Genomic DNA, 70,459 nt, shown 5'->3' with positions numbered 1-70,459 from the left:
AGAACGTAGTTGCTAAATCAAGCCCAATACACTACCACCCAAAAAATTGTCCCATACGGGGCAGAAATAAGTCAGTAACGAAAGATTCATGTACAAGAGAACTAATGTTTTATTCTTGCCTTCGGCAAGATTTGACTTATTGATCTCTTAGTAGAGAATATATAAGATTGGTGAATGTATAAGGGTGGCCAACTAGGCTAGCCCTAACTGTTTGGAGAAAAATGGGCAAAGTTTGAGATGCGATTGTTGTGGATATTTCCATTACAGTTGTTGCCAAGAAGAGGTAGAAGTGGGAAATAAATTAGTAAGTTCAGTTTCAACACATGTTTTCATATGATAGGATACATAAGAGTGTAGTGGTAGAGAACGCTAATCCACTTGTCAGAGCTGGAATTTCCACTGTTTGAATAAGAAAAGAAACGTACAGAATACCAAAAACAAATGGCTGATGATATAAGCTGTTTTTAATAATTTACTGCTGCATTGTTTCGTTTATTTAATTGATTTGTGGATTCTGCAGCAAAACAGGTATAGGGGGGCCACTGTTTCAGTGGTATTTTGAGAGCAGCCACTTTGTGCATATTGCCAAAGGTTAGGTCTGTCTCCAATCCTCCCCCGCCCATACCCCCAATGATTGGGGACTACATGGGTTCTGTTGTTGATTGTTAAATAGCTTGATATACATTGTTGGGCTCATTTTTTAACAAGTTAAGCTTGGGACTACTGGTAACTTAACAGCAATGGTTGTCATTGATGGTTAGGTTGGAAAGTAACACTGCTGGAGTCCATAAACAAGCGCTGTGTATTCTTGGAGCATGCAGTTAGTCTTACTGGGTTGTCAAATGTTCAGGTTATACGAGACAGAGCCGAGGTAGGATTTTTAACTTTTGGTCTCGGAAATAGTTGATGTGTTCAGATTGTGATACCTAGATATCGAATCCTTTTGTGCTTCTCTTGCTTGTTTGTTTGGTATATTTCAGTCGTGAAGTCATATACTAGGCGTTCAAGTGTATATTCTTCTGTTGCTATCCTTTATCTCGAGAATCCGTGAAAATCTTTTCTATGTCACTGTCTTACCTGTGCTTTGCCCGGACCTGAATTTCTGATCACCGATAATCACCTGCTCTATTCCTATGCACTAAGCGTAATCCACTCTTGAAAGGCATGAGAAAATTTAGAATTTTCATTAGGATGCTCACTGTAGTTAGGAGGTCAGTTGAGGATCATCTTGCATCTAGCTATGCTTTCCAGGCTATTTGCCTGTTGTTATGAAACTTTTCTGATGCATATAACTAATTAGCTAAAGTTTGAGCACCTCAGGTCAGAATTGTTGAATTCTGGTTTCCCAGAACTCCTGCAACACAAGATTCCTCAACGTTTATAATCGAAATGGCTTTTCCCATTGCAAACATTTTTTGTGTTTTGACTTCCCCCCATGGCACAGCACTTGTCTTTATCAATGAGTGGTCTACTCAACTTTGAATGCTTCTGGTTGCTTCGTTTTTCTTTCTTCTTGTTTTTTCGTGGTAAGCTTCTGTTACCAAAATGAAGATAAACAGTGAACATCAAAAGAGAAATAGTGAATCCCTTCATCTCAACTAGAGAGATGCAGAGTAACCTGGCCTACGCTTGGAGAAATCCTCTTGATGTGATGGAGTGATACCTTGATTTTTCTTTGTTATTTCCAAGTTTCTTGGACTCAATATTCTGTTGACTTTTCCTGATTACGGTGCATATTCTGAACCTTGTTATAGACAGAACTTGGGACAAAATCTTGGTTTTAGAGAGGTATTCGATGTTGCTGTCGCTAGAGCAGTTGCAGAAATGAGAGTTTTAGGTAAACACTCAAACTCACTATCTTGTTTCTTAATGTATCGTCGAGTGTTTCTCACTCCACAAAGTGTTTCTTGCATCCTTTTGATTTCCAGCTGAGTACTGTCTTCCTCTGGTTCGTGTGGGTGGTTTGTTTGTCGCTGCAAAGGGTCACGATCCTCTGGTATGTATTCATTATCCTCGTTTAGAACTTATATTATGTGTTAGTAAATTCCTTTTTTATTAAGAATCCCACGTACCAAAGATTGAGTCGCATTGTGTTCTTCTATAGTTAGAAATTTCTAATTAATATATATATATATATATGGTGAAGTTTATTGTTATTTGTACCTGTATGCTTCAAGTTTCTATTGGAAAAGTTTCTCCATAATAACATTTGCGAGCCATTACGAGTTTGCAAGTCCCTTTGGTGCTGCTTTCACAGGAAAAAAGGGGTTCTTACTCAAAAATTGCATTTTGTCAACCAAAAGTCAATACTAGTCCAGTCCCGTCTGGGTTTCTTTGGGATTCTTTTCCGATCCGAGCATTGACATATAACGTTTTGTATGACTTAATTGATTTGGAGGAGTCCAATAGGTGTTTGTTGGCAGTTTTAGGTTACACTGTCACAAAGTTGAATTTCACTCTTTCTTGTTCCGTGAATATCGACAATTGCAGTTCTTTCTTTTGTACAGTTCTCATGTGAGATTGATGCATCATTGGCCCAGAAGGATACATCATTTTTTTTATTTTTTTATAAGTAAATGATTATATTAGCAACGAGGCATTAAGGGAATGCCGCTCATATACAAAAAGAGGCCGAAGACAACTTGTTTATTTCAATATGTTAGAGAGATGAAGTGTCAAAAGCAAAAATCACAGGGAGGTCAAAGGTATTTTGCCCAAAACGTAATTAACTCTTTTGAAATGCTTTGTGATGAACATTGAATGATAACCCTATCATGGGATATGCAAATGCCTTGATATACACACACACACACACACACATATACAGTAAACTTCTAATGCGGACCTCCACATCCAAGCAAAGTGCGGACCTCCCCTTTCCCGATCGAATTTCGATGATCCGAGCCGCTCAATGTGTTCGGAACGTGATTTTAAGGGTACCCGCGAGAAATCAGCAAAAAAAAAATCCAGGAAGGGCTTCATCCGAGTAGTTTTTGTTTATTTTTTATTGAACGGTTCAAATAAAAACTGCTCAAATCATGCCCTTCCTGGTCATTTTTTTTGCCGATTTCTCGCGGCTACCCTTGAAATCACGTTCTAAACACATTGAACGGCTCGGATCATCAAAATTCAATCGGAAAAGGGGAGAAATGGGGTGGTCCGCACTTTGCTTGGATGCGGAGGTCCGCATTAGAAGCTTACTGTATCTGTGTGTGTGTATATATATATATATATATATATATATATATAAAGAGGATATGCAAATGACACCATGGGACTTTTTATCTTCTGACATGCATCTGGTAACATGATTAGCTGGTCTATTTTTTTTTTTTTGTTCTATTTTCTTAGATTTGACTCGTTTTTCTGTTATTACATGCCTACAGGAGGAAGTTAGACGAGCAGAAACTGCAATTCGTTTGATGGGTGCTTCAGTATTGGAAATGTGCTCTGGTATCTCTTCTTGTGTCTGATCAAGAAAACTACAGTTTTATTGGTAAAAATAAAAAAGTTGATTAAAAAAACTGATGGGGGCTTTAGTATGAAAATGTGCTCGGGTATAATTATAGTTGATTTAATTATCAAAGGAGAGAACTTGATTGGCCATTTGATGTTCTAAATGGCATATTATCCTAAGATGTACTGATAAATCTAACTATTATCACACAAAATATTCTGCAGCATTATGGAGCTCATGAAACAGAGTATATTCCCTCTATCAATACTTTGCTATTTAGCTACTCTAACCAGAAGATCCAGTCCAAGTCTTCAAATAAAATTTGAGAAATTTTACAGTCCTGACTGCCAAACCCTAATCTTTTCCAGTTTCTTGGTTATGCGGTTGTCTCTTGGATCTTTTGGTATTTCAGATGGTATACACTAGAGGATTCACTAAGTGCGTGGACAGTGTTCAAACTCTGGCTTGTAAAATTTCGGATAATTAGCCCAGCTTTGCAGTTAGAGCTTTGCAAATATAGTGTATCTTGGGTAAGTGGCCTATTGGGAAGGGGCTGGTCTCTGTTTTTTGGCTATAACTGTAACAATCTTCTTTGTTGGATAGTTCTCAGAGTTATCCGATTGCATTTTGATGGTCATCTCTGATCACACTGACTATATTTGAATATCTAGCTTCATTTTTTTTTTTTTTTAATCTCTGAAATACAGAGATTAAAAGGAACAAGGATTGAATATCTAGCTTCATTTTCTACCCAACACTACTGAATTGCTTAACTTTATCGGGGAAAAAACCAACTGAAGTCCTAACTGCAATAAATATTAACACTTCATTTGTTTTCTGTAGTTGAATCACAAGGGCCTCATGGACAGCGAACCGCTGTAGTATGTTTGAAAGAACATCCTACCCCAAGGAAATATCCTCGTGACCCAGGTACACCAGTGAAATCGCCGATGTAAACAATTATGACTCCTGATCTGCTTGTCCTCTTTGAATATTCTTGTTGTACCACTGATGTTGTAATATAAAGATGCTACATTCTACAATTGCTTTGGAGGACATATGAACCAAATTATGATCCTTGATTTAACGTCATGTACTTTTTTTCCCTGTGCAAAACTCTCTCTCTCTCTCTCTCTCTCTCTCTCTCTCTCTCTCTCTCTCTCTCTCTCTCATGCGCGCGCGCGCGTGTAGAACATCCAGTCATGTATCAATTTTTTCCTGGAGGTTGAAATATGAAACGACAATAACTGATATTATGGCCATGACGAAATTAAATAAGTTGTGGATGTGGGATTGGTGAAATGGGCCAGTCTCGATGAGGTTGGGGTGCCACGTGGACAGTCCATGTGGCATCGGAAGAGCCTTTCCAGCTGCTATATACTGAGGGGGAGAACAAAGAGGATTAGGGGGTTTTTCTTTCTTTATACAACCGTAGAGTCATCGACTCTTTCCAATTGCCTCCTGAAAGTTCTCAATTCTTTTTCAATCATGCTTCTAATGCCCAACGATAATAGGTTGATAGAAAGTAAATTGCGCTAGCCACTAGATATTGAGGACCCCACCTATTTCCACTTAATTTTCATGTTGTTTGCTGACCAATGCCTGATGAAACCGTTGGTTTAACTGAGAGTCTTGCAGTAGCTGCAGCTAAAACAGCCTACCCAAGTTGAAAACACCTGTTAGATTTTGAAGGGGTTGCTGAAATTGAATCCTTTTTCTAATAATCATTCGGCTTTGGGACTGTGCCTCAAAATTGTCACAAGTTTTGCCTTTATTTGGCTAGTGTTTTTTTTTTTTAGAATAGTATAGTATATGAGTATAGGAGAGCTAGGTTTCACTAGGGATGAAACAAGGTAATCAGGTTCCCTTGTGTGATTGATTTTTTTTTGGCATAGTAGTTGAATTCTTCTTCTCTCCGGCTCTCATTTCAACTTTCCTGCATCAGAAAGGAGTGGAATTCCAAAACAGTGTAACTTTTGGTTTCGACAATGTTGGCATGGGAAAAGACTTTTACCTAACTTCTACTCCACTTGTCATAATTTATTAAATCACAGGTCAAACTGTTGAAGCCTCTTCACCAAACATAATTTAGCTTAGATATTTATAGGAGTGTTTTTTTGTAATACCGTGCTGCAAAGGTAGTTTCATATGATATCTACACCTGTATATTGTGGATAGAAACATCTTTTCAAGTGTTTAATCTTTTTGCTTTGTTAAATAAATTTAATTGATGGATCATGGGTTGGCCTTTTCTTTTTGCCTGGAAATATTATATTTAAAACTTGAATGCCTGGTTAATTGTAATTGGCTATCACCATCTTTTCCTCAATAACTCTCTCTGGTAGATAGATAAGATCGGTGCGATTGTTATGGTGTTTAAAATTTACTGAAAGTAATACATGATTTGGTTATTTATACAAGGGAAATCTGTTAGCTAGTTGCCTAATTACATGTTTGTGATTCCTAAGATGAGCATATTTATGTTTCTCTTGGTAACGATAAGGCAGGCACAGTAAGAATATTTGTCAAAGGTCGTACAGCTTGTATCTTGAGCATGGATACTCTCATATGATGATTCTTTCAGGTGAACCTCATGTGATGCAAAATGGATTTGAGTTGTTTATTTTGTAGGCTTCAATTTGTTTATTGTCCATGCAAAAATCAGTTTGATCGGACATCCGTATCCACCTGCATAATTGTCTCAAGAGAAGTAGAGTGTTAGACCACCTAACCATCTATTTCTCTTATGATTGATACGATTCAGTAAGCCATTACTGATGTCTGTTCAGTCTAATTGTTGCATGAGTGATAAACACATCTAGACTTGCAAAAATGAACGACTTGGATCATCAAGTGGGACTTGTGGATCCTACTTTGTGTCACACGAGGGTCACATGAGAAGATCTTGATTCCCCTATCCAGTGCATATCTCCTATTAACAGCAGGGTAGGGAGAGGTATAATTCATGTTTCAATATTAGAAAAATTGGCTTTGCTTGAAATTTGTTGACAACCCTTTCACTTCCCTGTCCTTTTGGTAACTCTTCATTCTTGAACTTGGGACTTGACTTCCTCTTCAATGACTTGAGTATGGAGTTTGTACTTCGAGGTTGTCTTATATTTACAAAATTAATAACCCATTAACTTCTCTGTCCTTTTGTACCCGGTATTCTGCATTATTTCATGAAATTAAGGATGAACATCACTTCTGCCAATCAACACCTTAGGAAAACAAACATTTTGAGAGTGGCAGAACCTAGTGTCATATATTAGTACGGTTTCGTTTGTCGAGGTTAGGTAGGAATACAGCTGTAGTTCTAGAAATCAAACTTAGGATTAGGATTAAGATGTTTCGAGGAATTTCTCGAAGTGGGGGTAAGAATATGTGTGATCTTCGTTGTTCTGTATTTATTGATTTGACATCCCATGACTTTGATGCCCTTCCCTGTTTGAGCTCCACAATCTAACTAATCCTTGAATAATCAAGCAGATGTGTTTGGATAACGCTAGACAGGATGGACCTCCTTGTCCCTTCCGCCTCTCTTTCTCTTCCTTTCTTTACTCCATGAAGTTGGAGAAGCTTCTTGAGCACTATCGTCAAACAGCCAACAATACAGTAATTTAGACACACACACACGTGTATATATATGAAATATATTTTGTTTTGATAAGTCTGGGTGTTTGGGATAGCTTACATAGCCTTCGGCTAGTGCCAGGGGACCAATCTCGCCCCCCACTAGCAGGTGGCCCGGTTAAGACCAAAGTAAAGTCCGGTATAGACTACCCCCACAAGAGTTGGTAGCAAGTATGAGGTTTCAAACGTGTACATTTATATCCTAATACATATGCATGTGCAATTATTGGGGACTAGATGGGTTCTATTGTTGTATATGCAGGCGCAATTATTTCATTTTCTGTTGGGAAGGCAAGGTCAAAACGTAGTGGCACACGATGACGCACAAACAAGACTGGTGCTTTGCTCTTTGATTGGTCCCATTCGGTAGTCGTTGAAGTTTACCAAACGGCCGTCAAATTCAATTATTTATTTACCGGACTACAACTAAAGATTTGCATAGTATAGCGAGGAAGTCCGAGTCGATCCACAGGGAGTTCGAATATAGCTTATTCGGATTGTAGATGTAAAAGGGTTTGTGGCGTTAAGGCGGCCAACTTTTAGTTTTCCTTTGAAAGGTGAAAAATACCCTTATGAAAACGACTAGAAAATGAGTTCGGACTAAGAATTAAAAGTGGCAAGGTAATGGAGTTTCTAACGCCCGTAACTTAAGCCATCTAACAATTCTCAACAAAAACACGGATGAATCGCACGGCATAGGCTATCCAGTGTTCTAAAAGGCGGGATTAATCACCGGTTAATGGGCGATTAATCGAAAATCTGGGTTGTCCGATGAGATTAATGGCTAAAAGGTTGAATTAGGCGGCTAGAAGATTAATCGGAGTTCGGCGGCGATTAATTGCCGCTTCATTAGTCGGCGTCTAGGTGGCGATAGGCGATTAATCAGTTCATGGGCGACTAATTGGCTAATGGGTGATTAGGCGGGATAAATCTAAATTTTTAGAAAACGAAGGGGGTAACTATTATACTCATACCAGATTATTTAAGGCTTCGAATTAGGCTCCGTTTCAGAAACCTCCTTAAAAAATAAACAGCTTATTTCACACTTTCAAATTCAAAAATAATATAAATGAAAAATATTTTTTAAAATTTGTTTTTGCATCTTATAAAAGATCTCATCGAGATTTCGATGAGATCTTTTAAACAAGATTCATATTACATATTTTTAAATTTTAATAAGTTCATAATTTTTGAACTTAAAATTACTTCTTAAAAAATTAGTGTTTTTTTCCGTTTCCGGAAACGGAGAGGAGCCTTACGTTGGGCTCTCATTCGATCAGCATCTCATCGATCTGGGTCTGGGAAGAAACCCAGTCATCGCCGACTGCCGACTGCCGACTGCCGACGCCAGTACATGGACGATCGCCTCTCATCACCGACGCCAGTTATCGCCGCCGCCCGTTATCGCTACTGCCCGTCATCGCTGACGCCTTTCATCACCATTCACTGCCACTGCGCCTCACTGCTAACTGCTGTAAGCCTGTAAAGTTTCTCTCGATGCCTCTCTCTGTAATTTCTCTCTCTTTCTCTTTAATTTCTCAATCCCCCTCTCTCTCTGTAGTGAGTAGTGTTTTTTATTTTTTTTGACAAAATTTAACACTGAGTAGTAGAGTAGTGTAGTATTGTAATTACACAGTGTAAATTTATGGTTTGGACCGTTTGGTGTAGCCGTGTAGACGTGTAGTAAGTAACTAGTAAGTATTGACTGTATGATACACGATTTAGAAGTGGTTTCATTTGGTTTGAACTATGAATATTGAACTTCTATGTCTTCTATGTCTCCATATTTGAAATGTAGAGAACTGTTAACGTTCAGAATTGTTAACATTGAGTATCTGATAGCCAAAGAGAACTAAGAATTTTTTTGGGAGAGAAGATATATCACATCAACTAAAAAAACTGTGATTATTAATGGTAGGGACTCTAGGGAGGTTGTAGAATATGTAAAAAAAAAAAAACCCGACTAATTGCTAAAAGGCGATTAATGGCCGATTAATAGGTCTCGAAGCTTGAAGGTGGTTGGCCGCCTGCCTAGCGCCGAGCGCTTTATAGAACATTGAGGCTATCAACCGGAAGATTTAGCTATGAAAATGGTTAGACTTGATATAAAGTTTGAACAACAAACTTAACACAATGCGTGACATAGCTCCCGGAACCATATGAGCGAGCACATGATCACCGGAGATTAACAACGCCAAGACTTGGATTCAAACTAAATATCAAGGTCAAGAACTAGAAGCATGGTTTGGAAAGCGAGCAAGTTCTTTGGTTCTTCTGGCAAACACGAGTCGAGACATAGCTCACGGAACCATATGAGTGAGCATATGATCACCGGAGGTTAACATCGACAAGTTTTGTTACATAAAAGGCGAACCACGCACATTTACAAACCAAACCTCAAGTTCTAAGATTGAGAAAAGCAAGATTAACTTAAGTCATGAAGCATTAATCACCCCGGTGCCAAGCCTAATCAACTATTCACACATAGCAAAAAGACTAGAAAATATGCTTGGAAAGGTAAACATGATTAACCGATAAAAATGAAAATAAACTTGATTTATGAGAAGATTCATACCATAGCTACAACATTAACACATGAGAAAATATCAAAACACTTAAACTTACTTGAGTTCTTATAGGAAATAACTTGAAAAGCTTAAGAACAACAATAGAGAAACCTAGAGAAAAATTAGAAAACTTAGGCCTAAAAACTAACTAATGGCCATCCCCCCATAAATGGCATACAAGCCTATTTATAGGGCTTATAAAATCAGCCTTACAATGGACAAAAAGGCCCTCAAAATATCCCAAAAACATACTAGAAGTAGAAACTTTCCATATATGGAAGGTTGAAATATTCAGCAAAAAGGTGCTGGTCGAAGGGCATTGGTACCGGTACCTCAAAAATGAGGTATTGGTACCAATCCAACTGTCTCCCATTTTAGCACCAAGGTACTGGTACCATGTTTTTGAGGTACCGGTACCATTGTCTGCAAAACTACAAAACATGGCAGCTTGGCCTTTGAGCTCTTGTGATGTCCCGGCGGGTCTCCGATACTTCAATACTTGATCAACGGGACTTGACGGAAGTATGCCATGGCATCGAGGATGACCCTCGAGGGTATCCAAGAGACCAAGGCCACCCCTCGCCATTCTTGACCACCGAACGTCCACCGAAGCTTCTTGCAACACCGTTAGGCTCCGGTGATAATGAAACGTATGCCGCCGGGCACTTGAACTCTTGGCTACATCCGGAACGTCTCTTGGCGATCAAAACCGCCTTATTAGCACGTTTTACCTGAAACATACACAAAAATACCTTACGTGCATTATGGGATAAAAACGACAACATATATGTACAAACACAACATACTAGAGGACTTAAGTACCAAAAATATGCATTATTGGGTGCTTATCACTCTTACTAATCGAAAATTGGTAGGCTGCCAAATACCAAACATATGCCAAACTAGGACTATTCAGCAGGTCTCCAGTTGCGGTTGAAACACAAGCCTTGTGAAGATTTGTTTGGCCATAACTTTACATGCGTAGTGAAAACCAGAACATATCAGGGCTTTCAATAGGTTATTCTATTAAGGAAAACCACCCTTAGAGTGAAACTCCCTTGTGGATTCCGAGTTCCAAGCAACACAGGAATTCTAATCATGATACAATCACTGAAAGAAAAGTAATACACAAAAGGTTCGCAACCCCACTAGAAGTGGTCCCCTAGATATTAGTTGAGCTGCACGCTAGTTCGGACGCTCGGACACCCTGAGTTATGAAAAAGGAAATACACAAAAGGTTGATAGCCCATGAAAAGAAAATGAGAACTCTTCCCACAACCTATTTTCAGAACCGCAGAAAGGAAAACAAAAGGGCGTACTCTTAAAGGAGTGGAACAGGAATCTTCCAAACCTTGATATCAGAATCCAAACCACCACTATATAGGAGATACGAAGATGTTGCATCAGCTGGATTATACTGTTCAGTCACTGCAGTCAAGCACTTGACAGGCCCTTTGTGTCCCTCTAAGACTGCCAAGCAAGAGTAGGTTCTATCAACCCCTCTCCAAATTCTCACACTTCTATCTGTGGAACCACTACATACTAAATCTTTCACCACAGCCAAGCACAATATAGACTTGGTGTGCCCTCTTAGCACTTCCATGGCCACCATGTTACCTCCGTGATCTTTCTCCCATACTAGTATGGACCTGTCACAAGCACCGGAGAATAACACCATCCCATCTTCTCTCAGAGCAAGTGCATTGACTCCTGAGTTATGTTTATCTAGCGTAGCAACCAGGGAATGCTTGGTTTCTCCTGAGTTTTTCCTCCACAGTTTGATTGTTTTGTCTGCTGATCCGGTATAAACATCTCCGTCCATGGATAATGCTACTGCATTTATCGCGTCGTCATGCGCATTTGATACTGACTCAACACATTTGAAGTCGGTTGTTCGCCAAATTTTTAGTGTTCGGTCCCAGGAAACAGAATAGAGGAGGGATTCATCCCTTGATAGGGCTAGTGCAGATATAGTGTCAACGTGGACCCACGTGCATTTCTTGTTCCATCGAATCTGTATGTGGTTCTTTGGTGCTAGAAGTTTAAGTGCACGGTCACTAAGCGTTGGGAGAGTGGCCAAGCGAGTGAACTTATGGTGATCTGATTTGGGGCTATCGATTTTCCATACTCTGATTTTGTGATCTTGATGAGCGCTGATGAGTTTATCTCTGAAAACAACTAGGGACTTCACTGCCCCATTTCCAGCAAATTCACGGTAAGCAGTTAGATATTCATCGTCTGATTCAGAGGTCAAAGTGCTGCGGCTCCACAGTCTAATTTCTTTGTCAGAGGAGCCAGTGTAGAGGAATTTCCCAGCAAGGGCGATAGAGGATATGCAGGAGGCATGGCCCTTTAGAGTGGCGACGCAGTGGTGGTGTGTTGTGGGATGGTGGTGGCGGTGGTGGTCGGGTTGCGTGGCGAGGGAAGGAACTGATGGCAGACTTGGCTGGGAATTCAGGGTGGTTGGCTCTTGGTGGAGTTGATTGGAGGGAGATTGATAACCTTTGTTGGAACTAGTTTGAAGGTGTGGCATGATTCCCGTGTGTCTGTGTGTCTGAGAGAGAGAGAGAGAGAGAGAGAGAGAGAATATGGTCTTCTATAAATACAAGACAGGCTGTTTTCTTCCCCTAGTGCACATACTCTTGTATATATTGGGGACCCAGGGGGCCAGAGGAGCACAACAGGATGCTATGCCCAAATGGGCGGAGCCCGAAAATGTATCCGAATTACTCACTTTGTAGAGCTTGACGTACAAAATAGCCCTAAAAAAATCGATTTTATCAGACATTAGGTAACTTATAGGGGTTCGGATCACGTTTTAGGCTCAGGAGGACGCCCGTTTGGCGGGCACAGTATCCTGCTGTGCCATTTATGTAAGCCACGTTGTTTCCTTCCCCTTGCACGCGTACTCTTCTTCCCCTTCATTTCTTCTTTCAAAAATGATATTCACACAACAATCCAAACACAACAATTTACACAACCTCTCACATGCATGTGGGCTCTACATACACTACTATGTGTGGGCCCCACATATATGTGAGAGGTTGTGTAAGTTATTGTGTTTGGATTGTTGTGTGAGTAGCATCTTTGTTCTTCTTTTCCCCGGGTCAGAAATCACTAGGAGATGCTTTCACAAAAATGGTTTAGATATCATAGGTCATTAGGTCATTCTTCTTTTTAGCTTGCCAGTGTTTGTCCCCATTTTAGTGGCAAGTTTGGCCCATAATGATGTAATTAAACCTTGCTTTGTTGTAGGGGGTTGGGTGGACATATCAAGTGGGCCCCTCCAGCATAAAATCTTCAGAGAGGCTAGTCATTTTATTCGTCTATGATCCGTTGTAAATTTGCCTGTAGAATGAATGGTGGGTTTTAGTCATCTATGATCTTATTTACTTGGTGACTGATCTTGTTCTATGGAGGAGGAGGGTATCCATAAGGAAGGAGGCATTAATTGGGCGAGGAAAATAGTTCCTCTGTTCACCTTGTTTTTATTATAGCCCCGGTATTTGGCCTAATGATCGGCAAACTTGGGACCAATTTCACCACCGTCCACCGGCAAGGGGTTCAATTGAAGTCTGGGTAGGACCTGGTCCAACGGAGGCATTGATAGTGCACAAGTGGGAATCGAATCGCAGACCAAACGCGCTTCGTGAGACCCCGGTTGCTTGGGAACTACCACTGTGCCAATCCCGGGTTCTTTGTTCACCCTTTTAATCGATGAGTGATTGACAGAAGCTTTCTATAAGTGGTATGAGCAGGTATTCGGGTTCTTTGTTCACCTTGTTAATGGTAGAATGATTGATAGAAGATCTCTATAAGTGGTATGAGTAGGTATTCCTCTCTCTCTCTCTCTCTCTCTCTCTCTCTCTCTCTCTCTCGCTCTCTCTCTCTCTCTCACACGCACACACACACACACACAAGAATTGTTTAGGCATAATTGACAGGTGTAATATGCCTACTTTATCTTCGTGTTTAGGTTGGTATAGATTCTATAGAATGACCTCATTGGATTATCTCTATCCCGAAAATCCTATCCACAACATGAACCAATACAAATCTAATCCCATACTGTTTAGTTGATGCTTACGTTATTGGTGGAGACATTAACCATGGTTAGTTGACATGTTGTGACATGGTTAGCACAAGCCGAAACTTCTGCAGGTATTTCCTATTTCACAGGCTGACTAAGCCCTAAAGGTAAAGTCTTTTAATGAGGCATATCCGTTGGACTCGCGCTGCTTATGAAAAGATTGTAATTTGTATTTTCAAACCAGTTGCCCGAGCCACAATTTACCCACACCTCGACTAGTTTTTGGGTACTGAAGTTAACGATTAGACAAACTTTCAATTGTCTCAAGGGTTGATTCCACTTTGCATTTACCCTAAAGTTATTGAAAAGGTTCTCGCTTAGGCCTTCATGAAAGGATTCGTAACATGTATATATGCTCAAAGTGAAGTCCTAGAGGTCACCTGATGCAATGATACTCGCCCAAATCTGTGGCGTGAGTTTGAGTGAAGGCATCAAACTTTGCCCGAAAAAACTTGGATAAGGTTGCGTGTGTATTCTCTCCTGAACTCTGTTGTGACTTGAGTCCCGCGTGAGTCTTGTGCACTGGATATGACATCGGTTTTACAATATCACTGCTTTATGTCGTCAACCGTGTCATCTTCTCCAACAAGATCCCTGCCAACCTCTTCTGTTATGTTCTTTTGACTCGTTCAAACTTAAAGTTTGGGAGCAACATCTCTCCAAAGAGACTTTTTCACGGAGCTTTTCGTGAATAATTGTTTACAGAGGTGAATCTCGAGCTTCAAAAGTGTTTTGGATGATCCGAATTTCTAATGAAACTTTTCCAGGGAAGAGTTCCCCATAAAAGTTTCATTTAGATCGAGACCGTCCAAAGCCGAAACGGACGGTCGAGAATGCGCAGTTTCATGAACAGCCCGTGAATAAGTCTATCTCCTCCCCAAAACAATCTTTGATCTTTATACACAAGCACAGTCACGGGTAGATGGATAGCTTCTGGTAGAAACCTGGGGAGTGGGCCTGTGTAAGTATTTGAAGTTGGGCCTTAAAATGCATATACAGGTTTGGTGGTATCTTTGTCATGCGGGTGATCCATTCACACAGTTATTTTGTAGCCTTGGTCCTCTAAAAAGAAAAAAGGAAAAAAAAAACAATTGGGCAACGTACCGTAGCATTCTTTTTAATATTTTTTTTACTATATCAAAAAGAGAATTAATTTTTATACTCTTTTTTTTGATATTCACATTTTTTTTTTAGTCTTTCAGGAGAAAAAAATACGTATACTTTCTATGTTAAAATTCAAGAAAGAAAGTATAGAAATCAATTCCCTGATATAAATAATTGACTATTAATGCTTTCTAAAATAACTACTCCATAGCCCAAAGACTTTGACTAAGCTTTTATTAACCAACCAAAAGCACGAGGGTGGACCCGCAGGGTTCCATAAGCTACTTTTTTTTTTTTTTTCAGAAGCTACTTTAGTTATGTTACATTCGGATAATTATTCAAAGCCCTTGGGGCACTGTTTAGCAACAAACTTTTTCTCAATCATATATTTGCATGGACTACTCCACACACGTGTGGATCTCACTTCAAAATGTGTGAAATTCAAACAAATTTGTGATAAAAAAGAATTTAGGGCACCGTCGAGTGGTATTCCAGGACATGGAATGATTACTCGTTGCATTGCCTCCTATTGTATAGTTTCTTTAGGATATAGAAAAATGTTTTATTAATGGCTGCGCTAAGGGCTGACAACATACACGGGAAAATTATGATACTGCCCTTCCCTAGGCTCCAGCATAAGGAGGTTTCTAGAAAGAACATTTTTAAGAAACTTTTCTATTCTTGACGTTACATAAACTGATTAAAAATAAATAAAAAACCGACAAAATTGACTTCAAATTTTAAAGGCAAACTAGGGAGGTTATTCTAGTCATTTCACCTAAATACTGACCCCAGAATTCAACTCGATCGCCTCATCTAGGCGTGTTAAATTCCCATGGAGAATAGTAGTAGATCAACATATGATTTTCAACCATCTATAATCCACGCGTATACACATCCATGCCTATATATAATAGAGATATAGACCCCTCCAAGCAACAACAACAAATACCCAATCTCTCTCTCTCTCTCTCTCTCTCTCTCTCTAGAAGTTCACCCATTTCTTTGGAGAAAAGCAACGAATAGCGAGACTCTGTTGGAAATGGAGTCACACAACTCTTATGGGACATCATGGGCCGACCAGTGGGACTCCGGCCCGGACCCACTGGCACTTCCCGCCGAGCCCAAGAAGGGCGGCGGCGGCGGCGTAGGGAAGAAGGTGGAAGAAGGGCTGGGGAAGACCAAGGCCGTGGCTTCGAGTGGGGTGAGGAAGGTGAAGGAAGGGACCTCCGGAGGGCTGCGTTGGATCAAAGACAAGTACCACAAGACCACCCTCAAACGCTGATTTTTTCAATTGGGTGGACCCCACCACCTATACATACATATACTTACAGGTGTAGATGCATGGTAGAGATATATACACCTCTCTCTCTCTCTCTTTCTCTCTCTCTCTCTGTTTCTGTCTCTCTGTTTTCTTGAATTTTAGTTTGATACTGTTTTGACTCTGTTCTGTTTATTCATTTGTACATGTAGAAGATAGAAACTTTGAATAATACTTGTACCATATGATTGTTCTTGTACGAGATCCTTTTTTGATATTGGATGTTTCATCATGTATCAATATTTCACGATTTGAGCGATTCATTTGGTAGGGTCTGCAACGTTCTACAATTTATTCACACAAAAAAATCATATAAGTCCAAAATTAGGAACGCTTTGCTGGGTCATGTTTGTCTAAAGAGGAATTGACGTTTGAACGTCAAAATCCAATTAAAGTGATTTTTTGCATGATAATTTACGTGCAAAAGGACTACAAATGAACGGCTTTTACTATAAAAACATGATCGTGGTGAACTTTATTTTTGTGTCATGTGAGGGATTATTTTTTTGAGGGGAGAGGATTTTGATTTGAATAGTATACTACTATTGTACATCAAAATAGCTTTAAGTTAACGTGTTAATTTACTAGCTATAATAAATATTAATTTATTAGCTATAAAATGCATTGGTACGATTTTCATCCAAATTTGTGTCACGCGTCTTTCTTTCTTCTTCTTTTTTCAACATGGTAAAAAAAATTTTATTGATGAAAAAGAAAATTTCTCTCTCTGTAAAATCGAGACTCTTTCTCTCTAACCCTCTTCTGCTATTAATGAACTCTCCTTCGCTCCTCCTTCTCTCTACTTTCTCTCTCTAAAAATCAAGGCCTCTGTTTCCAGTTCTGGGAGGCGAGGCCGCCGCCCCCCTCCTCCCCCCTCCTCCCTCCTCTCTCCTCCTTCAGTCTTCTTGACCCTCCGGTGTATCTCTGATCTCTCCGGTCTGGTTTGGCGAGCGTTGGTGTTTCAAGGCGATGAAGCTCCGGATGATCGGACCTCCGGCCGGTGTTCTGTGGGCTTGACTCGACCGGGCCCTGCTTTGTCCTCTTAGATCCGGCGGTTAGTGGCCGGCGGCGAGGTAATAATGGTGTGATGGAGTTAGGGTTTTTTTTCCTTTTTCTTTCTTTCTTTTTTTCTCCATTTTTCCGGCTGGTCTCCCCAGTTCAGAGTTTGTACCGGTCTAATTTTTTAGATCCGGTGTGGATGGGATGGTGGGCGAATAATCCGGCGCCCCGTGAGGTTGTCCGACGATGGTGGTTTTTTTTGGTCATCTTGCTCCGTTGGCAGTTTTTCGGGGTTAAGATTGAGTTGTTGAAATGGGATCCCTTGGTTTTCTTGCTTATTCAGTGATTAGGTTCCGTTCCTGTAGGTGCTTAGTCTCTATTACGATGAACAGCTCTATTGGTTAAACTTCGTGTGTCGACTCTGCTCTGCAGTATGTGCTTATTTCTCGATGGTAGAGTTTAGGTTCCTACTTATTGTTCTTGTTTAGCCTGTATCTCTGTAATTTCGATGGATTCCTGTATTTGCCCAATGAGCACTTTTAATGAAATGAGATTGACTGACTTTCAAAAAAAAAACCCTCTTCTGCTAGGGCTTCAATTTGGACACTGCCCCCACTTTGGGGGGGAGGCGCCTCCCTCCCTCCTCCCCCAGGCTCCTCTTTCCACCCTGCGCCTGCTAGCTCTTCTCTATCCCTCTCCTCCCCAGATCAAAGTCCCTTCTTTTTCCCCCTTAGTCTTTTTTTTTTTTGGGCTTCCACTCTCTTCGGCGTGGGAGGGTGTGGTGGCTGGGCTTCGGCTCGGTTTCCTCTGGCCAAAGCTTCCTTGGTTCCTCCGGGAGCCTAGCGGTGTTGGGTGGTCCGGAATGATCAGAGGTTGTGGGTGATGGTTGGTGATGTAGATCTGGGCCGGCTGTGTGGTGGTGGTGGACAGTGGTGTGGTTTTAGTGGTGGAGTATTTAGCTGCTTTTTCTAACGTTTTTTTGAAGGTTTCTTTTCATATGTTCAAAAACGATCGGAGAAGATGGCGCTGCTTAATCGGTGATGGTTTCAATCCGGTGTTGGGAAGGTGGATGCGGCCCCCATGGCTGGGATCTCTTGTCGTCTTTGTGTGCCGAAGTCCGGCCGGCGACTGTTCGAAGTCTCAATCAGGCGTGGGGCTGTCAGTTCGTCGCGTTGGATTGTTGTTGCTGCTGGTGATGATCGTGGCTGCTGGGGTTTAGTTTGGGTTAGGCTGTTGTGGTGGTGGTTTGGTGTCCCTTGGCCCTGATTGTTTTGGTCCTCGTTTTCGTAGGCCGAATCCAGCCGCCGGCCTTTTTATCTGGGTGAGGTCAGCTCGGCTTAACGGCGCGGCTAGTTTCCAGTATTTTGTACAGCGATGATGGCTGATGTGCTTAGGGTTTGGGGACTGGTTTGGGTGGGCCGGCCCAGGTGTGGGTCGGGATTGGGTGTTCCGGGCTTTTCATTATTTATTTTGGGTATGGGTTGGGCTTTATTGATATTTTCGTTGTGGACCCTGTAGACCCTCGTGTGTTTTCGGGCTTTTGCCTTTGGGATGTTCATCCAACTTTTTGGATTCCCTTCCCTATTCCCTGTTTTTTAATAAATTTCATCTTTGCTGATCAAAAAAAAAAGAACATAGCAGCACATTAAAGAAAACAATTATTGTAACACACGTCTTTCAAAAAAAATACACGCGTCTTTCACACGTATTGATAATGTATGCGAATGAAATGATTTTTAATGAGAAACACACTTATAAATGCTTTAAATATGTCAAAGTACCATATTCAATTCGTAAGAGCATTCACATCAACCTCCCTAATTTTGAATCAAATTATACCTTTACAAATGGAATTGATCTTCACACTCCATTTTTTTATATCTACGATCCTAAACACGCTTTCAATACTAAAAAACAAAAAAAGAAAAGAATGTGGATATCAAAAAAGGAGTGTGAAATTCACCTCCCTTAAAAATACTTTCTTCTCTACCTAACCACTTTTTGAAAAGTTCATTTTATTAATGTGTTCTTTCTTCTTTTAATTGTATTTTAAATGTTCGTTCTTTTATTTTTTCAAAATGTAGTACTCGTGGGAAAGAAAACATTTAGTCAAATAAGAGAATAGGGTGAATAATGTCTCCTCCTTGTTTTTTCTTAAGAGGTATCACAAAGGGAAATTATCGAAACACTTTAGAAAAGCAAATAAAATAACTGATTTTAGAGTTTTCTTTTCAATTTGATTTAGGATGAAGTTTAATTTGGCAGGTGAGATGTGAATGATCTATTGATTTTTCGTTTACTCACTGTCACAGACAATCCGCACTCTTACTTTGGAGAACAACTTTGTTCACCTTTCTATGTGTGAGATCATTATGGTTTTTGAGGTCTTACTTTTCCGATCGAATCGTTTATTTTGTTCAGATTGATTTGTAAACATTTAGCTCAACCAAGCACTAAAATCTTATTCGATTAGATGAATTTCAACGTTACAGAAACACCGAAAAAATTAATATGGACAAATTGAACAGCTACTATCGTTAAAATGAGCTCCGGAGTGGTCACACTCAAAGATTTTGGCTAAGATTTCGTTAGGCAACCGAAACCCCAACGACGGTGGCCGGCCACTGATCCCGGAAGGTTCCAGAAACGTTTACCGAGGCTGCATCGTCACCAAACCTCCCCAGTAGGAATCCTACTGCCTTTATTTTACTTTAATTATATTTTTTTTTTTGCCTTTATTTACTTTATTTTTCTTAACGAAGAAGAAGTCGATCTCCTTAATGGTTGAGCTAAGGGCTGACAACATGCACGGTTATGTTGAACTGACTATATTGCCCTTCCCCACAGTGCATGGAGGATCCCAAAATAATGTGGTTAATTTCTTTCTAAAAAAAAACAGAGAGACGCTCATTCCCTTAATTAATATACAATTAACTAAGTTTAACAACAACTATTACCTTGCTCTTATTTCGATTCTGTTACACGAATGTCGTGTTCGTTTTTCCGGCCACTTCTAAAAAAGACATGTAGAGCATTGTCTTTCAAGTACGACATAGTGAGACTTGCCACCTTTCAACAAAAGTTTTGCCACTGCACTAGCTGGATTCGGACCAAGTGCTCAAGACGTGTAAAACCCAATACAAAAAATGAGCTCAAAAATCATAGGCAAAATAGGGAACACACCCGTAGAAAGGGGAGGGTATTCTAGTCGTTTCCCTCAAATCTTGAACACAGAATTCAACTCTCTTCATCTATTCTATATTGCGCGGATCAAAAAAAAAAAATCTATTCTATATTGCGTGTTTAAATATACATAGAGAATTAGTAATATCCTATACTTCTTCACCATAGATTTTTAACCATCTATAATCTATACATTATACACATCCCCTGCCTATTTATGTAGATAAATAGATACACTCCCTCTCCAAGCAAATTCTCTCTCTCCCCCTACTCTCTCTCTCTCTCTCTCTCTCGAGAATTCCATCCCTTCCTTTGAAGAAGATCAGAGCAACTAGTTGATAACGAGACTCTGCAGATCAATGGAATCACCCTTCAATAACGGGTTATCGTGGGCCGATCAGTGGGACGACAACCCGGACCCATTTATCGCCGAGCCCAAGAAGGGTCGCGGCGGCGTGGGGAAGAAGGTGGGGAAGGGGCTGGGGAAGACCAAAGCGGTGGCGTCGAGTGGGGTGAAGAAGGTCAAGAAAGGGACCTGTATTGGTTTCGGATGGATCAAAGGCAAGTGCCACAAGACCCCTCAGACGCTCATTTAAATTGCACCCCACCACCATACATATACTTTCTGGTGTAGGTGATAGAGATATAGTCTTCATATAGACACCTCTCTCTCTCTCTCTCTCTCTCTCTCTCTCTCTCTCTCTCTCTCTCTCTCTGTTTTCTTGATGAGTACTTTCTTTGACTCTGTTCTGTTTATTCATTTGTTCATGTAGATTTGAATAATACCTGTTACCATATCTTTTCTTTTACGAAATCTTTTTTGGCTGTTGGATGTTCAATGTATATTGACATATGACGATTGAGCGGTTCATTTTGTAGAATTCCATGTTACAATTATTCATGCAAAAAAATTACCTTTGTCGAAAATCCACGAGGACTTGTTTGAATCATGTTTTTCTTAGAAAGAAATTGACGGTGAGAATTCTAATCGTCTATTTATCTTATAACAAATGTTAGTCTCTTTTGTTTCAATAGATAGAAGAGTTTATTTATATCATGTATGAAATATAAAGTACAAATTCGGGACACTGACTACATCAATTGTAAGAGTCCATGAGATAATCAAACCAAACAACTCAACTAATATAAGAAATAAGTTCATCATAAGAAATTTAGAAAGAAAAGGAAAAGCCCCTCTAGTTCTAGGGAAATACGCACATACAGGTGGAAAAATTTGAACTCGTAACCTCCTAGTAAAATGCAGGACTCCTAGCCAATCGAACAAGCCTAATTGACAACGATGTAAAATCTTGTCAAGTTATTTTGTGCACTGATAAAGTTACGTATAGAGGGCAAAGTACGAATTACCTTCCTGTGGTTTGGCCTTTTGACAAATGATCTCCTTGAGATTTATTAATGACCAAATCGCCTTCATGTGGTTTCGGAATAAAGTGCAACCATAACTCCGTTAACCTTAAAGCTGAATTGACTATAATACCCTTGTAACTTGTTCCTCTTTTTTTCCCGTCTTTTCTTGGCAAAAAAAAATACTACGTAAATTGAAAGCAGAGGAAGAGGAGAACTCTTTTCTTGTTATGGGCAGGAACTTCAGCATCAATTGCTTATTTTGCCATCAGCTTTTAGCAATTAGTAATTACAATCACAATCATAATCAACATCCCAAAAACGTAATCAATTGCGAAGTATTTTCTGACTGTAAACACTTGACACCTGGTACACAACACCCGATACATCACCGACCGACCCCATTCAACTCCGTCAGCAGCTAATTGCAGCTCCCATCACCACCGGTTAAATATCCAGCCCTATTGAGGCTCCATTCTTTTAACCTTAATTTAAGCTTAAATTTAATTTGAGAATTGTCCTTATTTAAAATTTTTTCGTATTTGTTAATTTTGCACCAAACTTTTGTCCGCTATTGATTCGTCTCGACAAGAGGAATCGAAAAAGTAAAATTTCTTTACTTTTACCCTAGTATTTTGATAAATAACCACTTTTTAGCGCAAGAAGTCACTATTTGCCCTAAAAATTAGTTATTTCTCAAAATACTTGAAAAAAGTGAAATTTTTTTACTTTTCTCATTCGTCGACGAGATGAATCAATAATTCACAAAGATTTGGCACAAAACTAACAAATGCGAAAAAAATTCAAATAAAGATAATTCTCAAATTAAGTTTAAATTTAAGTTAAGGCTAAAAGAATGGAGCCTAATCAAAAATGAAACAGAAAGCAATGCATTTTTTATACAAAACCCTGAAAATATTTAGGGGTTGGAAAACTACTGCACCATAGTTTGAGGGAGGAGAAGATTAAGCTGACCATTAGAGATGAGGCGGTAGAGGGAGGACGGGAACGAGATTCAATTGCGTCGACGTCTGTGTCGTTGGAGTTGAGAATTTCCACCAGCGTCGTTGCAGTTGAGAATCGTCTGCGTTGGAGTAATCCACCGGCTAGGAAAGCTTGAAATTAAGGAAAGCTGGGTTCGGCAGTGCGTCGGCATCCACGTCGGAGTCGTTGGGTAAACCGTTGGCGACTCGGCGGGGGGAAAGAAAAGGAAAGCTTTACGTTCCTTTTACAGTTGATTAATGGAGTGGATACAGTTCTGGCTATAGTTAAGGAAGTGGATATAGTTAAGGTAAGGAAGTGGATAAACAAAAGGAAGCCGTCGGCGGTAGGTCGGAGTAAACCTGGATAGAGTTTTGGGTATGTTTAAGAAGATGAGAGAAGAATAATAATATAGTCCTTTTACAATTGACTTTGACTTTTCTTCTTATTATTTTTCTTTCTCACTTTCAAACCACGCACGTGTAGTCCAGTTTCTGTTAATTTAGATAGAAAATGTAACGGTTACACTTTACTCTAAAACCATAGAGAGGCGATTTAGTTATTCATAAATTTCAAGTAGGTCATTTGCAAAAGGCCGAACCACAAGGCAATACGTACTTTGCCCAAGTATAAAAGTAGAGTTGTAGACTTTAATTTCAATTCAGTTTAAAAAAAAAAAAAAGAAGAAGAAGTGGAAGACGACTTGATTTCTCGTTTGATGTGACAAAATACGTACCAATTATTAGTAAATTATGCATTAAAAAAATTTAGGCATAAAAGATTGGCAGTGCTGGATGGCTGATCAAGTAAAAATAAAAAGGCTGGTTTATTTGAGCTTAGGCCTGATTAATTTGATTGGTCCTACCCACTCATGGAATAAGTAAAAGCTCATCAATCTTTAAATAAGGGAGGATATGAATACTGAAAAAACAAGGTTACCTATTAATTCGTAAAAAATCCTAAAAGTATGAATGCGAATCACTAAATTACTCTACTAGCAAAAACTATGCAAGCAAATAATCCCACAACGCAGAGATATACGTTGAAAATCCCTGTATGGGTAAAAACCACTGGAAGGAATCAAATCACTATAATCATTGTGCAGTTACAGATATACCTATTCAAACGATGTAAATCCTCACGACGTTCTAAGTACTACCTGTCAAGTCACACGTACACCGCACCCAGTGATCTTGATCATCAACGGCCTTGCACAAGAGAGATGCTACTGCTGCCCATGTAAGGTCTCATTTTTATTTGGCAAATCTCATGACAAAAACACATTGATTTGTATCCCCATTTATTGCGTTTTAATTACTTTATTTATTTATTTTTAGAGTGTCTGTTTAGGAAGTGGAAGGAAATCAAAAACATTATGTAATTGAGTGTGGTAGAGGCTGCTTAGGAATTTAACATGGAAGGAAATGAATTTTCGAGAGGATTTCGTGCTTATGCTATATCAAGAAAGGGAATCAAGAAAGGTAGAGATTGTCAAGGCAATTGGCTCATGGAAGGAAATTAATTGTCAAGAGGTTTTCGTGCATATGGTGCCCATATTAGAAAAGGGAATGAAAGAATCACGTGTGGAGCAATATGGGAATGTTTTCCAGTCACAATGCTTGAGCAACTCAAAGACAGGTTATATACAGTGCTCGAGCAACCTTCCTGTTTTTTCCTAGCATCTATTTATATGCACGTCTTTTGGAATTTCTAGACTACCGAATATATGAGTGCAATCCCTCTCTTGCTTCAAAACTGAGAAATGTCTAAGGGAGATTTTTAGTTTGTCTCTTGGAAAAAGATATGATTGTTTGATCATCAAACTTCGGGATTAATTCCAAGAGCCCTCTCCATACTTTGTGATTCCTAATCAAAGTGTTCTTCCGGTGGATTTCTGGTGGATTCCGACGGTGGATTCCGTAGGTTATTGGAAGGCTTGAGCGATTCAAGGCAGCGGCGGTCAAGCATTGGGTGCGGTGAACGAGTGATTCGGCAATCAACCTTGGTCAACTGAGAGCGATTCTAGGTTGTAAGTATAGGTTTGTTTGTAACCGTACAATGAGTTATAGTGCATGATTTCCTTCCCGTGGTTTTTTTCCCGTTTAGGGTTTTCCACGTATATTCTGGTGTTTATCGTTTATTCTTCGTTCCTATTATTTCTTGATTATTGGATCGGTAGAAAAATAGGAATTTCAATTGGTATCAGAGCGGGTCGCTCATTAATTTTTAGATTTCTTCCTAGAGCGGATCTATAGCAATAATAAACATGAACAATAACATGAATCATCCGTCGAGTCGCACACCTATTTTGGATAGTGAAAATTTTGACTACTGGAAATCTAGAATAAAGGCTATCATGAGGTCCGTGGATGAGGAAATTTGGAATTCTTGCATCGGAGGGTATAGCCATCCCACGAAAAAAGTAGAAGAAAAACAGGTCCCTAAACTTACTGCTGAACTGTCTCGCGAGGAAAAGACTGCTTTACAAGCTAATAATCGTGCCTTAGACATTTTATTTAGTGTTGTTGATGTTAATGAGCATCGTAAGATTGCTAATTGCGAGATTGCAAAAGAAGCGTGGGATATTTTAGTAACTTGTCATGAGGGAACGGATGTTGTTAAGCAATCTAAGTTACAGAGACTCACTACTGAATTTGAGTTAATAAGAATGCAAGAGGATGAAACTTTTAATGAATTCTACTCTAAATTGATCGCTATCGTTAATAGTTGTGAAACCCTCAGTGAGCCTATTCCTCCTTTTAGGGTGATTAAGAAAATATTGAGATCCTTGCCTGAACGGTTTAAGACAAAGGTCACTATGCTTGAGGGTAAACGTAAACTCAATGAAAAATCTGTTGAAGAAGTGATAGGTATTCTCCAAACTTATGAAGCTGATATGTTACAACTTGAGTCTCTAAAATCTAAAATTAAACCATCGGCTAAGTCGATTGCTTTTGCAAGCTCTCAAAGCGAGTCTAGGGAGTTAGATTGTGATGATGAGTATGACCTCGAAGCTATGGATATATTTACCAAAAATTTCAAACAATTTTTTAAAAAGAAAATGACTAAAGGTGATGGGAATAAGAAATTTGAAAACAAAAGAAAAAGTGAGTCTTCTAGTGCAAAAGAAAAGAACGGGATTAAAGGACTACCGGTAGGGCCAAAGTGTTATGAGTGTCAAGGATATGGTCACTTAGCTCATGAATGTATTAACAAATTGAAGAAGAAGACTAATTTTAAGGCCAATATAACTTGGGATGACGATAGTGAGTCTGACAACTCTGAAGAAGAACAAGTTGATCACACGAACTTTATGGCATTTGGAGCTTCTTTACAATCAAACCTTAGTGATCATGAATCCTTAGACGATAGTGAGAATGAGGGAAGTGATGAGGAGTTTAGTTTCAATGAGCTAAAACAATCCTACAATATGTTGTTTAAGGAGAGTATTAAGATTAATGAGTCAAATTTGAAAATGGCTGAGAATTATAATAATTCTAACAAGGAGTTAGTGACAGCTAAAAAACAAGTGGAAGAGTTGCAAGGTTTTTTGAGCAATGTCACTAATGAGAAAGAAAAGTTGAGTAAGGAGGTTGAGAGTCTTCGAGAAAAGAACAAAGTCTTGACTAATTTAAACGCTGCGTTGGAAGATAAAATAGAGTCATTAAATATTGAAATTGATAATGCTAATATCCTATTTGAGCGTTTGAATGTAGGTTCCAAGAAGTTAGACGAAATTCTTGATGTTCAAAGGCCAACGAGTGACAGAACAGGGCTTGGATTTTATGAAGCTTCGTCCTCAAAAATAGTCGGAGGTAAACCAAATGAGTTGGAGTCAAAGAAGGTAATGCCGAAATCCCATAGTATTGATACGGTTAAAAGTGTGATGGGAAAGGTATATAATATTAGACATGACAATTTTGCTAAATTTATTCCTACATGCCATTATTGTCAAGTCAAAGGTCACACTAGACCTCATTGTGGGAAGTTGCATGTGCCAAAGTCTTCACACAGACACTTAACATATTCTCATGGTTATGACATACATATGCCGACATGTCATTTTTGTGGTGTAAGAGGTCACATTAGACCCAAGTGCTTTCAATTACACGGATACCCTCCTGTTGCGCGCAATCATGTTGTTAACAATAAAGCTATTTCTAAACATGGTAATATTCGAAAGTCTTGGACTAGTTACACTAGATATGATAATACTATAAACATGTCTGGTAAAAACATGGCTCTTGGAGTTCAGCCAAATAAACTGTGTAACACTAGTCAAGTCAAGACAAGACCTATTTGGGTGAGGAGGTTGGATTTAAAATCTCATGCGAATTTGTCCACCAACTCTCTCGATGACACATGCTTATCTGAAGGTGTTGACCTTGCTATTTGAGGCTTGGTCTCGTTTCCGTAGTCTAGGTTGGTCTTTCTTGCTTATAATGTTCCTAGAGCTACGAGTTGAGTCATTTGTTTAGTTTTATTGCTTCTATTTTTTAGCATTTTTTTTTGGTTAATTCGCTTCCCTGCTTATTTCATGATTTATAAAGAAAATCCAAAAATATTCTTATATTTGTTTGTTTTTGAAAACATAAAAATCAATAAATATTTTTGGGCTAAGCATATTTTCAGTTGTGAGAAGTCAACCATGGGATTCACAAAAATGCATTTTTTTTCCCTAATGCATGCACATTTCTTGTTGAACTCCTCTCATGAGATATATTCGGACATTAGTTGCACCATGCCTTATGACTCTATGATCACCACATTTACACGTCAGGATTAGAGAGATTATTTAGATTGGATGGTTGGTTCTCATGTCCATTGGAATGTCTCATTTTGTTTCCTCAGCGATTGACCTTTTGGCATCTTGGTTGGATATGGTGTTCTCTTGGTTTTGTTGAAAAAAAAAAAAAACCATATAAGAAAGACGAAAGTCTATTTGTGAGATCTTAATGCTTATCCGGGCGTTCATCGAGTACCAGACAATTGGGGTGAGGTACTCTCCCTCTGAGCGTTCGTGTCACAAAATGGATAGACTTTGTGAAGGCATCTGTGTTGGACCACTCGCTTAGTAACCGAGGATTGGGTATGAGGTACTCTTATTTTCAATATTCGTGTCAAACGGCAGTGGGGTAAAAATATAAAAACACGTGTATTTGTTTTGAAGCATCAATAAAAATTGATATGACAAAATACTCATTGGTTGAGGGGGAGTATTTAATTGTTGAGGGGGAGATATTTCTAAGCCTTGAGATGTCATTCGTGTCATCATGCCTAGTTTGACTTCGTGAGAGGAAGGGTGGTTGCCATTCTCATGGAACACGAGAAATCTTGTATCCAAAGATGGTGGTCTTAATATTTCTGACGTGTCACACACCCACTATTGTCATAATCTCATATTGCATGTTGTACTTAATTCTAGATTTATTCATGCCCGGAATACATACAAGTTCATTCATGCATGTCAAAACTTGCAGTGACATTTATTGATTCTCATGGTTGAGTATTCATCTCTGCATCCATGTGTTTGTCTTACCCTGATTTTTTTAACAAATTGAGTATCTTTAGTCGTATATAATTTCCGTTTTGTTTTAAGCTCTAAGTTAGTGTCTCTTTCATACTCAGCAGTTAATTACTAGAGCTTTCCTATACTACAAACGATTTCTTTTTGGATATATAGACCACCGACTGGATCATCCTCATTTTGGACTCACTTCATTTCTAAGTTATTCTACATAAGTCTCATTTTTACTAGTACAACACATGCATGTCCTTCATATAAATATATATTTGCATATTTACTGTGTGTTGGTGGGTGCCCAGTGTAGCAATTAGTGTTATTTTTGCATATGTTTTCGGGCTCGATGGAGCTTAACAAGTTTCTATGTGCTCTAATTTGGTTTGTGAAATATGTTACTATGGTCCTGTTTTCGAGACTTCCTCCACATGGCATATCAGTCTGGTTTAAATCTTTTTTATTCCTACTATGGCTTATTTTGGGTGCTCTATTTATTGGAGGCTTTATTGATTTGGGCTTATTCTTGTGCACTCTACCTTTGTCATTCCGTGACAAAAAGGGGGAGTAATTTAACAAATTGACTTTTCAATGTTTATTAATGCAGCTTCACAGGTTGTGATTAATTTGTTAAGGGATAGGTTGTTATGTATGTTTTGTCATGGAAGTGCCAAAGGGGGAGATTGTAAGGTCTCATTTTTATTTGGCAAATCTCATGACAAAAACACATTGATTTGTATCCCCATTTATTGCGTTTTAATTACTTTATTTATTTATTTTTAGAGTGTCTGTTTAGGAAGTAGAAGGAAATCAAAAACATTATGTAATTGAGTGTGGTAGAGGCTGCTTAGGAATTTAACATGGAAGGAAATGAATTTTCGAGAGGATTTCGTGCTTATGCTATATCAAGAAAGGGAATCAAGAAAGGTAGAGATTGTCAAGGCAATTGGCTCATGGAAGGAAATTAATTGTCAAGAGGTTTTCGTGCATATGGTGCCCATATTAGAAAAGGGAATGAAAGAATCATGTGTGGAGCAATATGGGAATGTTTTCCAGTCACAATGCTTGAGCAACTCAAAGACAGGTTATATACAGTGCTCGAGCAACCTTCCTGTTTTTTCCTAGCATCTATTTATATGCACGTCTTTTGGAATTTCTAGACTACCGAATATATGAGTGCAATCCCTCTCTTGCTTCAAAACTGAGAAATGTCTAAGGGAGATTTTTAGTTTGTCTCTTGGAAAAAGATATGATTGTTTGATCATCAAACTTCGGGATTAATTCCAAGAGCCCTCTCCATACTTTGTGATTCCTAATCAAAGTGTTCTTCCGGTGGATTTCTGGTGGATTCCGACGGTGGATTCCGTAGGTTATTGGAAGGCTTGAGCGATTCAAGGCAGCGGCGGTCAAGCATTGGGTGCGGTGAACGAGTGATTCGGCAATCAACCTTGGTCAACCGAGAGCGATTCTAGGTTGTAAGTATAGGTTTGTTTGTAACCGTACAATGAGTTATAGTGCATGATTTCCTTCCCGTGGTTTTTTTCCCGTTTAGGGTTTTCCACGTATATTCTGGTGTTCATCGTTTATTCTTCGTTCCTATTATTTCTTGATTATTGGATCGGTAGAAAAATAGGAATTTCAGCCCATTCTTTCTTTTCGATCCCGGTGCTCAAATGTGGCTTGCACTCCTTTTCTCTTTATATATGCTTTTGTCCGAAACCTAGGAGGTAAATAAAACAAGTCTATTAAATAGACTTCTATTGGACCTTCTGTTTTTTGCGCAGTTCTTCTCTCAATTAAAAGGACAGGAAGTTTCGATAGATAACAAGATCAATCCCTCCATCCATCCGTCTTCACCAAAAATCGTCTTGCTGTGGTTGACCTCTTTTTTATCCAATACACTCACCCTCGATTACAAATAATAAAGATTCTTTCCATTCTAAACCGAATTTAGTTTTCATGTACTGTTTGGGTTCCCTTAACCAGTTCTCAAAATATTAAGTTTGATATTTCCAGTTTTTAACTTTTAATATGGCTATATTTTGTGAATCTCGGGTATCCTATGAGGTCTCTCCATCTATTGGAGAGAGAGAGAGAGAGAGAGAGAGAGAGAGTATGCTATCTCATGAAATTTGTAAACGTATCCTGATTCCTGATTGCCGACCATATCTTCAGTTGTGCAATTAAACTGATAATGAAAGTTCATCATGGACTTGGAAGAGAAGCCAAAAGTCATGCAAATAGAGCATCTGAAAAATGTGTTCTAAACCTTTGTTTTTGTTTTTTGGAACATGTGATAAACAAAAGTTGTGCCCAAAAACTGGCACAACTTTGAACTTTGATGTAGTTGGGCCGGCCGGCCGGCCGGGCTGAGACTTCCCAAATGGTAGAAAGTAGCAGTGGACAATCCAGACGATACATCACACGTCCAACATCTCCAAATTCTGGGCCTGATTAGTGGGCAGTTACTCATCAAAAGTTAGACTAAAATAATGGAGACTAGACAATAGTGATTCATTTGATGACAAATTGAGATGTGAAACATATGGTGTGTGTATGTGTATTGGTGCGTTTGTGAAGGAAAGTTCTATGTTTTCCAAAGTAAGCATAGCGGCAAATGTTTATACTTTCAGTCAAAACGTCGTTACTGTTCTTAGAATGTTTCTTTGGCAATTGTCATCTCATATGCATTTAGAGTTAACAAAGATTTTTCTATTGAGTTAGTGTAGTTTAATCCTTCCATTTTCAAGTATTAATCAAGGGCATGCAGTAACACAGAATGCTCGGAGTGCATGATGGATATTCAATTGAGAAAGTTAATTAACATCGAAGAAGATCATGTTTAATTGAAGATGAAGTTGTAACTTTACCCATATACCCATTAGATTTTGGAGGAACCTAAAACGTACGTACCCAATTCTATTTTCTCTTTTATTCTTCTTAGAGTATTGGGGTATGAACCATTGGATGTACATTGTGACAAGAAAATCGTTCATGGAATGCCATTGGCAAGTCATTTTGGGTATTTAATGTATGGAAGTGATGACGTTTTATTTATGAGAAAACTACTATTATTATTATTATGTATTAAAATTGAGGACATGACAACCTCTCTCTCATTCCTATATATTCCGATAGACGAATGTCGTGTTTGTCCTCCGATAGACGAATGTCGTGTTTGTCCTCCCAGCTCTAAAAAAGACATGTGGAGCATTGCCATTGAAGTATTATGACATAGTGAGACCTGCCAGTGCCACCTTTCAACAGAAGTGTTGCCACTGCACTAGGTTTCAGACCAAAATCAATCCAAGTGCTCAACACATACAAAACCTGGCCAATACAAAATTGAGCTGAAAAAGCATAGGCAAAATAGGGAATGTCCGCAGAAAGGGGAGGGTAATCGAGTCCTTCCCACCACCTCCCCCCCCCCCCCCCCCCACAAAATATGGAACACAGAGAATTCAACTCTCTAAAAGGTCTATTCTATGCGTGTTTAAATACACAGAGAATATCCTTTACTTGTTCAACATAGATTTTCAACCGTCTATAATCTATACATTATACACATCCCCTGCCTACATATGTAGATAGATACACTCCCCCCCTCCGGCCTCCAAGTAACAACAATAACAACAAATACCCAATTCTCTCTCTCCCCCTACTCTCTCTCTCTCTCTCTCTCTCTCTCTCTAGAATTCCATCCCTTCCTTTGAAGAAGAGCTAGCAACTAGTCGATAACGAGACTCTGCAGAAATGTCATCACCCTTCCGTGACGGAACGTGGGCCGATCAGTGGGATGACAACCCGGACCCACTTATCGAGGAGCCCAAGAAGGGCCGCGGCGGGGGCGGCAGCATGGGGAAGAAGGTGGGGAAGGGGCTGGGGAAGACCAAAGCAGTGGCTTCGAGTGGGGTGAAGAAGGTCAAGGAAGGGACCTGTCTTGGGTTCGGATGGATCAAAGGCAAGTGCCACAAGACCCCTCAGACGCTCCTTTAAATTGCAACCCCACCACCACCTGTACATTCATATATATACGTACTGGTGTAGGTGATAGAGATATCTTATAAACACCTCTCTCTCTCTCTCTCTCTCTCCTTCTCTCTATGTTTTCTTGATGAGTACTTTCTTTGACTCTGTTCTGCTTATTCGATGTTACAATTATTCATGCAAAAAATTACCTTGGGCTTAAGTTTCCCTAAAGGCTTTTTGAGATTTTTAGACTTTTTATTGTATTTTGTGTTTATATTTGTTTATTTTTTGCGTTCGTTAGTTTTACGCTTAATTTTTGTGAATTGTTGATTCATTAACGAATCATAAAAGTAAAACAAGTGGGCAGATTAGCCAAAGGTAGTCCCAATATTCTTCAGCCCCTAGTTGACAAGGATGTAGTAAAATCTAGTCAATTTATTCTTCGCACAGATAAGTTACATGATATGAAGGCTTACAAAATTAACCACTTGAATCGTCAAATTGGATCTAACAATGAGGAGTGCATGTGATGTTGATTTAGACTTTAATTTCTCTTCAGTTAAGAAAAGAAGAAGAAGACGACGACGACGACTTCTTGATTTCTCTTGTTTTATGTGACAAAATCCGAACCATTAGTAAATTAAGCATTAAAAAATTAGGCATAAAAGATTGGCAGTCCTGCCCACTCATATTGAATGAGTAAAAGCTCATTCAATCTTCAAATAAGGGATATGAAATACAATATCCCCAAAGAATTGTTTATAGTATATCACATCTTATTGTTGAGTAATTGTTTGATTAAAATGTAATTTTAATTCTCAAACAATTATTGCATTAATTCATCCCAGAAGATATCCTTCTCCTTTTGGTGCCTCCAACTTCAACTCAAGTTATCAATTCGATTTTCGAAAACCGAATCCTTAATGTGTTTGATATGCCAAAATTACACCTTTCTGTCTAGAGTGTTGCTATATGTACCGATAGGGGGAGGGATTTCATACCGACGGCTGCCGGCGGACTGTCTCCAGCCACCGGACAGCCGATCCGAGCCGTCCAAAAATTCTATAAAAAAAAACCGAGGGGCCCTATGCGAGAATCAACGGTATCCGAGGTGTGTAGGGTGCTTGATCCGAGCAATATACACGAAAAAGAGGTGCTCGGATCAAGCATCCTACACACCTCGGATGCCGTTGATTCCCGCGAAGAGGCCCCTCGGGTTTTTTTTTATAATTTTTGGACGGCTCGGATCGGCCGTCCGGTGGTCAGAGACAGCGGTACGAAATCCCTCCCCCGGTCGGTACCTCTATCATTTCTGTTCTGTCTATACCAACCAAATTTAGTTTTCGTATACAATCGGGGTTCCCGCAATCACTTCTCAAAATATCAAGTTTCATATTTTCAGTTTGACTTTTAGTATGACTATTGTAGGATATGTTCGATTTCTGAGTGGACAAATATCCTTAGAGAATAGATGTGCCGGAGAGGTTGAAATAGTCAATGGGAAGGGATGAAAAGAGTGATCTAGAAGGGTGAAGAAGAGAGCAGGGGTGAACAAAGAGGGATTAGGCAGTGATGGAGCCCCTGAAAGAGGATAAGACGTTCTTTAAAATCAGTGCTCACTAACTTTTTCTCTCTAGGGAATGTTCACAATGAGCTCTATCTCTGGGATTCAATGAAAAGACGTTCATATTTATAAGCCACACGAGCTAATGCACGGGCACCAAGTGGCGCGCTGATAAAATGACACGTGTCCCTTCTGTACCTCTGACCACCAAGGTGTCGCTACCCTCGCGATGACCGCGAGTTTGACGGTAAGCGTATCCTCCTATTCGCGGAGATCCTCTTCTTCTTTTACAGCCACCAAGCCACTAGATTCCCTTCATTCCCGTAGGGCAAGGTCGTGACCTACTTGGTCGCGCCAATACCGCTGCCAAGCCTTAAGGGGCCCCTCGGGTCCTGCCTAAAGGCCGGAGCAGACATAAGAGTCTAGGCAAGTTCTTTGTGCATCTTGGTTAGACCGCGTTATTGTCTCCATTAGATTGGGACCGCGCCAAATATCTACTTGAATAAATGTAATTCCTTTCTTAAGGGAGGAATTTGGGCTCGCGACCTTCACATGGGTGTAGCATAGCTATGGGTAGTGCGTGGCTCCCACGCGCAGGGCCATGTGTCGTGCGACTGAGGCGCCACGTGGCAAGCTAGGGTTTGTCAGTCAAATTGTCAACCCTGCGAGAACGAGTGCATGTGTCACATGCTCATTGGATAGTCAAAATGTTAACAGTCGCGCCTATTGACCTTTCCTACAATTATATTTTATGGATCTCGGGAATCCTACGAGGTGTCACTTGTTATTTTCTATTGGAGAGAGAGAGAGAGTATTCTGTCTCATGAAATTTTTAAACGTCTCCCGATGGCGACCAAATATTCAGTTGTGCAATTAATTAATCTAATAAATAAAAGTTCATCAATTCATGGACTTGGAGCAGAAGCCAAAAGTCATCCAAATAGAGCTTCTAAAAAATGTGTTCTAAAACTTTGTAAAGTTTGTTTTGGCATACATGTGATAGCTGCCAAGCAGCACCTGTAAAGTGGTGCAGGATAGCCGATTCGGCCGCTCATCTCGACAATTGATAGTTCTGATCTTAACAGAGCAATGGACAGTTCATATTTGTATCTGCTCAAATCCAATCCGAGTCATACGTCCGTGTCGAGATGAATGACCGAATCGGCCGCTCTACACCCGCTCTCCAGGTAAACAAAACTTGTGCCAAAAAACTGGCACAACTTTGAATGTAGTTGGGTGGGCCGGGTTGCTTGCTTAGTATGAGCCTTCCCAAATAGTAGTTAGTGGACAATCCAGACAATAAATTGACACGTCCAACATCTCCAAATTTTGGGCCTGATTAGTGGGCAGTTACTCAAAATGTTTTTTTTCCATATTTTATACTCTAGTTAGCGGGAGTTAGTAAGAAATTAGTTAACGAGGAAGCTCAGAAGCTATCCATAGCCCTAAAATTTCAAACCCCGCCCCTCGTGGGACTCGAACCTAGGTCTCCACGGAGGAGGGACATGAGCAAACCATCTCACCAAGCATGGTTTCTCTACTCAAAAGTTTGGAAACCTACACAAGCTTAAAAAAAAAAAAAACCTCCGGGTTGGAAACCATCGTTCCGCTCATGGAAGTGATATCGGAAGTAGTGAAGATATTCGTAAAGCTTAACTGCCTATAGTTTTCATTTTTCTATGATAATCCATATTTATGCTAAGGGAATTTAGTAATTAGTATAATTTTTCTTTGGAAATTCTTACGAAATTTTTTATTTTAACCAAACGCATAGAAGAAATAATTTTTCTTTCAATTTTTTTTTTCTTTTCCCCCACTTTCTCTCACTTTTACTTTTCATCGAAATTTCTTTCTAATCAAACGGCCCACCAAGATGAAGCTGGCCCATTAGAATGAAGCTTAATTTTGATTTTGAAACAAAATAGATTGAAAAAACATACCTTTCCCAACTTCAAAAGCAGGAAAAGTTGTAAGCGATTATTAGATTTTCCTATATTGCCTTTTTCTCCCGTTTGGATGAGGTATAACGGATGGGGATAAATAAGTTATGTGGGGATAAGGAGGAGGGGCCGACAATAATACTTGGTTTGGGAAGCATTTAGACAAGTGGTATAAGAGATGTGGGGGGATTAGGTTATCTGGGTGCGGGGTATTATTTATGGGTGGGTTTTGGGGTGTTAATACCCTGGATGAGGCCGAAATAATATTCCCTCCTCCTCCATTTCAACTGCAAAAATATTTTATCCCTCATTTAAACCATCTGTTTTTTTTGTCAACCTTCTATAAAAATCACATTAATGTAGGTCCACAGTTCTTAAATAATATCCTCTACTATTTTATCTCTTTTTATAAATAATACTCATCATTCTTGTCTCGCATCCAAACGGACAGTTTAACAATAAAATACTAGTACCGGTCACAATCAATATGACCATGTGTTCTTACCTTGCTTAGGACTTGCGTAGAGAACAAGGGATTACTTGTGAAGGAATTTTTGGGGATAAAATTGACTTGTCGGGATTGATCATCTTTCTTGGTGATGACCTTCATTTAAAAACAAAAAACAAAAAAAACAAAACTTGCAGCAAAAGGAAAAAAATCATTTTCCTAGTTAGGGAGAGGTAGCATTATTAGGTTAGGTAATCACAGGGGGTGGTGCCATATCTTAATTACTCCTAATAGGTTTGCTTCTTTGGTCCCGCCCATTGGTTTAATCGTTTATTTCAGTGAAAGGAGTCTAAGACCAAAAGAAAATTACGACCAAATAGCTATGGTTCTCTCTCGGCCTCGCACTCTCAGTCTTTGCCACACTCCAATTGCAGAGAAAACAATGGATTATTGTTTATAGGCTCCATTAGAGCCTTCTTCAACCTTCTCTCATTAAGAACAATACGTGGTGGTCGACCGGGGAGCTGACAATAATGGAGGCGGTTGGAAAGTGGTGGTGGTTGCGGAGATGAGCCAAAATGTCGACGAGCACAACTGACGCTTTTAGCAAGACCTCCAAGAAATTGCTTAGACCTAATTAAAAGTGAAAAAAATTGATCTTGTTACAGTACCAATCGAGCTAATACAAACTCTAGCACAACCACTATGCCATATTTTATCAGGATCTCTTCCAACTCTCTCCAACGCTCAAATATTAATGGGATTTTTTTTTTTTTTGTTTGTTGCAAAATTCTTGTCATGTCTGAATTTTTATGAATTATTTTTTGAGTTGTTAAATATTTTTACAAACTGATATTTTGAGAAAATAAAAGATGTTCTTCGATACAGATAAGATCCAGCTATCAGAATGCAGATCTTGATATACATATGTTCAAAATTATTCAATGCACACGAATATCACAAGATATATGTGAGAGCCACATAAGAGCCACATACTTGAGAGTTTGAGACACTTTCAAACACCTGTATTTGACTTAAGTATGCCAATCATTTACTCCTATAAATCTCGTTTCATGAGCTTAGTCAAGTAATCCTTCTAAAATGTCTTGCACTCCTGCTCTCAATTTTCACACTGCTCTTGGGGATTTTACTAATTTGAGATGTGTTTGAAGGCAGTTTCACGCTTGTACTCCTACTTTTGCACTTGAATGCGAATTATGTGACTTAGGTAACGAGAAATAGGGCGATTAGCTAGCCACGTACTCCTAGAATACCGAGTACTTTATTTGGGCTTATGTATGGGCAGCCTTCTTAGGCTGAGTTTCTCTAAGGGCTTTTTGAGCCGTTACTTTTTTTTACTTAAAAGTAGTCTTTATTCAAAATATTTGGATAAAAGTAAAAAAAATTTACTTTTCTGATTCATATCGTTGAGACGAATCAAAAAGTCAAAAAAATTTGGTGCAAAATGAACAAGCATATATAAAAAAAAAATGAATAAAGACAAAATACTAAAAGAAAAAATTCTTAGCGGAAGAGGGCGTTAATAACTACCAATACTCCTATATGTTAGTACTACTGGATTCAAGTGGGCCACAGGGTTTCCTAAATTGCTCATTTTATGGACCTAAGTTGCCTTTTCTATGAACCTAAATTGTATTTTCTATAAATTTCCTGGGTGTTCGATTTTTTGAGCATTTCTTCAATCTCCTTATCATTTTCATTGTTTTCTGAGAAATTTGGGATTTGTGTAACTTATAGATTTGAGTTTTTAAAGTACTTTGAGATTAGTGTCTTTTGAATAATCTTTTAGGAAGAGAAAGGATAGAGAAAATAAGGTATATATTTTCTGACGTTCACTTTATACTTTTTCTTTTAGATTCTAGGAATTACTATTTGAAATTTCTTGTCTAGTTTACTTGGAAATGTGAAGAAGTTATGCTACTAGCTACCAATTTGCTTCACTGATTGTTTTTCTTAGAAAATATAAGGTGCAATTTAAGTTCATAAACTGAGCAACTTAGATTAATAAAAGGGGCAACTTAGATCCATAGAAAGGACAACTTAGGCTCAAACCCAGATTCGATTACAAACCAACTCCATGTTTTGGAAATGAGTGCTGCTATTGGTATCGATGGTACCATGGGGAAAATGCACCGACGGCCACCAGACGGCCGATCCGAGCCGTCCAAAAATTTTAAAAAATAAAACCGAGTGGGCGCGGGCAAGAATGAATGGCATCCGAGGTGTGTAAGGTACTTGATCCGAGCACCCCTTTTTCATGTATATACACGTATATACATATATACACGAAAAAGGGGTGCTCGGATTAAGTACCCTACACATCTCGGATGCCATTCATTCTCGCGTATGGCCACTCAGTTTTATTTTTTAAAATTTTTGGACGGCTCGGATCGGCCGTCCGGTGGCCGTCGGTGCATTTTCCCTATGGTACCATCGGTACCAATAGGATTTCTGTTTGGAAATTTATTTTCCTCCATTTCATGTATGGAAAATTTCGATCGGTGCGTTTCATGTATGGGAAATATTTCTTTTCCTCCATTCCATATTTATGCAATTCCAAAAAAACCTCTCCACGAGTTGGGTTATTTGCCCCAGCTCCCACTGAAATGCAAAAATCCGGGCTTGTTTAGTTGCGTTTTTAGGATTTGGACTCTAAATTATTACCCTACTATAAAATCCACTTATTACACCTATCTCTAATTATTTTTTTTCTTTTTATTTTTATCTTTCTCCGATCATTCACATACACTGCGGAACCCTTTTGTTTTGTGAGAGAGTGTGTATTTGGGTGTGATTTGGGACGTGGTTATAGAATTTTTGTATGTTTACTTCTCTTAGGAAAAGTTGGCCACACAATATCCTGTCCCCACCTGCAGGCCCACCGGAAAGCCCCCAACCCCAATAACGACGAAGTTCTAGAGAGAGAAACGACAGACATCCGCGGAGAGAGAGGGAGGGAGAGAGAGAGAGCGCTGGTGAATGCAGAGGTGGAAGCTTCGTTACCATTTGGCCCCCTTTCGAACTTATCGCAAGGCGAGTGGTGGTTCCCCCCCACCCCCCTCTCTCTCTCTCTGTGTGCACCGACACTTCACTGTATCTCTACATTACCGTTTCCGGAATCTCTCACGCACATAATTATATTCTATACTCTTTTTGCTCCACTTGATACTGCTCTGTTCAGCCGTGCCATCCCCCTCTCTGATTCGTAGCTGTCAACTTTATCCGTATCTCAAATAATTCACCTCTCCCATCGAGAAATGGACGAAGCAACCGCATCAATTATCAACTAGTATATACCATGTTCGTTTCTTCGTATCACTTGAATTGAAGAAGAAGAATCGAGAGTTATTACAATTTCGGAGGGTGTTGAACTCATTTGTAGAAATCTTACATTGGACAATGGGAAGCTCGGAGGAAAGAGTGGTTGCTGTGATAATGGTGGGTGGACCGACCAAAGGTATGGAATTAAAACCTTGTCAGTATCGAATTTTGGTTGATTATCTGATTTGAATTGTGATTACTATTGCTTAATCTTGCTCTTTCAGTTTTATGGAGATCGTTTTCTTATTTTTCTGATTTCCGTGTGTATATGGGTTTCTGAATCATGAGAGGCAATTTCACTAAATCATGTTGGTGTACGAGGGTCGAGCTGATAAATATTAGGTTTTTATTGAGAAAAGTGAACCTTCCATGCATAATGGATTGTGTAAACTGTTTTGTCATTTTTTAAAAGTAATTGGAACACCTACATTACTTTTAGGAGTATTTTGTTCTGTTTTATGAAGCAATTAAGAAAAATTATTGGAGACCAAGGTAAATTTATTTTAGTTAAGGACTAAACTTGATTGTATTCCCAATTGGAAGACTGATTTCTTGTATATCCTACTATTTCAATGGATGTACATAAATGTTATTAAAGAACACAGAATACGGGCATGTTGGTTTATAATTTCGTGACATTTACTTTGATTTCTCAATTTCACACTGTTTTTTTTGCAAAACTTTGCTTCTTGAATGAGTAATGAGGCTCTTTTGAGGTGTAGCTTAAATTTTTTTAATGTCTGTAAGTGTGCGCGCGCATTTGCAGGTACCCGGTTCAGGCCATTATCTTTAAATATTCCAAAGCCACTTTTTCCATTGGCCGGCCAGCCTATGGTGCACCATCCAATATCTGCTTGTAAAAAGGTACATAAAGATTTGAATTCATAGACAAAAAGTTGGTTTTCTCATACTACGTACTGTTTACTTCTTGGCTAGTGGATATACCAAGTGATTGAATTTGAGATGCCAATGCTTTATAAAATGCCCAATATACTTCGAGCTTATTGGACCACAACATATTGTTGATTTGTTGTGATTGTTTCCATTATAGATCCCAAACCTAGCACAGATCTATCTCGTTGGCTTCTATGAGGAGCGTGAATTCGCATTGTACGTCTCCTCAATATCTAATGAGCTCAAAGTTCCCGTCAGGTAACTTATTCCCTTTTACTGATTTTTTTTCCCCATTTCTTCTTAGTTATGAAAGTATGTTTTTTACTTCAACATGTTTGTTGAATCTGGGTTCTCAGTATTCTTTCTTGTCGATAATGCCATTAGGTACTTGAGAGAGGACAAACCACACGGCTCAGCTGGCGGGCTCTATAACTTCAGAGATTTGATATTGGAAGACAACCCGGTTTTTATCTTTTGCTATATACTTCCGCGAAAGCTTCACCTCTTACTTTTGTGATTGTTGAGCGTACTGTTCTCTAGCAGTATTGATAGCTTGTTAATTCAGCATAAAAAAGCAAATATACCAGTTGTTTCCGATCATTATCTATCAAGTCTTATTGGTTCTTTGCTACCGGAGCTAATATAGTTACATATGTGCATGGCAGTCGCATATCTTCCTACTAAATTGTGATGTTTGCTGCAGTTTTCCATTGCCTGCGATGCTTGGTAATTTATCTTGTTTTGCCCACAAGTTTTGCTGGTTGTGTATTTTTGTTTTCTGATTTCTCACGGTACCCTTTCATTCAGAAATTTTATTATTCCCTGTTGCCTTGCACTTTTGCAGAGGCTCATAGAAGATATGGGGGAATGGGAACGATCCTAGTAATTAAGGTCTCTAAACAGATGTATAGGCTCTCTGGATAAGCATAAGCTGCAATAACAATATTTTTTATTCCTCTCAAGAAGTTGTTCTTCCTGATTTATGTCTTCCTCATTTGTGTCCCTTTGGTTTTGTTTTGCGTGCAGGTTTCTGCAGAGTCAGCCAGCCAGTTTGGGGAACTGGTGGCTGATCCAGTTACAAATGAACTCTTGCATTACACAGAGAAACCAGAAACCTTTGTATGCATAAGATCAGGATTCAGCTACATTTTTTTGTTGTCTTTGCTTTTGTCTTCGTTTCTTAGTCTATAATGGTATGTGTTGCAGGTAAGTGATCGAATAAATTGTGGTGTGTATATATTTACGCCGGATATTTTTACGGCAATTGGAGGTGTTTCGACACAACGGAAAGATAGAGGTCAGTGTTAGAGGCTCTGTTTGTATGTCATATAGTGCATGTGAGTAGCAGTTTCTCTGTACTACATCATCACCAATGATCTGGATTCATCCGCCTACGGGCCTTGGTCATTACGTGCATTTCAATATATTCTGAGTCTTAATATCGTAAAAATGGTATGGTATAATATATCACACGGATTTACAATGTGGCCATCCAAGTGTATTTGGAGATTCTACAAGATGATTGGAACAATATGCTTGATTATCATTTTGTTACTTTTTTCCATGTGAAATGCCTGTCATCAGTCTATTCCTTTCCTTTGTTTGCTATGAAGTGCGTTGGTTCTTCTTCCTTGTGACCAATTGTATAACATGGCGCTTTGTCTCTCAGTGTACAGTTTAGGCCATTTGAACATGTATTTTACTTTCTATCAGAAAGGGGCTATCTGCATATGATGCTTGGATTTTAAATTAATTTTTTGCTTTTACTGGAGTCACACAGTAGATTTTTTCTTCAAATTTTGAGATGATATTAGACACATGATGGCCTGCTGAACTCTATTTCCTTGTTTTCAGCGAATCTGAGGCGTATGTCCAGTTTTGATGCTCTCCAGTCCGCGACAAGGTATCCATATTTTATGTGCTTTTGTGAAAAGCAAGTACCATGTAGATAAAGTTAAAATAAGTATACATTGTTAGTATTAGTATTGTTTCTCCACCGTTTCCAGTAGGTTATGCCTCTTTGTTATAAACTTTCAGGATATTCTAGAGAGCATTTGGTATATCTTTTCCGAGTGATTTTGTTCATTCGAACTATTCTGTCTTTCAAATTGGAACGATCCTGATGCATGAAAGTACCAGAAATATATATTGCATGTAGAGGATTACAATTGAATCATATCTGGTGCATGGAAGTGACAAAATTATCCATGGTTGAAAATAAAGTTGCATATTAGATATGCATTTGATTTGCCAATCCTTTTCTTGCACTGTTTGGAGGTCTAATAGCCATAGCCCATAGGGTATGAACAGAACTTTTAATTTTGATTTCCAATAAGGGGTGCCTTTTATTGTCTTGCTATGAGAGTTACTCTTTGTACCACATAGCGATAGCGGTAGTAAAGGTTCATTGAGTTTGTGTTGTGAGCCTGATTCAGTGGAGGGCACTGTGAAGCGAAGTCCCACATTGTCTTGGTACCAAACTAATATGAAGTATATAAGCGCGAGGGCACCCTCATTTCAATAGCTAGCTTTTGGAGTTGAGTTCTACCGAAGACCGAGTAACAGGCATCTCTCTGCTTTATGTTTTTTTTTTTTTTTTTGCCTGTAAAGTTCGATCCCCAGATTACATATAAGTTATAACAGAGGCATTAAAAGCGACTTGGTTTGAAAAAACCCATCATGCGTCAAACACCTCCATGACCAGAATGGTTTTGTGTTTCTTGTGAGACATATACACAATGCCATTATTATGCAAGATAGTATGACCAGCTGGTCTACTCCAGTCTTGGAAGCATTTGTAGTGTTTCTTTTACTCCAGATGAAAGTTGATGAATTTATGGATTTCCTGGCCCATATTTTGTGTGTATCCTTGCCTAGATACTCGAACTTTGAGTGGATATTTTTGAGGAATTTATGGATTCTTTTGCCTATCTCTTGTGTGTATCCTTGCCTAGCCACTCGAGCTTTGAGTGGATTTGTGCTATTTGGGTTGCATAGCTTGATTCGAGCTTAGTTAGTCCCATTAATGGATACACTCAAACCTGCTCCAACTGGGAGTGAACTAGAGGCGTGATATTACTGGGATGGGAGCATCATTGGAGGGGCTTGTGTGCTTTATTTTCGGATTGAAGATCATTATGGTATCTCTGTGGTAAACATGGAAGTCATGATGAATATGAACTCGTTTATCATTAAGACATGGGTAATCAGTATTGCTTCTAAATAATATTACCAACTATGATTTGAGAAAATATGCATTTCCTTTAAATTGTTCTCTGATTCTCCTATCGTCTAACAGGAGTCTTCCGTCAGATTTTGTGAGATTGGATCAAGATATTCTATCCCCTCTTGCAGGGAAGAAGCAACTATACACATATGAAACCATGGATTTCTGGGAACAAATCAAGACTCCTGGGTAAGATACACATCTTGAAATCTTTTATTTTTTCAACTCTGCAATTTGAACAATCATGTTGCTCTTTGATTCCATACCATGTAGTATGGCTTTGAAGTGCTCGGCTTTGTATCTTGCCCAATATCGGTGCACTTCCTCTCATCTTTTGGCAAGTGGGGATGGTACAAATAGTGCATCCATCATTGGTGATGTTTACATTCATCCGTCGGCAAAAGTACATTCAACTGCTAAGGTAATTTTGTTTCTCTCTCCTCACGCCTGCAGTTTCCATTATATGGCATTGATGGTCCAGAGCCCTTTGTATGACGTGGTATTGATGTTTGGGTAATTGTCTAAAATTTTAAAGAGCTAGAATATTGTTACTTCAAGTTCCATCAACAAGGCCAATTTACTGGATGGTCTAGGAGACGAGTTTGTGTTTCAACAGGTTATCAAATGTTACTTCCTTCCCAAAGGTATTGAAAAAAAAAAAAAAAACATATAAACCCATGAATACACAACTAAAATATGTTTTCAAATCAGCTAAATGTCTTCAGAAAATTGTTTACTATCCCCTCAAAATAAATCGATGGAGTCGGAACCAGTCCTGTTTTTGATACATTGTCATTGTATGTTTTGCTAGGATCATACTTAGGAATACGATCCTTGCTAGGATTTAGACTTTAAAAGGTTGGGATGCAGTGTTTTTGTTCTTACTTTTCGTTTCTCATCATATCAACTTTTGTTATGTCTTTCACCAGAGTAAGTTCTCAGACTCCAAGATGGGTCAGTCAGTTTATGCTGTTTTGTTTGCTTCTATATCCTGGGTATGTCCTCATTTGAAGTAACTTTTGTATTATCCCTTTGGAACAGATTGGTCCCAATGTCTCTATATCTGCAAATGCTCGTGTGGGACCCGGCGTAAGACTCATCAGCTGTATTATTCTGGATGATGTCGAAATCAAGGTAGTTAACCAAATTAAAGGAGATGAAAGTTTGCAGTTAGTTCCACTAGCACTGACATCCATCTTTTGTGTCTCAGGAAAATGCAGTCGTTATCCATGCAATTGTTGGGTGGAAATCTTCTATCGGTAGATGGTCTCGAGTCCAAGTAAGTCAGAGTGTTATCCCAACATGCCAATCTTGTTAATTTCGGAAATTCTCAGAATGTGTATCTTAATGTGCCATTCTTATTAGATAACTTTCGTCCTATTTGTCAGAATTAAGCTATCTATTATTTTCAGATGGGTCGGTTTTCTTCTTCCTAAGCAATGTTTTCTCACATAATAATCTGGTTTTTAACTCAGCCTTCATAAATCCTTCTGTGATGCCATCCAATGGCATATCAGATTGCTTCATCTCAGCTCAGAGCAGGTCCAATGACCACTGAATTTGTCTCCCAACGAGCAAAATTCTTCTATTTGTGATTGAAAGCTGTGATGAATTCCCTGGCTCTTGCTTGTTTTCTCTTAAAGAACTTTCTGAAGCTATGACTCAAGTTCCTCATTGCTCTCTCGTCCAATATTTGTTTACATTGTTACCCCTTCACATATACTTGGTCCAAACACGGCCTAAAGGAACGGGGTAAGAATCTAACAAGTCTCCTGGTTTTCTATCTTGATTTCAGGCTGGAGGAGATCACAATGCGAAACTTGGAATTACGATTCTTGGTACTTTCCTCTTGTGTTCTCCGTTTCCCAGATTTTTCGATTTCCTTCGTTAAGTGAGAAACTCAAATCGCCCACTACTGAGTTTAACTTGGTCTTTTTATAACCAGGTGAAGCTGTGAATGTTGAAGATGAAGTTGTGGTGGTCAACAGCATCGTCCTTCCAAACAAGACCCTTAATATGAGTGTCCAAGAGGAAATAATACTATAGCTTGGCTGTAAATCCAGCAATAATGGCATTGCCAATCTCTCTCTCTCTCTCTCTCTCTCTCTATTTTTTTTTTAGGACTAAAGCAATTAGTGTTTGGGTGTTTAATTGACGATTTGTGTATTGATATTTTCCAAATCAAATAAAAAGGCTTAGATTGCTTTTATTTCGCTTGCTTGTCGGCACGATATGTCAAGCTGTTTAGAAACCAATAATGGTAGAGACGCCAAAAAAAAAAAAAAAATGCACAAACACGCTTGCACACACTCTCACTGAACACTTGCCCAAACTCTCACGTTGCAAAACAACCATGTTCATTTGCATCCCTACCACCAGTTGCACTGCATACGATTACCGTTATTTGATTGGATTGTCAGTGACCAATACTATACAATACTGAAGGAATTTTTTTTCAATTGCTTGTTATAATAATGGTGAGATTATTATTAACAATGAAACAATCTCCAAACTCATGTTTTTGTAACAGTGTATATATCGAACATAATCCTCTTAAATTCGGATAGTCAAGCAGAAGCAGGTTAAGCTCCTATTCATACCTCTTTACTCTTTACTTTTTCAAAGTCTCTTTTCTAGATCTCATTCCGGACGCACATTTGTAATCTGAACCGTCAATCTCATGGATTTCGCAAACTTTAACATCCCTGCCAAAAATCAGATTCATTAAATATCGATATGTTCACAAATAACGCCTTTTCTTTTTCTTTTTCTTGTAAGTGATGTTTAGTTTAGAGTTGTAATTACCATAAACAACAAAATACAAGTTGTTCACACATGTTATTGGCGCCTGAACAAGTTGAATTTTTTACAGATATATTCTTCTTTAAGGGACGTACAAAATTAACGGTTTGAATTATCTATTTGAGTTCAAAACGAGGCTCACAAAATAAAATTTTTGGAGAAAAGAGTAGGATACGGGTACGCAGAGCAGGGTTCATAAACAAATTTGAGTTTGTGCTTATTTTCGCTCGTTAATAAACAAATTCGAGTTTGTACTTGATCCGCTCATTAAAAATTTATTTGAGATCGATTTGCTATTACACAACAAAGCTTAAACATATTTCTTGATTTTCTTTTTCATCCTAGATTGAACAAACTACTAACGAGCTCATTCAACTAATGATGTTTGAAAAATTCAAGCTACTCAACATCAACTCGACTGAGTTCACTCTCATTTCGGATGTTTTTTTTTTCCACATTCAATTTTTGGTTGGATTCTCCTCCTCTATCCCCAACTAGATGTACCATTTTTCAAGCTTTTTTGAAATAAAATACTATTTTAACTTTTGCCGATCCAAAAAGTAAAAAAAAAAACATCAACTCAATTAAAACTTGCTTATAATTGACTCGCTTCATAAAAGGGAGTAATTTTTGCACTCCCAATTTTTTTTTGATCCGACACTTTCTAAATTGTTAACCGTAATTTCAAGGAGAGTACGAAGATCAACTCATATTAATTTTGATACTCTCCAAAAATTAACAATTTAAAAAATACCAAAATCAACTTATATTATTTCAATTTTGAGAGTGAGAAAATCGATTCTATAAATTCAGACGGGTAAGACTCGTCATAATCCCCAGATACCCAAGCCTTTTCTCTCTTTTTTTGAAAAAAACTCAGGCGCGGTAGTGACCCCATGTTCAGATTTTGAAGAGAGAGAAACCAGAGAGAGTGAGAGAGAGAGAGTAGAGAGAAGCGTCGATGGGCACAAAAGAGAATTGCAGGAACGAGCTTCGCACTGCTATCCGTCATCTCTCTGACCGTTGCCTCTACTCTGCCTCCAAATGGTAATCTACTACTCCCTTCAGAAAACCCTAAACATACACTTAAGAAAATATTTTGAATTACAAATTTTGCGCCTTTGGTTTGATGAACTTAGGGCAGCGGAGCAGCTGGTGGGGATCGAGCAAGATCCGGCCAAGTTCACGCCGTCGCACACCCGGTTCCAGCGTGAGAGCTCCAGCATCCGGCGGCGCTTCCGCACCAACGAGATGGTCACGTCGACGCCCACCGCCGGCGTGTCCTACGTGTCCAGCTCTCCGGTGCCGGAGGAGGAAGGAGACCACGATGGCGCCGCCGTGGACTCTGATTTTTATCTAATGGCGAAAGCTTATTTCGACTGCCGGGAGTACCGAAGGGCTGCTCACGTGCTCCGGGACCAGACCGGGAAGAAAGCCGTGTTCTTGCGCTGTTATGCCCTATACTTGGTTAGTTTTCATAATAATGCGCTGTTTTGCTTGTTAAAGATTTGGTTTTTTTTTCCTGATAACTCAGGTGTCCAGGCCAGCTTTTGCGAACCTCGACTAATCTTGGGGCACCAATCCCACCGCCTCATTGCAGGGGTCCCAATTAAAGTAAGAGCAAAGATCTGTATGGACTGATAACACCTTAGAGGTTTCGAACCTGATACCTTAGGAAGGAGGAAACCCTAAGTCTCAAGCCTTGACCACTAGGCCAACCCTTGGGGTTTGGGTTTTAGGTTTAGGGTTATAGGGACCAGACTGACCAGTAACTTCTGCGAGTAATGTGCTTTCAACTTTCAAATCTGAACGTTGAGTAGTTTTTAGGGTAAACGTATACAGTGTTCTGTTGATTGAATATTGTTAGTTTACATTCTATGCAGTTGGTAAGAGTTGGTTTCATGTTATGGAAAAATTGAACTTTTTGAGGAAATTAAATTTCATTAGAATTAGTTTGGGAGCTATTTAAAAGGAAATTCAATCGGAAAGAAAGCTGTGTTCTTGCGGTGGTATGCGCTTTGCTTGGTTAGTTCCCAATTTTGTCTCTCTTTTTTCTAATTGCATATTTGGGTTTCAGGTTTTAGGGTAATAGGGAACAGTAACTTCTGTGAATAATGTGCTTTCCACTGTCAAACATGAACTTTGAGTAGCTTACTAGGGTAAACAAACACGGTGTTTTTGTTGGTTGAATGTTGTTAATTTAATTGTTATGCAGTTGATAGAGTTAGTTTCGTTGTGTGGGGGAAAATATGGAACTCCAATTGAAAATGAACTCTACAATATTTTGGGAGCAAGTTGAAAGGTAATTAGCTAGATTCTTGTGATCTATCTGCTTATCAGAAATTGGGGGTTCATAACCCGACCCGTTGCCTAATGGGGTGTCAATATTTGTGAATCCACAGTATAAAATAAATGCCCGTTTGTGGAATCTTGAATCAATTTATCTTTGTACTCTGTGAATAGGTATCAAAGGCATGTTTAAAACCCATTTCAGTCCCAAAACACCAGTACGAAAGGTGGTAACTTTCTTCAAATAAGGCCACCACTAAAAGTCAGGCTAAATTTTATGTTTGGGACCTCGTGATCAATATTTCTTAAGAAAATCAGAACTTTATTGAAATTAGGGATCAATGCTACATTCACGGAATACATTCCAGTCGTCTTTGTCTAACAAACTGTGCTTGGATTTGGGCTGTACTGCAATGTCCATAAATGAGTTTCTACCACTGTGAGATCTTTTAATAGAAACACCTTGGTTTTTCTGTACTAGTCATGGAACAACAAACAAATGTGGGAGGAGACATTTCATTGGAAAAACCATTCAGAAGGAGTGGTAATGGGGATCAAAACCCTTTATATGCTTGGAAACAAAAAAAAAAACACGAAAGCTTGTGGCGGATGAGAGAGCTGAATAAAGTAACAACTTTGCTGTGATGTTGCACTCCTTGTGTTTGGTCCGTTGAATAGCAAGTTGCATTTTCTCACAAGAACAAAGTACTGGGCCATATTTCCTTTATTGTTTTACTGGACATCTCACAATGAAACAGCAGCACATGACATCCAAGTGTTTTTCCAGAAATTACTCTATTTCTGTTTGCTCCACAATTCTTCCTCAAAATGTCCTCTTTTATTAGAAGAAACAGACTGATATCTGTCAACGAATTTTTTCGATCTTTCCCTCCTTTCTTCTACATTATTGTGTCTTGATAAGGTATTCCTACATTTAAATGGAAAAGTTGTGATAATTTCTCATTCATGCTTTGATCACAGTGAATGTATCCTTGGATTGTGGTACTTTTCTTACCTGCTTACGGCAAGGTCATTGATTTATTTATAAATAAAATAATGCCATTCTGTAGAAGTGTTTTAGGATTGCTTTGCGCATTTTATCTTGGAAACTGATTCTAAAGATATCATGGCATCAGGTCTATAGATTACCTATCCTAGATTTATTTTTTGTACTTTTATTTATAGTTTTTCCCTTTTCTGCTTTGTAAAGGCTGGAGAAAAGCGAAAAGAAGAAGAGACGATAGAACTTGAGGGACCCTTGGGAAAGAGCGATGCAGTGAATCGTGAATTGGTTTCTCTTGAGAGGGAGTTATCAACTCTTCGAAAGAACGGTTCGATTGACCCTTTTGGGCTATACTTGTATGGTCTTGTTCTCAAAGAGAAAGGCAGTGAAAATCTTGCTTGTGCTGTGCTCATGGAGTCCGTGAATAGCTACCCTTGGAATTGGAGTGCTTGGTCTGAATTGCAGTCCTTGTGCACTACAATCGAGACATTGAACAACCTAAATCTGAATAACCATTGGATGAAAGATTTCTTTCTTGCCAGTGCTTACCAAGAACTAAGGATGCACAATGAATCCTTAGCAAAGTACGAGAATCTACAAGGAACTTTTAGTTTCAGCAACTACATCCAGGCTCAAATTGCAAAAGCCCAGTACAGTTTGAGGGAATTTGAACAAGTTGAAGTTATATTTGAAGAACTCCTAAGGAATGACCCTTATCGGGTTGAAGACATGGATATGTATTCTAATGTGCTTTATGCGAAAGAATGTTTCTCTGCCCTCAGCTATCTTGCCCATAGGGTATTCTTGACTGACAAATACAGACCTGAATCTTGTTGCATTATTGGAAACTATTACAGTCTGAAAGGGCAGCACGAGAAGTCAGTTATGTATTTTAGGAGGGCACTAAAATTAAATAAAAATTATTTATCAGCTTGGACGCTCATGGGTCACGAGTATGTAGAGATGAAAAACACCCCAGCTGCTGTTGATGCATATCGCCGGGCTGTAGATATAAATCCTTGCGACTATAGAGCTTGGTACGGACTAGGTCAAGCATATGAAATGATGGGTATGCCCTTTTACGCTCTTCATTATTTCAGAAAATCGGTATTCTTGCAACCAAACGATTCCCGGTTGTGGATTGCCATGGCTCAGTGTTATGAAACTGAACAGCTTCATATGCTTGAGGAGGCGATAAAGTGTTACAGAAGAGCAGCAAATTGTAATGATAGGGAAGCTATTGCACTGCACCAGCTAGCAAAGCTGCATAGTGAGCTTGGGCGTCTGGAAGAGGCAGCGTTTTACTATAAGAAGGATTTGGAAAGGATGGAAGGTGAAGAAAGGGAAGGACCTAACATGGTTGAAGCTTTGCTCTTCCTTGCCACCTATTGTAAAGCCCAAAAGAGATTTGAAGAAGCAGAGGTGTATTGTACCCGTCTTCTGGATTATACTGGCCCAGTAAGTTGCACTTTATTTCTCTGCAGTGTATTGTTTCTGTGTATTATGGAGTTGTAGTCTGCTCACCTACTTAATGATTTCCACAAGCAACAACATATATGACACGCGTGCATAATTACTAGTTTTATGAACTTTCCATTTGTTCTTTGAATTCAGGAGAAGGAAACAGCAAAGAGTTTGCTTCGAGGAATGAGAATAGCACAATCTGGTTTCCCTTCGATGGACGTTGAGCATTTTCCGATCTAAATTTTGCATTCCTAGGACCTTAAACAAGTGTTAAAGAGATCTTCGAAGCAGGTCTATTTTCCCCAGTTTCTGGCTCATGAAACTGTTGGATAGCTTTTACAAGGTAAAATCACGACATGAAGCATACCCTACACCTCTGTGGCAGAGGACACTGGTTAATTTCCTCGGCATAATTTAAAGAAACTTTGTCATAAGAGGCGCCCCCATACAAGCCCATAATTCCAATGGTCGATGTTGTATTTTATAGCATATTTGCATGATAATTTTATGCTTTTCCTTTAGCCTTTGGTAGTACTGTAGTAGAACTTGATTGATGTTATTTTCAACTAGATAGTCTCTGGAAGTAACCTAATTTGTTGAAGTAAACTTATTTTGATGAAGCCGTTTCAGGCTTCTACTGAATTTGGAAAGGAGTTCTAAGTCTTATCTTTATCGAGGATCTTTTTTCCTTTTTTGGTGCGACAGGAAGAAAACTACAACTAATGGTGAGTTTGGAGGAGTTATTATTGATGAGATTGATGACCACTTCAGAGCCCGATTCAATTTCCATATTTCTCAAACTCGGGCCTAGGTGATGGCAGGAGTAGAATGTAGGATTGTTCTACTGCATGCACATCACAGTCTCATAGCTCCAGTTTGCATTGCATTGATTAGTCTGCTGGTTTGCGTAATGAGAATCAACTGTTAATATCTGTGGAACAATTAGAATGGTTAATGGGAGTATTGTGGAGCAGTGGTCGAGGGCGGTAGTCTAGTGGTTAGGAGTTTACTCTCATGTTTGATTACAACGATGACATGGGTTCTAGTCTTGCATGGCTCAGTGCTTGGGGACGAGTCTCATGGCCATTAATCCGTGGCTGCTTGCTTTAAGTCTGGTATAGGCTTGGACATTCCTCGTGTCTCTTCGGATTGACTCTCCCTTCGATTAACCTACATCTTGGCTAGCGATTCCAGTGTAGGTACATGATATTTGAATCACAAAATTTGCAATTAGTATTATCGAGGAAAAAAAGGATGAGAAAATAATAGTTTGCTTTTCATTTTCCTTTCTCTTTATAAGTAATCTCTTCACAAATCCAAATTTCCAGACAAATGACTTGCTCAACAATTGGAGAATACTCAAAACCAAAAAAGATTTATCCTTAATTATGCAGTGAGATGACTGTTACATTTCTTGAGGGCATTCCAGAAATTTCATACAAAGTTAAGAGGTAATGTAAATACAAGCAGGGAAGAGTCGCAACAATTCAGACCAAACCACCAAAGCTATACAATAAATCAGCAGCTCCTTCACAGTTTAAAGCAAATCTGTTGTACATCGACGTGTTTCATTTAACCTACAACAGTCTACCCAAAACTATTTCTACCGTAAGTGGCTGATAATTAAAAATACAAGCCTACAATTCTAACTACAAATGAACCCGAGTGATTGGGATGTAAGGCTCGATTTGGTTTGGTATGTTTCCCTTGCAGATCATGGCACCACTTAAGAGTTGTCTCAATTTGTGACAGGTTCACTAACCATGTCCAGTCCTTCGGTCACGAATTATGATCTGAGTCAATTGATCCGTCCTATACTTTACGAGCACGGTCGCGCCAAGAACCTTGTTGCTTTGCAATTATCTATAACCAGGTTAAAAAAAGGTGAAAACCTTAATCATATGAAAAATGCTAGAGGACATGTGATTTTGAAAATAGCTGTGATCAGGCTAAGTACACAGCGATATGCTTTATAATCCCTTACCGTGTCACTTAGGAGACTTGTTGCAGGAGCACTTTCGCTGGACTCGTTTTTTTTGTTCTCCTGGTCGATTTCATCTTCATTAGTAACAGAAGGTGGAATAGATGAGGCTCCAAACATGGCCTCATCATGGGCAGCCTTGATTTGTTCCTCCCTTCTTGTCTTCAACATGATAAAAACAAAACATTTTCACGAAAAAGTATCCTACTATGGAAAAAAGCAAATTGCAACATCATTAATCAGGAGAGAGAGAGAGAGAGAGAGAGAGAGAGAGAGAGAGAGAGAGAGACCTCTACGGCAGAAAACCGAAAGCTTTGGCCAATGCGCTTGACCAATGCTGTATCATCTTCCACAGCTGTGGTTAGGTAAAATCAGTGAAATTTTTGTTCTTACAAAAAGGAAATTCCTAAAAGAAGCACATCAATTTGAGCAAGGAAAAGATAGAATCTGAACATTTTTCTGCAGTTAACCAAACCTGTAATCATGCTAGGCAGAACAATAAAATTCCATTTCAGACCCCCTTTTATCCCTACTGTCAAAATTTACAATTATTTACCTTGTCACAGTACAACCAGCAAACCATATGACGACGAAGATAGAAATAGCTACTTTCTCTTCATTTTTTTCTTGAAACCATTCAAAATTGACTGGTGAACTATTTGACTCAAAACTTGACCACATCAATCCACAAGAACCTTTATCTTGAGGGCTTGACAACCAAATCAGTAGAACCTATGTTCAGTTGAGTTTCAAAATGCGTGTTGGAACAATAACTTGCCACTATTCCCGTCAATTTGTGCTTACATTTGCGCGTACACCTGACTGTTACTAAATTGTCACATTTCTCAAAACACACTTCCAACTTTTCTTGTGCTACCAACCTAAGAATAGAATTGTGATAACTTGACACAGCACAGCCTGAAATTAACTACATTTCCTCTCAAGTAAAACCATTCAGAGCAGATCACACATGCAATGAAAACAATACGCAAAACATCACAAGTTTAGTTTTAGAAAAAAAAGTTCTGATACGCAGGTAGATATCCTATGACAACTACAGTTACAAGCTAGTATCATCCCATCAATTTGTTCAAAGAAGTATGATAAACAATGAAGATACCACTTGAGGTGTTAACTTACTGTACAAATTATTAAAATGAAAGACTCCAGTAAGCTTCACGACGAAAAAAGCCACTGTATCATTTAATGTGGAAATATGCCTCACCTTCAATTTCCTCGTCATCAAGGGGAGCATCTTTGTCGAACTCAAAGCGTTCCCATCCTGACCCCTTCGTTGCATCCTTCTTAGCTGCAGAACAGTTTGAGATGCCAACAACTTATTGTACAGAAAAATAACAGTACAGGAAATTTGAGAGCTTAACAACTAACAAGTACCATGACATAGTTATTGCTATCATGTGTAAACAAATCTCTTGTATATGCACTTAGAGTACTTTAGAAAATGTTCACAGTAGCAGCCATGTCAGCTGACCAACGTACACTCGTTTATCATCAAACCTCTGGTAAGTTGTTTCCAAATAGCCGATTAAAAAAAAAAAGAAGTTGTTTCCAAATACTTTGCCTTGAAGCAGTGTTGAAGTTGGAATAAGCTCAATCTTGCCAGCATACATTTCGGCACTTCAAATATGTTAGTCAGGCCTCCCTAGTGAAAGAGCTATGCTGATATGCTACAGCACTGGGGTGATATGCTACAGAGGTGGGATGCCTTTTGGAGGAGATTAGTCCAATGCAAAGTATGGATAGGAAGTTGGTGATAGGAAATCTCAAGCCTCAAGGGGTTAGTAACTCTTACTGGAGTGATCTTTTAGAGCATCTCTAGCCTTGACCCAAATTTGGGTCAAAATTTGGTTAAAAACCCATTTTGGGTCAGGTTCACTCCAATGGCAAAATGATCTCTTACCCAAATATTTCTTTTTTTTATGCTTTCAAGTGTATTTCCCTCCATTTTGGCTTCCCTCCGTTTTTTTTCCCCAACGACATCTCCTATTTTATTTCCCTCTCATTTTTCACCTTTTGCAAACAAATTTCCATCTCAATTCTGTCTTATCCAAGACAAACCCTTACCAGATTTATGTTGGAGAGATCATTTCCCTCCTAATTCCATCTCCCTCAAACAACTGATACCAAATTTCCCTCTCATTTCTTCCTTGAATGGAGTTTGTTTAGACGAAAACAAAGGGGCTTGAACTGTCGGTTGAATGGAGTTTGTTCAAACATGGAGGAAAGCTTTTATTACCAGAGAAAGAGCCATTGGAAAGGAGAAAGGAGCTGTTGGAAAATGGGGAGAGGCTTTCTTTGTTTGTCCCAGATTTGGGCAAAGAAATGGATAAAACCCAAAACTGGGAAAGGGTTTGGGTCATGATTGGAGATGGGTTTTTGAGGGTTTTGCCCAAATTTTGAATTTGGGTCTTAAAATGGGTCAAGATTGGAGATGCTCTCAAAAGCTATTAAAAGGGGTTGGGCTGATCTTTTCTGATATGTCCACTTTGATACATTGGCTCACATTGCAGTCAATGAAGTTACCAAGGTGTAATCTATTTGCACTTGTCTACTTTCGGCGCAATGTGGAATCTTGCCTTTGCTAGAGCATTTCAGGACAATGCGGAATGACCAAATGAGAGGTGTTTGAGGACTTTCTGGAGCAGCTCACACTTTCCCTAGGAAGTTGGTTTCAAAATTGGGTGCTTCCACAAAGAACTATTAATATAATTTTCACCACCGTCTCCTCTTTTTGAGGAGGATTTTCAGAAACAAAGTGGTACTTTTTATTTTTTACCACAAATTTTCAAATTTCAGCATGATATCGCAATTCAGATCCCAGTGGCACAACCTATGTAGCACGGAAACTTCGTCAGAGGCCACGTACCAATGTCGGACACTTGCCGGACACCGACACTCTCCAGACACGTGTCTAACACTCAAATCCAAAGTGCCCTATCTTTTCTCAACATTTTTAGTTCGAACACTTCAGAGAAACTTTAATAAATGCTCAGGACACTCGCAGAACAAGCCACGGGTGTTAAAAATTTCAGGGAAGCGTATGTTTTATGCAAAGGATGATGGTGTATGGACTAAAAGGATAATTTGAAAAATAATTTTTGTTCGTATACTTTTGTTAATAATTTTTGTTCATATATATGGTGTGTAACATCTAGACAATTAGACCCTTATATTTAATAGTTTATCGATATAAATATTTTCTAAAATGTTTCGTGTCCTTCAATTTTTTAAACTTTGGGTGTCTAAGTGCCGGTGTCGTGTCGCGTGTCCGTGTTAGTGTCCATGCTACATAGCCCACAACCTGACATTCAAAAGCAAGCACTCTTATCATGAAGTTGTTTTCATGACCCATATGATAAAAGAGTTATATTCCCATTTAGAATGTCATGTATACTTATTGCATAGAGAATTAACAAAGAAGAAAAGAAAGACAGGCAAGGAAATTTATCTTCTGTCCAACTCTTCTAGGTTCATAGTTCCTCCATTACCCATCAAAAAATCAATCGGTCAATTTAAGTGTTCCATGCACATGTAAATGTCATCCACAGATTTTATTTTGAACTGATACAAAACTCCAAGCCCATGATACAAGGGAAGAGAGGAGGAATTCAAGTGCGTAAGAACTAAGAAGTAACAAAGACAAAGACTGGAGAAAGATGCAATATAGCATTGCCCGTACCAGTTTCAGAAAGCTGAAGTTTCATCTTGGCTTTGACTCTTTCAGCAGCTGACTGTTCAAAAGAGAAACACAACTTCACCTCACGTAACAGTTAATGGCTACAGCAAAGACAAAGAAATCGGGAATGCAGAAATAGGATAAACAACTAACACAAGCTGGTCCATGATACTGTAACCAGGATAAAGTATCACAGTTATCTCCACTATAAAGTATTGATTCATCGAGACTACGATTTGAATCCCGTGGGAGAAAGAGGCGGGTTACATCAATCCTTATGTGTCGCTTTCAAACTGCAGAGTAGGGTATAGTATGTCGTGAATATTGACCAACCCCAGACATCCAACTCATAAAAGATGTACCTCAATTCACCATCATCAAGCATTTGATTGGATAGAAAGGATATGATAATCGGGATGAGGGGCATTTCTAGTATTTGGCTTTGTTTCTTATTCAAGTACATGTTTGCTCCCTTTTCGGGTGAACTTCCCTGTTAGTGGAGGATAGCTAGTGGTAGTTCAAATCACATGTCTACTACATATTTGCCAAGTTGTCAACCTTTATCTATTGTCAAAAAAGATGCCAAAGCCTACAAAGATTATATGATTCCTGATTGTCCTTGACTTTATCATCTGAACACTTGATTCCCATGGAAAAAATGCTGAATGCAGCAATTCGAATACACAATACACAGCACTACTTTCCTTCCAAATTCACATAATCAAGCAAACCTTTAGATTAAAAGCACAAGGACAACCTAAAAGGAGGGAACTACCCATTGCGCATGAAAAGGTCTTCACACAACAAATTCCTAGACTATACTTATGTTAATTTGCTAGATTATCAACAAACTATACCAAAACATAAGTTTGGCAACAATGACAAGATCGTACATGGCAGGACCTTCTTGATGTTGATGCTCAACTAAAACATTAGATATCCCAAAGAATGTCACCTTAGCACAAAAGCTTTGGACTTCGTTCCTCCCATAATCCTCCACTAATCAATTCCACCATTTTAAGCTACTCACGTCACGATGATAAAACCTACATGGCTTTCCACTCACAGTTTTACTTCTTCTTGAAAGAAGTACTTCTTATTCTTTAAGTAGAGTAGTAGGCATTACTGCAAATGATGTAGCACTACAGAGCCATTAGGGGTTCTAATTCCTAAAACATTTGTTTACAGAAGAAAGATAACACATTGCGAAAATAACAGTCGAAACACACAAAACTCGGATAAACACATACCATTTTGTCATAACCTTCAATCAATTTCGCAAAATCAACTGCCCCATTCCCCTCCTTCCCACTCTTCTCCACTCTCCGACCCCTTCTCCCCCGTCTTTCATCATCCGATACACTCCGAGACCGGCTTCTCCTCCGAGACCTCCTATCCCTATCCCTATCCCTATCCCTATCCCTATCCCTATGCCTACCCCTATCTCTCTCTCTCTCTCTATCTCTACCTCTGTCCCTATCTCGGCTTCGGCTGCGGCGTCTGGAATTCCGACCGTTATCATCCCTCTCTCTACTCGAAGACCGACGCGAATCTCTCGAAACCCTAGACGATCGTTCGCTTGTTTCGGATGGTTTCTTCTTGAGCTTGTTTTGGATGGTTTCGAGTTGAGCTTGTTTTTGGTATTCGAAGGCTTTGGAGGGGCTGGAAGCCCTGACGAAGCTGGTGAGGAGAGCTGAGCCTCTAGTTGGGAAGGCGGCGGAGGAGGTGGAGGAGAAGCCAAGGCCTTGTTTGAATCTGGCGGCTCCTTCGCCTTTCCGTGTGAGCTCGTCGTAGTAGGCTGCCGCCTTTGATTCCTCCATTGTTGATCTCCGGTTTGGAGATCACAGACGGACACAGAGAGAGAGAGAGGAGAGAGACCCACGGGTTTTTTTTTTTTTGTTGGGTTGGTTATTTCAATCCCGGTTTGGGCGTCAAGCAGCTTTAGCGCATCCATGGGCCTATCTGTATCCATCCGTAAAAACTGTTTGTCAAAGCCTTTACAAAATCATCTCCAATGGCTTTTTATGTATTCGTGTGTTAAAAGGTTGGGGAGTTTAGAGGCCGGATCCGTTTTCTAAGTTCAGACTTCAAATAATTTTGATAAAAATATTTTTTTTTATTTCAGTTATGTTTTTTTTATTTTTCACGTATTTTTATTATTTTGTTTATTATTCTTAATTTTTTATGTACATGTCTATTTTTAGTAAAATTTATTTTTTTAAAATCAATTTCTAATACATATTATTTCGGATAAAAATACCCTTAGCTATGGAACTGGTTATGAAAATTGTCAATTCTCATAGTCAGTTCTATAAAAACTGCTACTGGTTATGTGAACTGAGCTATGAGAATTAAAGCTGGGCAAAGAACAAGAAACACGATAACACGACACAAATCGGACACGAAGTTAGCGGGTAAGGGTTGAATATTTCTGACACGAAACACGAAAATGACACGACTTGAGAACACGAATTTTAAATGGGTCGGGCTCAGGTTGAACACGCGAGATACGAAATTGACACGATCAACACGGTTACTAACTTGTGTCACTCATTAACATGAACATATATATGTAATATATGGTATATCTGTAATTCTATATAGAGTTGGGCAACAGACAAGATAACACGACACGAATCGGACACGAAATTAACGGGTTATGATTGAGCATTTCTGACACGAAACACGAAAATGACACGACTCGAGAAACACAAATTCCAGATGGGTCAATTCGGGTTGGGTGATTTGTGACACGAACCCTACTAACACGACACGAATACGACCTGACATGACCTGTTACCCAGGTCTAATGAGAACTGGCAGTTCTCTATGCTATGTTCAACTGACAGTTCTCTATGCTATGTGAACAAACAATGTGAACTGGTTATATGAACAAGAAAATACACAGATTAAATAGTCTCACCGCATATTAAAATACACAGTTCTAATAAAAAATATACAGTTCTTATAGATAGTTTTCATGGACAATACATTCTCATAGAAAAATACACAGTTCTCATAAAAAATATACAGTTCTTATAGAAAATACACAATTCTCATAGACAGTTCTTAAAGACAAATACACAGTTCTCATAAAAAATATATAGTTCTCATAAGAAATACACACATAAATAAAAATTTAAAAAAAATAATCAAAATCAAATATGAGAGAGAGAAAGAGAGTCAACGAAATGTATGAAAACACTAGATAAGGCGAAGTACACTTCTATTGGATCAATTCATGAAAGGGAAAGAAAATCTTAAGTATATATTTTATTATAAATTTCTCTACGTACGCTCAGAAAGCATAAATTTTTCAATCAACATGAAAATAGGTACTAAAAATAGTAATAGTAGTACAATAAAGTTTATATATCAAGAACTATAGAAAATTTAAAAAAAAAAACCTTCCTAAATAATTAATTATAGAATTAAATCCTAAAAATAAATTAAAAATCGTAGGACTGATACCAGCTAGTATTAATTAGCCAATACTTGCCAGTACGACCGAGAGGCCCAATAAGGACCGATATTTGAACCCACACGAAATAAAAGGTTAAGGTACTTACCAATTTTAAGATAAAATGGTACAAACCGATCAGTTCAGAGCGGTATTCAAAACCTTGGGCAAACCTGAGGCGAAATTAAGGTTGGGATGTTAATAAAAAGTTAAAGAAAATGGGTATAATACTAGTACTTAAGAAGATACTTGGAGCCGTTTGATTAGGAAAATAATTATGGCGGATAGTGAAAGACAGAAAGAAAACTGAAAGAAATAGTTAGGAGTACTATTTTCTTCTACGAGTGTGGTTTTTTTTTTTTTTTTTTAACAACTATTTTTAGATATAAGAAGAGCGTCACTACATAAAAATAAGAGATGAGGGAAAATTACTTTTCATCCCTCAAGAAGCAATAGATAAGCTAGCGGCGATTGACCTTAAATTGTGTAACATATTCATGGAAAAAAGAACGAGATTATTAGACAAAATGGGAGTGATTTATAACTATCCATTCACGTTCCCTTATGACTTATATATGAACAGATAGAACTCTCACGAAAGAAAATAAAAATCTATTGTATTTTTTACAAGAATGTGCAAGGATTTTGTTTTCGAGTATTTTTGATAAGTTTCTTCCTGAAATTTATTCTCTCTTGCGTCTTCTACCACTTTTATTAAACGGACATATAGATTCAAAAAGACTTTTGGAATTATGGTTGGTGCACCATACAAGGAATTATACTTACCTACTTATTCATTAATTCACAGGGCTTGATGTAACACAAAACTAATTGTGCAAACATTTGACATTTTTGTATAGAAAAGTGCATTGTTCCCACGTATTGAAAAGGTAAAAATCTATCATATATGTTTTCATATCCATCATGTTGAATTAACTATTTCGAGTGACGTTTTATTTCTATGTACGTAAGAATGGCAACACATGGCCGACAAGCTTACGGATAGTACCGACATTTCTAATTCAAGTGACATATTCTAGTGAATAATTGGTGGCTTAAATCTCTGCTCGTTTTGTGCATTGAGGGTAATATTTTACCATCTAGTGAATAATTGTTGTCATTGAGAGTGATATGGAATGCATATTGACCTTGCAATCGGTTGAGTTACTCATATAGTTGGCACGAATCTTTACGCATATACTCACATGGGTTGAAGGCCTCTTAGTTATTGAAGGACCCTTCATCCCATGTGTCCCTATAACCTTTAATACAACACTAAATTTATAAATATAAGCATGCGTATGATACACAAAAATTCGTCTCAATAATAGTAATCTCTCTTTTTCCACTTCCCTATGAAAACAAAATTTGAAATTTCTCCTAATGTTTTTACTTAATCAAATTTTCTCAATTAATATAAAATGTTCACTATTTGATCTGAAATCCTAAATCGATGAGAAATAAATGTCATTAAATATAACATAAAAAATTCCGTGCTCTCGTATCTTGCACGAATACTACGCTTACTATAACTTAAAGTCTGAACGAGTCCGGAAACAATTGCGTCTAGATTCTTCAAAATTTTAAACAAGGTAAATAAGATGACATCAAAAATTCCAAACTGACGCTAGAGACAAGCCCCCTGAGTTTTTGTCCGTGAAATTTTTATTTGAAATTGTTTGTTTTAATCAATTATTTGACTTCATACTTTAATTGATTAAATAAATAAAAAAAGTGAATCATTATTTTGTTTCGTGAGTAGTTGTTGTCAGGAGAGACAGGTGGGAATAATTTTAGAGATTTTCAAAGATCACAGAATCTCACCTTTTGGAATTTCCTCCGTTTCTGTACTTGAAATCTATGCATACATTATTAATTTAGGACCAGATAAATGTGTACTATATGTGTGTATTTTTAAATTGAAGGGGAGAGAGAGAGAGAGAGAGAGAGAGAGAGAGAGAGAGAGAGAGTTTTGGTGATGGCGAGAAGGGCAGGAGGAGAGTGTATACAGCAGAGGTCGCCAAAGAGAGCTGATGATCAACCGTCGTCGGCGTCACAGGAACTTCATGTCCTCGCCGTCGATGACAGCCACGTGGACCGGAAGGTGATCGAGCGGTTGCTCAAGATCTCTTCTTGCCGAGGTACAGATTCTGCTAAAGGTACATAAATGTACTCCTTCGTTCCGTCCTAAATTCTTTGTCCGGTTCGTAAAACAGAGTATTAAAAATAATATAATTTTTTTCTTGAAAAAATTAAAATTTTTTTTACAAATTAAAAATATTCATTAATATCTAGTAAGTTGTTAAATTTTTTTTGATTTTTTCTTGTAAAAATTGTATTATTTTTAACATTTCGTTTTGCGGATCAGATAAAAAATTTAGAACGGAGGGAGTATATATAGCGTGTACATACGGATTTTGGAAACAGACTTTGGATGTTTCTAGACGCCTTTACCGACATCCAACTGAATTATTTCTTTACAAGGACCCAACAAATATTTCCAACAAAATGAGCTACTTGAATTATTTTTTTTGTCGGGTCCGAAACGGATTCAAAATCCGTGCGTACGCGCTGTATGTATGTACTCATGTTCTTTTCGCAACGATTTTTGATTGGGTGCTGAAACGGATTGGAATCTGCGATGCTGCAGTTACGGCCGTAGAGAGCGGGAGCAGAGCGTTGCAGTATCTGGGTTTGAACGGAGACAAGAAGAGCTCCGTCGGATTCGATGTAAGAAATATTCTATCCCAAAATTTGGAAGATTCTTAAACCGCAATGCTACGCTCCCAACTTTAAAACATAGCTCCGGACCAGTGTTCAGAGTCTGGAACCCTTCGATAGTTGGGTCCACATGCATCGAAAGATTCAGACACAAAGTTGTATTCAGAATTGTGTTTTAAACTTGTATGCGTAGACTTCCCGATCCTGTTTTGAATTCTACTAATGTTTGATTAAAAAAGAGAGAAAGAATAGAAAACAAGATTGATAGAAAGCAAATTGAAAGGAAAGGAAAAATTGTTTAAGCCAAACAGAGGATTCACTTTGTCCTTAACTTCTTTTTTTTTTTTTTCCCAAAGAAGATTTGGTTAATTTTGTGGATTTGTGTGGTTTGTGATTGTTTGATTTTATGGTTTGAAGGTGAATTTAATTTTGACTGATTATTCTATGCCTGGGATGTCAGGATATGAACTTCTCAAGAAGATCAAGGTTAGTTAGTTACTTGCCTGTTCTTCCAAAAAAATTTGTTTTATGTATTAATTTCGTCTTTTCTAAATTTTGTTAGACACACACATGACCTTTTGCATTGGCCATTCGTATCGGCGGGAGGAGTTTAAAAATTAAAAGATTACGACCAATAGCAAAAAAAAGTTCATGAAAGACGAAAAAATACCAATTAAATAGCCGTCTTTTTTGTCTTAGTGTTGTCGTACGTGAACTTTTTTCAATTTCAGCCGCATTTTACCACCTTTTTTTTTTTAATATTCCTCGTCTAAAACGGGCTGTAAAGCTGTGGCAATGGGGAAAATTATTGGGGTCAACTTGGGGGTAGCCTGGATTTATTTATTTTACTGCACTATAGGGGGAATCCAACGAAATGAGTCAAAAAAGAGTACGATTATAAGGCTGGTAAACGAACTGAATGAGATCTCGAACACGAACTCTAACTCTAGTAGCTTGCTTCATAATATAAACTTCATATTGTGGGGGTAATATATACCAAGCGTGGATACGTAAATTGGTTTTTGACTCTTGAACTTGTGAACTCACAGGAGTCGTCGCATTTGAGAGAAATACCAGTGGTGATCATGTCATCCGAGAATATCTTAGCTCGCATCGATAGGTATGCTCTACTTCCTGTTTAAATGTTGTCTCGTGGTTCTTGAAGTATAATTGTAGCTAGGCAACACAATACTTGGATATGAAGTTGAAATTTTCAGTGTTACATAATAATGCACAATCCATATATTGTTAGGGTATCTTTAGATCTGAATATATCAGCGGAAAAACATGTTCCGCAAAACAACTCGCAAGCAATCCATATTGTATCACAATACATGTTTCAAAATCTGCGGATTGTGAAACGTGTTTCAGAATCCATATATTGTTTAGGGTAATTTCGTTCAGATTTGACAAATCCGCGGAAAAATGTGTTCAACAAAACAACTCGAATCTGCTATTTGATTTGCATCTTACAGTGTACAAGTCTATAGAATCAACTATTTGCTATACGAATCTACCATATATACCGAATGAGATTGGGCACAGAAAAAATTGAATCTGGTTAATTTGTTGACAGGCCTTCCCAATATTAGACTAGTTCTAAACCTGCTGAGTATGCAGTCAGGATCGTATTATCTCTCCTCGTATCATTTTTACATAGCTATCTTCACTAAAAATCTTTAACCGCCCCACTGGAGGATGCAAACGAACACATACAATTGATCCGTTCCTCTGCACATTTCAACGTTTATCTCACCAAGATCGTACCTCTGAAATAAATCCCTTGTCGAAACTAGACCTAGATATCTGATTTTGGTGTTGTGCTTTATTTTCACAATTTGTGGACTTGCCTTATCTAGATTTGCGCAAATGTTGCTATGCCTCTACACTTGTAACTACGTAAAGTAGGCATGCTATTGAGAACCTGCTGAATGTATGCGACTATGATCATCGGTAAACAGATGTTTGGAGGAAGGAGCAGAAGAATTTCTCGTGAAGCCAGTAAAGCTTTCAGATGTGAACCGGTTGAAAGATTACATACTGAGAGAGCAGGGAGAGGAAAATGGAGGTAGAGGAAAACGAAAAAGAAATCTACAAGACGATTACGCACCTCCATCCCCATCGTCGTCATTGCAGCCGACATAACTTGGCTTAATTGGGATCAATTATATCATCATCCCTCGCGCCATGTCCATTGCCACCGTCGCCTCAATCTTCCTTCAAAACGGCACAAATTGTCGAACGTTGGATTGATTGGCGTATCCTTGCGATGCGTTGGCCCATGGCTGTGGTGTTTCGCATTTTGGGGTTGTGATGGATGTATTTTGTTCATCTTTTGTATTTCTTAGCAGTTGTATAAGTTGAATAAATATTCTCTCATGTGAAGATCTGTCACGTGATCCCTCTGGGATGCAAAATAGGATTTAATATGGTCCCATTCGACGATTTAAGCCACTCATTTCGTAGGTATTCATGTCTACGTCATTCGTGCAAAAATGTTAATTTGATCGGGCATCGATATCATTCTTGCATGAATTATTTCCGTCTTAAGAGAAATGAACGGTCATGTATGATCATCCATAGCTCCAAAACAAATTTGATCCGGCAAGTTTTTGTCGATGTTCGATCCAATATATTTTCTGAATGAATCATTTACCCTTTGAAATCGATAAAATGTCGATGTTCATTTTACATCACGCAGATCACACGAAAAAATCATCATATCATGGAGATCATTTCTCCTGCATGTTGTCTCAAAGATGCCAACTACCTGTCCTGGGACTTATTTCATTTTCTAGTTTTTCTTATTCAACTTGACCCATTAAAATTGTAGAAAGTCAAGTAAAAGAATATTTTATTTTATTTTATTTTTTGTGGTTGGTCATAAACATATGTAGTAAAATTATACTAGTAACTTTTTGTTACAGGTTTGGTCACAATGGAAAGTTCTTTAGGAGTAAATTACTGAAAAATGAGAAATTTGAAAATCAATTTATGGGTAATAATTATTTTCATGAAAATCTTCAAAAAAAAAAAAAAATTTCGTGTGTTTTCTTTCAAGAAAGAAAAAGTCAACCTTATATGCGTGGTTTTTTTTTTTTTTTTTGATAATTTTTTTGTGCCCTCTCTCACCGTCTCTTTTTAATTAATGAAGCAAAAAGCTGAGAGCTAGTTTTCTCTTTCAATAATTTCAAATCATTTTCTTGACTTGGCCCTAAAGTTTATTGCTTATTGGTGTTTGTGTGAGAGAGAGAGAGAGTGTGAGTTTAAGAGAGTCAATGGCGTGTTTCGCATTGAGTTTTAAGAATTGAAAGTGTCAGGGATGAAGAAAAACGTTGGAGCAGGACTAAAGTCATCTTTACCAAAAGAAGGAAAAATTTTAAAAAGAAGAAGGAGTTGAATTCTCGGCATTTTTCGGGCACAAGCAATGGTCGCATTAATGATTGGAAATGTTCATTTCATAGAGTTCGTCGAGAATATTAATAGGTCAAAGATCATAATAATCAGATATTGATAGATACATATTCGAAACAAACTACGAACAGTTATTAACCGGAATCTGATCTTGTAAATTTTCAACACAAATATTATTCTCGACAAGTTCTATAAAACAAAGATTTCTGATCATTGATGCGAACCCTGCTTGCCCTGTCAAATTCTGACTGCACAGTGCAATCCCCTTCCAATGGTGAATTGAAACAAGGTTTGCGGCTAGAAAGACAATTCAAAGCTCTACAACTTTAACTTTCTTGCTGAATCCAAATATTTCCTGGTCAAACTAGGAATTCATCAAGACTGTAAATAAGAGCAAAGAAATGCAGACTTTATTTATTAAACACCCCCCCCCCCCCCAAAAAAAAAAAGAAAAAAAGAAAAAAAATGCAGACTTTGACGATTATACGTTTTTTTTCATTTTTTTGGTAATCATGCACTCCGACACTTTTTTGTAAATGAACTCCAAAATTTGTCGCCGTAGTGTTTACAATTATACACAATACAAGTACTAATTAAAGATAAATTTTGGATAAAACAAGAATGCAATTTTTTTTGGGTAACAAAGGAATTGTGAGATGAGCAAAACACTACGGCATTCCAAATAATCTGACTCAGTGAATATTCCGAATCTTTGTCTTTAGTAAGCAAAAAATTTAAATAAGGGGAAAAAAAATAATCTCAATTATGGCCCATGGCCCACCAGAATTCACTGAGTTATGAGTTGTGAGTTTTACGTTCATTTTGTGTGTATAATTAGTTCGTATCTAAATAATAAAAAATTATGATCAAAATCTTTAAAAGTTTACTAAAGACAAAAATTCGGAATATTTTTGTCTTTATTAAAAAAATTTAAGTTTGATTCACAATTCTTTACTTTTTAGATTCCCCTCGTTAGTATGAATCAATAAACCCAAAAAAATTGACATAAAATTAATAAATACAAAAAAATGATCTGGCTCAATTGTTTAACCACAAGAGTCCTAAATAAGGTTGAGACTTGAGAGTTATGTTCAAACATACTGTATCTTCTTTGAGATATGCTGAATGAATTGAAAATTATCGAGGAAAATCTAATAATCTAGGTTGAAAGGGACTGAACTAGATATAGTGTTGAAAACAAAAAGTCAGAAGATTCGAGATTTGAAAATTTGAAAATGTTACTTTCCAAATCAATTTCGAGAGGTGAAGCAGAGTTTAAAAAAGAATGATAATCTCAATGATTGGGGAGATAGAAATAGAATATTTTGTGCTAGTCAAATGCTTGGTTTATACAGTACAAAATTTGAGAACTAAGGGTGTATGAATTAAAGGTGATGTATTGTGATAGAATGACCTGTCTCGTAAAGCGAAAAACAAGCACTTAAAAAATAAGAATTTTAATAGAATGAGACCTAATACTATCTTCATCGAAAGTTTGCTTATTTTCATTGCGCACATCTACACTTCGAACTTGAATACGAAACAAAGAAACACGAACGAGATTGGTCTCATCATTTTAGCATAGGGTATTTAGTTTTCCCTAAAATCAGTTCCTTGCGGGTTCAGGTCCGACCTTGCATTCAATTTACTACAGTAATACGATTAGTGCGCCAGCGGTCCAAGCGCACCAATCGCATTAAACTATAATAAGGTCAGCTCATTTTGACACCGACGGCCCAAGCACACGAATCGTATTAAACTATAGAAAAGTGAGCACAAGGTAGGACTCGAACCCACGAGGAACTGTTTTTTAGTGGTACAAATCTACAGAGTTAAAGATGAAGCCGACAACGGTGACGGGTGCAAATGAAGGTGGTGTGAAATAAAATACTCCGTAGTACTCATGGTTCTCCATATGAGAAATCAGAGCTATGGAAGGAACCCAGAAACAGAAAGCAAAGCTAAGATAACTACTGAACAACATTCCCAACAGCTACAAGAAAAGATTTATCAATCACAGAGCAAGTTTACAGAGATTAAAAGGAGACAAGATAGCATCACAACAACGAGCAAGTAACCTATAAAAACCAGAATTCGAAAGTTCTAGTAACTGTTATGTCTACAATGCATCTCATGCATAATAAGCTAGTACTTTTTACGTCGCGCAGGGGGGGTTTGTTTGCAAATCCATCTTGTGCAAACCAAAATAAATATCTTCATTCTATACAATGTTTTGCATGTAAAAGTTTGTGTAAAGATTTGTCACCGCCAATCTAAAATCCTGCAGCCTCCCTGACTCTGGATGTTGTGAAACATTTATATTGTCGATACATAAACATAGATGGTGATATACACAACGTAGCTTTCTATTACCTTTCCTAGCTCACCGCTGGCCACTTGAAAGATCATGTATATATGTAAATGCGTACAAATGCACGTAAATATATGAACAATATGATCTACTTATTACTTATATACTGGATATGGCATCAATTCCATACAAGTGTTGGAGTTGGAATTTTCACAAAATTGTAATACCACAGGGTGGCAGTCCCGGCGAAGATGAAACAGAAAAATCTTTCAAATAGGAGTATCTAGAATAAACACGAGTACCGTGATATCTATGGGAGGTAACAAGTATGCAAGCATACCTCACTTATTTTGTGGAGAGACAATTTCATGCGACCCAAAGTAGCACAATACAACGTTTCATTGCACCAACTCACAACCTGTGAGTTGTTAAATAAGTATAAAACCTACACGTTGCTACAGTAACTTACAAGATACAGTATACAAATAAACGATCGTCACATAAACATATAGGTCCTCAGTTACAATGGAACTCAGATAGGACACAGTAACCCTGGAGACCAGAACTGACCTAACCACTGTGTTAAATATGCTTTTACAATGGTTGAGTTACTAAAATTTCCTCTGCTATCTTAATCTTACAACTTAAAGCAGCAGCATGACTGTCATTTCACTAAACAAAAGCAAACTACAAATACAAAACCAAAGATCAAGCAAACATCTTTGAAATTGTAACCAACCAAAACCAAAAGAAAACAAGCAGCAAATTATCTTGTTTTGCTAAAGAACATTAAGAAAGTTCACGGAACATGCAAATACCCTAGCGAACTACCTTTTGGTAGAGCACATTTTGAAACATGGTACACTTGCGTACCGAGACGGTATTTTAGCTATTCAAAGCGACCCCAGAGCTTTTCCAAAAGATCAACATGTTAAGTAGAAGTCTAGAGAAAATGGAATTTTGGTGAGTGATTTATTTTGTATGAATGATTGAAGAAATAATACTTAGTTTGACAACTTTGACTAGATGTTTATCACTCGGAAGAGTAAGTTCTATTTTCTAGCGAGTCAGAGGATAGTTTCTGAAGACCGCTACACAGCAATAGAAATTGATTAATACAGAAACACTCCGAGTGGGGAACTATAAAGAGGCAGGGAACATGAACATATTTATATTCCACTACCATAAACAATTTTTACCGCAATCAAAGGCTATAATCATAAAGACAACATGTGACATGTATCTGAAAAGCGAATTGAAATGTTGGTTAAAAGATAAAAGTTGCTAAAATGAATAGCCTGGTTACTGAAGCTATTTAATTAGTGTAACCTCTTCAGGACGACGCAACATGTATTCCATCCCCTATTTATTTACTGCTTTCCAGAAATGTTTGGTTGTGAACCTGCCAGAAACTAGCTTGAAGTAAATCCTCTTATTGCAAAAAGTTGAGTGATACTCAAGTTTCAGAAAACTTGAGAAGAATGCAAGGTTCTAATCTGATGACATACTTTACAAGGACAGGCAAACAGACCGTGGATTAGACATGGAAGTTGGAGATCAAATTGTAGGACTATGTTAATGTCAAAATCAAATCAATCTAGATGAACAATAAATTTTCATGGTCAAATACAAGGCATAATGGAAGTCTGCACTAGAGGTAGTTAATAGAATTCTGTGACGCTTGGTAAATCCCAGCAACCAACAGGTGCAAGAAAT

The 70,459-nt window shown here is 38.3% G+C and overlaps 7 protein-coding genes across 8 annotated transcripts in view; 5 read left to right on the top strand and 2 right to left on the bottom strand.

Annotated features, from left to right (window-relative positions):
* LOC131311736 (uncharacterized) overlaps positions 1-4,573 on the top strand; it is a 5,257-nt gene extending 684 nt beyond the window's left edge. Inside the window, exons 3-7 of one of the 2 annotated variants that reach the window (XM_058339297.1) lie at positions 762-871; positions 1,759-1,837; positions 1,929-1,996; positions 3,387-3,453; positions 4,301-4,573. In XM_058339297.1, coding sequence (XP_058195280.1) covers positions 762-871; positions 1,759-1,837; positions 1,929-1,996; positions 3,387-3,453; positions 4,301-4,413 — 437 coding nt within the window. In that variant the 3' untranslated portion in view covers positions 4,414-4,573. Of the gene's footprint in view, positions 1-761; positions 872-1,758; positions 1,838-1,928; positions 1,997-3,386; positions 3,497-4,300 lie in introns of both variants that reach the window. The other variant, XM_058339298.1, reaches the window with a different exon arrangement.
* Positions 4,574-9,687: 5,114 nt separating this feature from the next.
* Positions 9,688-12,565, bottom strand: LOC131311719 (protein JINGUBANG). The gene has a single exon (XM_058339277.1). It carries the CDS (start codon positions 12,188-12,190, stop codon positions 10,979-10,981), a length of 1,212 nt encoding a protein of 403 aa, XP_058195260.1. The 5' UTR covers positions 12,191-12,565; the 3' UTR covers positions 9,688-10,978.
* Positions 12,566-15,768: 3,203 nt separating this feature from the next.
* Positions 15,769-16,371, top strand: LOC131311681 (uncharacterized). The gene has a single exon (XM_058339223.1). It carries the CDS (start codon positions 15,894-15,896, stop codon positions 16,134-16,136), a length of 243 nt encoding a protein of 80 aa, XP_058195206.1. The 5' UTR covers positions 15,769-15,893; the 3' UTR covers positions 16,137-16,371.
* Positions 16,372-39,001: 22,630 nt separating this feature from the next.
* On the top strand, positions 39,002-45,810 carry LOC131310933 (uncharacterized). The gene is made up of 15 exons (XM_058338208.1): positions 39,002-39,617; positions 40,248-40,345; positions 40,533-40,633; positions 40,760-40,838; positions 41,041-41,101; positions 41,220-41,266; positions 41,402-41,494; positions 41,582-41,672; positions 42,230-42,278; positions 43,674-43,790; positions 43,875-44,022; positions 44,643-44,735; positions 44,812-44,880; positions 45,397-45,439; positions 45,547-45,810. The coding sequence occupies exons 1-15, from the start codon at positions 39,560-39,562 to the stop codon at positions 45,645-45,647; spliced, it is 1,248 nt and encodes a 415-aa protein (XP_058194191.1). The 5' UTR covers positions 39,002-39,559; the 3' UTR covers positions 45,648-45,810.
* Positions 45,811-47,250: 1,440 nt separating this feature from the next.
* On the top strand, positions 47,251-51,828 carry LOC131311481 (anaphase-promoting complex subunit 8). Its single transcript, XM_058338970.1, has 4 exons — positions 47,251-47,450; positions 47,543-47,870; positions 49,903-51,153; positions 51,310-51,828. The coding sequence occupies exons 1-4, from the start codon at positions 47,365-47,367 to the stop codon at positions 51,397-51,399; spliced, it is 1,755 nt and encodes a 584-aa protein (XP_058194953.1). The 5' UTR covers positions 47,251-47,364; the 3' UTR covers positions 51,400-51,828.
* Positions 51,829-52,534: 706 nt separating this feature from the next.
* LOC131311080 (uncharacterized) lies at positions 52,535-58,769 on the bottom strand. Its single transcript, XM_058338403.1, has 6 exons — positions 58,088-58,769; positions 56,841-56,892; positions 54,366-54,449; positions 53,431-53,495; positions 53,144-53,302; positions 52,535-53,022 (listed from the first exon to the last, which is right to left on the bottom strand). The coding sequence occupies exons 1-6, from the start codon at positions 58,655-58,657 to the stop codon at positions 52,972-52,974; spliced, it is 981 nt and encodes a 326-aa protein (XP_058194386.1). The 5' UTR covers positions 58,658-58,769; the 3' UTR covers positions 52,535-52,971.
* Positions 58,770-62,168: 3,399 nt separating this feature from the next.
* Positions 62,169-65,541, top strand: LOC131311082 (two-component response regulator ARR5). Its single transcript, XM_058338404.1, has 5 exons — positions 62,169-62,438; positions 62,948-63,027; positions 63,436-63,504; positions 64,068-64,138; positions 64,980-65,541. The coding sequence occupies exons 1-5, from the start codon at positions 62,276-62,278 to the stop codon at positions 65,161-65,163; spliced, it is 567 nt and encodes a 188-aa protein (XP_058194387.1). The 5' UTR covers positions 62,169-62,275; the 3' UTR covers positions 65,164-65,541.
* Positions 65,542-70,459: the final 4,918 nt, after the last annotated feature.

Source organism: Rhododendron vialii, chromosome 12a (assembly GCF_030253575.1).
Source record: "Rhododendron vialii isolate Sample 1 chromosome 12a, ASM3025357v1".
NCBI classification, from domain to species: domain Eukaryota; kingdom Viridiplantae; phylum Streptophyta; class Magnoliopsida; order Ericales; family Ericaceae; genus Rhododendron; species Rhododendron vialii.
Note: the sequence above shows the minus strand (reverse complement) of the source record. Positions and strands in the feature narration are given on the sequence as shown.

Excerpts from the sequence above, each read along its gene's own strand:
- LOC131311719 (XM_058339277.1), bottom strand. The coding sequence starts at position 12,190 with ATGCCACACCTTCAAACTAGTTCCAACAAAGGTTATCAATCTCCCTCC.
- LOC131311681 (XM_058339223.1), top strand. The coding sequence starts at position 15,894 with ATGGAGTCACACAACTCTTATGGGACATCATGGGCCGACCAGTGGGAC.
- LOC131310933 (XM_058338208.1), top strand. The coding sequence starts at position 39,560 with ATGGGAAGCTCGGAGGAAAGAGTGGTTGCTGTGATAATGGTGGGTGGA. Across the intron at positions 39,618-40,247 it reads GGTGGGTGGACCGACCAAAG|GTACCCGGTTCAGGCCATTA; the intron begins GTATGGAATTAA and ends GCGCATTTGCAG. Across the intron at positions 44,023-44,642 it reads AAGTACATTCAACTGCTAAG|ATTGGTCCCAATGTCTCTAT; the intron begins GTAATTTTGTTT and ends CCTTTGGAACAG.
- LOC131311481 (XM_058338970.1), top strand. The coding sequence starts at position 47,365 with ATGGGCACAAAAGAGAATTGCAGGAACGAGCTTCGCACTGCTATCCGT. Across the intron at positions 47,871-49,902 it reads GCTGTTATGCCCTATACTTG|GCTGGAGAAAAGCGAAAAGA; the intron begins GTTAGTTTTCAT and ends TGCTTTGTAAAG. Across the intron at positions 51,154-51,309 it reads TTCTGGATTATACTGGCCCA|GAGAAGGAAACAGCAAAGAG; the intron begins GTAAGTTGCACT and ends CTTTGAATTCAG.
- LOC131311080 (XM_058338403.1), bottom strand. The coding sequence starts at position 58,657 with ATGGAGGAATCAAAGGCGGCAGCCTACTACGACGAGCTCACACGGAAA. Across the intron at positions 56,893-58,087 it reads TTGAAGGTTATGACAAAATG|TCAGCTGCTGAAAGAGTCAA; the intron begins GTATGTGTTTAT and ends TCTTTTGAACAG. Across the intron at positions 53,303-53,430 it reads TTCGGTTTTCTGCCGTAGAG|ACAAGAAGGGAGGAACAAAT; the intron begins GTCTCTCTCTCT and ends ATCATGTTGAAG.
- LOC131311082 (XM_058338404.1), top strand. The coding sequence starts at position 62,276 with ATGGCGAGAAGGGCAGGAGGAGAGTGTATACAGCAGAGGTCGCCAAAG. Across the intron at positions 62,439-62,947 it reads CAAGATCTCTTCTTGCCGAG|TTACGGCCGTAGAGAGCGGG; the intron begins GTACAGATTCTG and ends GCGATGCTGCAG. Across the intron at positions 63,028-63,435 it reads AGAGCTCCGTCGGATTCGAT|GTGAATTTAATTTTGACTGA; the intron begins GTAAGAAATATT and ends TATGGTTTGAAG.